Source organism: Nicotiana sylvestris, chromosome 4 (genome assembly GCF_000393655.2).
Source record: "Nicotiana sylvestris chromosome 4, ASM39365v2, whole genome shotgun sequence".
NCBI lineage: Eukaryota > Viridiplantae > Streptophyta > Magnoliopsida > Solanales > Solanaceae > Nicotiana > Nicotiana sylvestris.
Window position 1 is genome coordinate 61456252 of NC_091060.1, and position 72089 is coordinate 61528340.

At 37.6% G+C, this 72089-nt stretch overlaps 2 protein-coding genes across 6 annotated transcripts; one reads left to right on the top strand and one right to left on the bottom strand.

The window, feature by feature from the left end:
• Positions 1–20396: 20396 nt before the first annotated feature.
• LOC104225844 (transcription factor BHLH094) lies at positions 20397–24261 on the top strand. 4 transcript variants are annotated; one of them, XR_011406764.1, is made up of 7 exons: positions 20399–20958; positions 21649–21837; positions 21995–22060; positions 22348–22865; positions 22993–23061; positions 23137–23208; positions 23900–24261. XR_011406764.1 is itself a non-coding variant. In XM_009777711.2 (6 exons), exons 1-6 carry the CDS (start codon positions 20707–20709, stop codon positions 24023–24025), a joined length of 747 nt encoding a protein of 248 aa, XP_009776013.1. In that variant the 5' UTR covers positions 20397–20706; the 3' UTR covers positions 24026–24261. The 4 variants fall into 4 exon arrangements, 3 of the variants coding, with proteins under 3 accessions (XP_009776013.1, XP_009776014.1, XP_009776012.1); XM_009777711.2 differs by lacking the exon at positions 22348–22865 and having other exon boundaries at positions 20397–20958; positions 21676–21837; XM_009777712.2 differs by lacking the exon at positions 22348–22865 and having other exon boundaries at positions 23652–24261.
• A 604-nt stretch (positions 24262–24865) lies between these two features.
• LOC104248668 (protein SHORT HYPOCOTYL IN WHITE LIGHT 1) lies at positions 24866–38203 on the bottom strand. 2 transcript variants are annotated; one of them, XM_070171947.1, is made up of 4 exons: positions 37925–38203; positions 37607–37831; positions 33378–33443; positions 24866–25254 (listed from the first exon to the last, which is right to left on the bottom strand). In XM_070171947.1, the coding sequence occupies exons 1-4, from the start codon at positions 38078–38080 to the stop codon at positions 25111–25113; spliced, it is 591 nt and encodes a 196-aa protein (XP_070028048.1). In that variant the 5' UTR covers positions 38081–38203; the 3' UTR covers positions 24866–25110. The 2 variants fall into 2 exon arrangements, with proteins under 2 accessions (XP_070028048.1, XP_070028049.1); XM_070171948.1 differs by lacking the exon at positions 33378–33443 and having other exon boundaries at positions 37925–38140.
• Between the last annotated feature and the right edge of the window lie 33886 nt (positions 38204–72089).

The window sequence follows — 72089 nt, forward strand, 5'->3', positions numbered from 1 at the left end:
ATTATCTAAAAGGCGGTAAAAATCATCCTTCCGTTAACTTTTGTCAAAAAAACTAACGGCATTAGCAAAAAACATGTCAAGGACATGCTTTCCCCCCTAAATTTTCCCTGTCTTGTCCCTACCGCCCAATGTCTTGCACCTTCACCAAACTAAGGCTCCATAAACTAAAAGTTTTGTTGAACTTGTAAAATACACACAACAAATTTAAGACAAAATTGAAGATACAACTTGTACACGGGGCGGATCCATCCTATTACGCGTGGGTTTTCGTGAACCCAATAGCATTTGCACTACTCTGTATATGTGTTAAAAAATTCACTCAATATCCATATTTTTTTTGTGAACCCAATTATTTATTTTATATTTACTTAATGTAGTCATTGTCCTGTTGGCCAATTTTAAATATCTCCTAATTAATTAAAAAGACTCACACCGATAACTATACCCATTACCCATACACGAAAAACAAGCTTCAAAAGTTTCTAAATGGCTGATATGATTAAAAATAATAAACAAATTGTATTTCTAATTCCTTTAACTATTTCTAAAGCAAAAGCCTTTACCAGACTATGGTTTTATTAGATCAGTGCAAAAGTCTTTCTAATCATAGCAGTCATTTTTTAAATTTAAAATCCATTATTTTAAGCTTCACATACACAATCTTTTACATATCTAGTGCTACTTGTACTAGATTATTCAGTAGGATTATCACTTCCTTCTTCTTCCTCCTTCTCTTTCACTTCCTTTTTCTTTCCGGCTTTGCCTTCAATCTCCAAGCCCTGCAACACATCCACACACGATTCACCGCCTTTCGGAAGAGATGGCTCACCGACCAAATCTCCGATGTTCTCCTCATCCTTAGCACTGTCTATAACCACCACATCAGTCGTCCCTTTCGGCACTTCATCGTCGCTGCCCTTCTCAGCAGTTTATTAGTAAATAGTACATATATATATTATTCTATATATAACATTATGGACTTTTAGTCTTTTTCCCTGGTGAGGTACTATTACAGTATAGGAATACAAATTTCATCAAAAACTAGAGCTCTTTTGCTGAAGGTAGAAGACAATCCGGAAGGGACAAAATGAAAAAATTTAGGTGGAAAGGCACGTGCTTGACATGTTTTTTTTGTTGACGCTGTTATTTTTTTTTTTACAAAAGTTAACAGAAGGATGATTCTTGCCACATTTTAAATAATATAAGGATATTTTTTGTTTACTGAAATAACCCAAGGATGTACCTTAGGTTTTAGCTATAGTTAAGGGATGATTGTCGCCAAAAACTCGTAATTTTAATTTAAGAAGTGGATTATAGATGACCCCATCATTGGTTGTGTTCATATCACACATCAATTTTTCCAGGGACAAAAACAAAGAATGTGGCCAAGAAATCCCAAATGAATTTGCATTAAAGTCTTTCTAATAATTAGTTCGAAAGGCCCCAATTGATGGGGCAATGAGCATGAACTATCAGTTTCTGAAAAATGAAAATAAACCATTCATCCACAACAAGTCCAACAGCAATGCACTGGGGTTCAATATTATTATGTTGTAGCTGTCTCCATATTTGTCCCTCTAATATATTAGCTTCATTACAATTCACAGCCTGTCCTATTTTTTCTTGTTTGTTTCTCTTTCTTTTAATACCTTTTTCCTCTATTTGTATGATTCCATAATCTTGTGTTTGAATAATTCAAGAAAGATTGATCTTTGTGTTTATCAAAAGCGGTTAATGGAGCTTGCTTCAATTTAAGCTCAGATTATCCGAGTGGATAATTCATAGGTAAAATGACATTGTTTAACCGCTCTTAAAATAATAGCAGAAAAAATGTATTTTTTTTAATATATATACATTTTGCATGTTATATACAAAATTTATACAAATTTTATACATTTTTTCGGCTACCGAATATAAATAGTTTCTAGTGCGGACTAAAAGTAAAAAATATCCTAATTCATACGAGAATATTATAATTACAATTTTCTTTTTCATTAAAACGCTAAGTCACTTATTTATGTACTAGCCAAAAAAAAGGTCGCGAGGTTCATATACAAGCCATGTGGGAAATTCAAACCAAGAAACATCATGTACTAAAATCTTCAAAAAACTAACTCGAAAATTAAACATTTTTTTATTCTTTCTAATAAAAGAAAAACAAATTATATCCAGGTTATCACTTAGGCGATCACTCTTCATATATGTTTCGCATAATCCAAGGTGCTCACTTCAGTCGTACTATCATTATTATTTACCAATTTCTACGCATATGATAAGATATAATTTCTCTTTCATCCAATCACAATTTGCAATGCCTCTTTAATGGTCATAGCTTGAACAAAATTGACTGGCTTCCCAATTGATTAATTAGAAAGCCAAGCACCACACCACGAGCATCAATTGCCACAACACTAGATTACAATTAAAATGGAACGTAGTAATATATGTCTAAATTACTAACTTACTACAATTTCCTCTAGTATTATCTTTGAAAGAACTTAATTTACATATTTTGGGGGTGGGGGGATGGGGGGGAGTAAAGCTCGTAAATAGGGAAAGGAGATTGAAGAAGAGATAAAGCAGTATTCATCTTAAATAGTGTAGGGTAGAGTTACGTACAGGACAATTTTACATGTAATAATTTAATTAATTAGCTGGTTCCCTTCCATCAATAATCAATTCAGTCTTCATATCAGATTTGAAGGATAATCAAAAAGTGTAAACTAATGAAAATATTTTAAAGAATAAAGAGGAGATTGAGAAATTTACACAATTCAGTAATTCTCTGATAGGAAGGCCAACATATGACTAGTGGAAACAGAATGAATCAACCAACCAACCTTTTTTGTTTCCCCCTCGGTATTCAGTACTCGCATTGGAGCCCGACTATATTTAGATTCGCGCCGCGTATGACTTCATTCGGGGGGAGCGCTCCCTACCAAGGATTTTTCAATGCCAGGGTTCGAACTCGAGACCTCTAATTAAAAGAAGAGCAGTCTCATTCACTGCACCACATCCTTTGGTGTTCAACCAACCAACCTTGCCTAACTTTCAGCTCCAGAAGAGGAAACGATTCTTCTAATTAAATAGTAGTAACCTTACTTATTTTCTTGAAGAAAGGCCACTAATAGCAAAGTTAAAGTACTCTTAATTACTCCCTCAGTTCACTTTTACTTGTTCACTATTCTAAAAATAAATTTTCACTTTTATTTATCCACTTTTGCATATCAAGAGATTTTTTTTTTTTGTTTTCCCTTAGCATTAATTACTCACTCCAAATCATTTTCCAAATCCATTAAGGCTATACACCAATTAATATGAATATTATGGTAAATTATATACTTTATTTATTATTTCTTAAGGGACGTGCAAAATTAATAGTGGACAAGTAAAAGTGAACGAAGGGCATATCTATAAAGAATCTAATGGTTGGTTATAGACAATCAACATAGATAATTTATGATAGCAGGTTAGCTAATATTTTTACAAAATTGTCAATTTAATGTTTATTATAGGTTTTACTTGTAACTATGTTACAAATGATGTGATTGTGTAAATAATCAGTCATTGATACTTGCATCAAGGTAGATTGCATACATACATCTCTTGCGGTGCGGCCGTTTTCCGAACCCTGCGTGAATGTGGGATACTTCGTGAACCAGGCCACCCTTCTTTTACTTGTAGTTATAATTATGTTGAAAATGATCTGATTGTGTAAAAAGAGTTTACTCCGTTGATGTATATAACTTTAACTCGTTCTAAATTTCCACCCAACCGTGTTAAAGAGAGCTCATTTAGGTGAAAGCATAAATCGTTTTCCACACCAGCAACTCACTATTTGGCATAAAAAACTCGTGGGAAAAATGAACTTTCCTTAACAAGTTAAAAATGCAGAGGACAAGTAAAAAATGCATAGAATTATACGATCTTTGTTTTGGGAAGGACAACATATATGACATACCTGAACCAAACCTAGGATTTCAATGACACCCTTTGTCCTACTATTTCAAGTAATTAGTCACGTTGCATATTTTTTAGAATGTGGTTGCTAACGATGGGAATGGTAAACTAGAATACCATATTAATTTTGGTCTGGTGAAGCACATTAGATTGATAAAATGACATTCTTCCTATCGAATGTGCCTAATCTCATTACACTAGATTGATGTGGTTATTCTACTAACCACAAAATTTCGAATTAAAAACGTAGCTATAGATAAAATTTTATAATTTAATTTAAATAATTCATTCTAACTAAAGAATGTGAAACGCCCATTATAAGAGATTTTTCATTCTCAAAATTTAGAATTGAAACTTTTAATTAAGTGCGAAAGAATCTCAACTATCTCACTATATTCGTTAGTAGTATGTAACGTTCTTTTGGTTTCTAGTTATTGATTGGTAGGTGGTAAAGGAATAAGATATAAGGGAATTAAAGTGTTTTTTTTTTCTCCGCATGAGAAATTGAACTCCAATATTTGATACGAAGATATAAGCCTTTATAAGTGATGATTAATGTGTATAACCAAAATCAGATAATGGTGTGATGACCTAAAAGGTCATCACTTGATTTACAAATTAATTCTGTGTTCTGAGGTCTTAAAAACCTCTTTTTATCTCACCTCGATTTGTGTGTGCGGTCCGAACGTATATCCGGAACGCTTTCATGTGGAAATTTGATAAAATGCTAATTTTGTCTTAAAATTAAATCTAAGTTGACTTCGGTAAACATTTTGGTAAACGGATCCGAACCTGTGATTTGACGGTCCCGGAGGGTCCGTAGAAAAATATGGGACTTGGGCGTATGCCCGGAATCGAATTCCAAGGTCCCAAGCCCGAGAAATGAATTTTTGAAGAAAATTGTTTAACTGAAATTTTAAGAGTTTTTGGAAATTTAAATGTATTTGAAATTGATGGTATCGGGCCCGTATTTTGGTTCCGGAGCCCGGTACAGGTCTTATATGGTATTTAGGTTGAGCCTGTAAAATTTGGTAAGAAACGGACTTGATATGGCGTGAATCGGACCCTCGGTTGTTAAAATTTGAACTTAAGAGTTATGGAGATTTTTCTTTGATTTTGATGCTAAACTCATAGTTCGAGGAGTTATTTTGGCGATTTGATCGCAAGAGTAAGTCTGTATGATATTTTTAGGGTTGTATGCATGTTTGATTTGGAGCCCCGAGGGCTCGAGTGAGTTTTGGATAGGCCACGGGATATTTTTACACTTAGGAAAAATTGCAGGTTTGCTGCTTCTGGTGCACAGACATTTTGTGCATCACGATCGCGAAGGGGAACTGGGCTGGGGGTGGAATTTGTTCTATGCGAACGCGAGATCCTGGTCGCGAACGCGGAGCGTTGGGGGGTTTACTCTACGCGAACGCGACCGGTCAATCGCGAACGCGTAGCATTAGGATGGGCTGGTCTGGGAATCTAGGGAGAACTACGTGAATGCGACCCCTCTATCGTGAACGCGAAGGCAAGGCTGGGCTAAGCCTTCGCGGACGCGAAGCTTCTCCTGCGATCGCGTAAGTCCACTACTGGCAGCTCTTCACGAATGCGATAGTACTCTTGCGAACGCGATGAACATTGTCGCCCAACACTTAAAACAGTAGCAAAATTGGGATTTAGCCCACATTTTTATATTTTCAAAACTAGAGAGCATTGAGGCGATTTTCAAGGAATAAGTTCTTCCCCAAAGTATTGGTATATGATTCTAAACCTTTTTCTTTCGATTTCCCATTGCATTTCATCAATCTTCATCCAAAAATCTAGGGTTTTTATGGAAGAAATTGGGGATTTGAGTAGAGTTAGGGCTTTTTGAATAATTGAAATTCAGACCTCGTTTTGTGGTCGGATTTCGAAACTAATTGCATATTCGGGCTCGTGGGTGAATGGGTGATCGGGTTTTGGTCCGAACCTCGATTTTGACCAAGCGGGCCCGGGGTCAATTTTTGACTTTTAGGGAAAAATGATAGAAAACCTATTATTAAGCATTAGGTATGAATTCTTTAGCATTTATTGATGTTGTTAAATTAATCTAGGCTAGATACAAGTAAACTAGAGGCAAATTCTAAAGGAAAAGCGGTGTTTGAGGCTTGAGTTGGCCGTGGAAGTTCGAGGTAAGTGTTTGGCCTAACTTTAGCTTGAGGGAATAGGTATTGTGCTTTAATTGCTATGTGCTAGTGTAGTGTACGACGTATAGATGTGGTGACGAGTATCTATACGTCGTTGTCAAGCATGCCCGCGAGTCTTAAATTGTAATTGTTGTGTTTCTTACTAAGTACTACAAATGCCTAAATTGTTGATTCTCCGTGTTGGGCAAGACTTATGATTATTTTCGTGTTATTTGTTTATTGTTGAGCATTGGCTCCAGTTGAGGTTTCATTTGTGAAGTTAATTATTGGTACAAGTTTGGTTATAGCTGATTTCCTTGTCGGAACGTATTTATTTCTTATTGTTGGTTCCCTTACCGGGATGTGTCTATTCTTGTTGTTGATTCCCTTGCCGGGATGTTGTTGTTGCTATTGTTTGGGTGAGGAAAGAGAGATAAAGCACGAAGGGTGATGCTGTGCACATTCATATTTATGCATTTGGTGAGGAAAAAGTGATAAAGCATGAAGAGTGATGTCGTGTACATTTTTATTGATATTGATGCATATGGCGAGGAAGAGAGATAAGCACGAAGGATGATGTCGTGCACAATTCTAACATTTATATGGTGAGGAAGAGAGACAAAGCACGAAGGGTGATGCGGTGCACGTTTTCATTACTTGATTGCATTGGTGAGGATCAAGAGTAAAAGCACAAAGGGTGATGTCGTGCACCTATTGCCTGTCTGTTATGACTTCTTGTTGTTTTCGGTTCAAATATCTTAATTGTCTTATTCCATTATTACTGTGATTCTTTATGTTGGTATTTTCCCATAGCATGTTACCCCGCCCCCATTACTTTTGAATTACTTTTATTACTGTTATTCGTTAGATACTGTTTAGCTGCAGGTTATTGGTTTGTTGTGTCCTAGCCTCGTCACTACTTCGTCGAGGTTAGGCTCGACACTTACCAGTACATGGGGTCGGTTGTGCTGATACTACACTCTGCACTCTTTTGTGCAGATTCCGGTACCGGAGCATACGGACCTTAGCTAGGGGTTGCTGCCTTCAGTCCATCAGGAGGCTAGAGGTAGTCCTGCAGGCGTCCACAGGCCTTGGCGTCCCCTCCCTATCTAGTTTTCTTCTGTTTTTTACTATTTTAGAGACAGACATGTATTTATTTCGTTTGGACCCTATATGTAGTATTCCTAGATAGTCCGTGAGATTGTGATACCAGTTCTGGGTGGTTTATGTTTCTGGATTTGTATTGGTATTGGTTTAATTGTTAAATTTCATTCTTCCACTTTATTATTTTCGTTGTTTATAAAATGTTCTTTTACAATTGTTAAGGGATTAAAAATGAAAAGGGTAAATTAATTGGGATAATTGGCTTGCCTAGCTTTCACTAGTAGGCGTCATCCCGACTCCTGAAGATGGAAAATCCGGATCGTGACAAATGGTCATAAAGATAATTTGTTAGGCATATATAGACGGTTTAAAGCAGCTCTCAGCTTAACACTTTTGTTAAGACAATTCTCTGGTATACGTCATTAGCATAAAACTGGATTAGGCCATTTGCCATTAGTTTCTTGTAGTTATTCTCCAGTTAATTAAAGCTAGGACAATTAGAGAAGTGAAACCATCAATGTTGTAGTTTGCACATGGATGAGGTTAGCAAAACTAAGTGAAGTGGAAATTTTGTTAAAATTTAAAAATAGGGTGTGTAACACTCTATCCACTTTGCTCTCCTTAAATTATTACTCATATTTTCCAAATTAAATATCTTAGTTTGACTGTGTGCCATAATCAAGAATAATCGAAAAATAAAACGGAATATTGTATAACACATGAAATTGTTGTATTAGGGAGAAGATAATACTTATTTATCTTGTTTTTATTTTCAGTGGATGCTTAACTCTCTTAAGAAAATAAAAACAAAATAAAAATTGAACCATTTTCACTGATTGATCACGTCCAACTATGCCTTATAAAAAGGACTAACCGGTCGCTGCAAATATAATCTGGTCTAAAAGTCCGAAGTCGAATCCCACAGAGAACTAAGGTTTAGCTATAGCTGTTCAATATCACTAAGAAGACAAGTTTGAACAATTCCTAACTATATATATTAAGATTCTTGTGTTTAAATAATTAACTAACAAATTAAAATAGTAAATTAACAACTACAGATGCTAAGGGTTAGAGACAAGATTAAGGAGGTCTAGAGTTATGATTTCCCCAATTATCGGGATCCTTCCCGCTATGTCTTCTATAATTTCGCCTAAGTATTCTCTACCGATCATGAGCGCTTTGCGTGGTGTAATTCTCTCACGAGTAATTACGACAATTTACTAGACATACTCTCCCGAGTTACGCTAGCTGGCTATAATTACAGCTCACTTAGATCGCACCCAAGGTTTCGTTATCCCTAATCCCACCTTTAAACCCTTGGTTATTGATTCCTCACATACGTCGGGAGTGATGTTGTTCAACAACTACCTAAATATGTACTCTCTCCCGAGTAATACATACTAAATAGGCACAGCTAATTGAGGGCCCTTCAATCAACCATAAGAATAATATAGTTGAACAAATAGAGAAAAGCTACGGCTCAATTATATAAAAACATAACAAGAATTTATCCTACAAAAGGTTCTATCAAAACTCTAGATAACAAATTAGCTATTCATAATAGTATATAAAATTACAATACTAAAAGTCATAACCAACAATGACAAATAGGAAGAGGAAGAAAAAACTTGTAGAAGAATTCTCCGCCTTGCTCCTATTGTGTCTCTGCCTCCTTAGGTCGAATTTGTGTCTCAAATCTGTCCAACCTCAGCCTCTCTAGGTCTAAATTATGTCCAACTCCTTAAAAATACCGTTTTCCATGTATATATACCAAGTAGGGTCGGGCCCAAATAATTATACCTTCTCCTATGCGAAAAAGGACAATTGTTTCAGGTCCGGACCCTGCGGCCGCGGTACGAACGCGGTATATGGCAGATATACTGTCTCAACCCGCCTCAGGTCCGCGGTCGCGGTTTCGACCGCATGTTTCACCCTGTTCCGTTTGGAATTTGTAAAAACGTAAAACACGAAAGTTGTAGCCCTTTGAATTATCTTTCCAACCATATATTGTGGAGCCCAAATGGTGTTTTGAGTAAAAAGTTATGTATATTCTACTAGACAGTGCACAATATGTCTACTCGATTCTTCGTTTTGTTGCTCTATCATCCATTGATCCCCGAATACGATCCCGGCTTAATTACTTGGGTTTTTACTCAGGCTTCAAAGCTCCAAATCACTTGAATTCATTCCGTAACATCTATATAGCTCGGAATCATTCCTACAAGGCATAAAACACACAATTAGTGTAAGACACTAGCGATTAAAGCTCAAACTCAATTAATTAAAGTACAGTAAATTTGAGTGTAATAAGAGACTAAAAAATTCATAATTATCTAGTTGATCCCTATCCGAATCTATAATCTCATTTGTTAATAAACTTTTTACAAATATACCCGCTTTTTCGTAATGATTCTAACAATCATTAATCAATAATCATTATTATAACCAATTCTGAGAAAGTTATTGGTGAGATTTAATCTAACATACTTAAGGTGTACAAGATAAAGTAAAAATCACTAGACTATTGTTCGATTTATCAGCTAGAGTTCGTTGAACAGTTAACTATATTAATTTTCTCCTTCTCTTATGATAATATATAACTGTGTTTGGATCAACTTGTACTTTTTCATTAGGTACCTACTTTTTGCCAACACATACATACTATCAATTTAGGTAGAAGTTTTCAATGAGACTTCCTACTGCTTTTACAATTGACAAGTGTTTGATTAATGTCTTTTTGTGTGTGTGTGAGGGGGGGGGGGGGTTGAAGAAGAAGAAAGAAAACGCCTAGATTTTTTTGTACATCTATTTTCCAAAATATCATTATGCAAAGAATAGTTTAATGGCTAAAGAGAAATTAACTAATTTGAACCGTAATATTACAAGTTCGAATTTAACCGTACAATTAATTTTGTTTACATTAGTTGTGTGATTTTTTTCCCTTCAAAATATCAATAATTGAAGAAAACGACTTTCTTTTTCTTTCCTCTCACTCTCAATAGCTCAGCCTCTGTACCTTTTGTTTGTACTTGCTTTTCATGACATGACTCCTCAACTAGGCAATGATACCCAACGTATCATGAGTACATTTGTTTTAAATTCATATCCCTTTAATCTTGGGGAATTAAATTCAAAAGTCATACACCCAAATAAAATATTAAAATTGATGGGCCATCCAATTTTAAATTAAAATAGTAATTGAAAAATGGAAAGCGTATAGCAAAGTGTGCTATTTCAATAAATCTTAATTAACTTATTATTCCAATCGATTTCAATTTACAAACATCTAACATACTTCAATAAGCAATAGCTAATCCAATGTCATCATAGCTATTGCTTTTCTCTACTGCTTGGTTTATTTTTTTTTATTACTATATTGAAGTTTTTCAGGAAACTAGATGGGTGGGAATTAATGCATGGGAAGTGGACGTGTTTAAATTGAGGGGTAAGAACAACGTAGGTATTTTAGTAGAAGGGAACTCAACGAGCTAGTGGTAAATGTTAGGAGGATGAACGACAAACTATGGCTATTAAACTTGTTGTTCGAGGGCTTATTTTGAATATTATTAGTGCATACCACGCTTGGATGAAGAGATCTAAAGACACTTCTGAGAGGATTTGGACAAGGTGATGCATGGTATTCCGCATCCCGAGAAGATACTCTTAAGAGGAGATTTTAATGGCCACATCTGAATGACTACGAGAAGATACAACAATGTGCATGATGACTTCAATTTTAGAGTTAGAAACGAAGGAGGAACTTTTGCTATTAGATTTTGCGAAGCCATTGATTTGGTGATAGCCAACTCGATTTTCAGAAGAAGAAGAAACATTTAGTGACCTTTCAGAATATGGTGGCCAAGATCAAAATTGATTATCTACTCTTTAATTAGGGTGTATGATAGAGGCTTATGCACATGTTGCAATGTTATCCCGAGCGAGAATCCCACGACATAAGCTCTTGGTAATAGACATAAAGATTAAAAGGAAGAGGAAAAAAAGTTGTGTTTGGTCAACCAAAAATCAAGTGAGGAGCCTTGACTAAGGACAAGCTAAGGAGTTGGGAGAAAAGTTATTGGTGATGGGAGTCTGGAGGAGCAGTAGGGGACATGAGTAGTACGTGGACTGTGACAACTAATTGTATTGAGGAAGCAATTACAGAAGTGTTATGGGCCTCGAAGAGTTACTCTGGTGGATACAAAGGTGACTGGTGGTGGAATCAAGAGGGTCATGGAAAAGTAAAAGCCAAGACGACAACATATTTGAAGTTAGTAGGGAGCATAGACGAGGAGGGGAAGAGGACTAATGGAAGTGGTATAAGCAAGCTAAGAAGGAGGAGAAGTCAGCGGTTACGACGGCAAAAACTGCAGCATTTGGACATTTGTATGAGGAACTTGGGAATAAAGGTGGGACAAGAGGTTGTACAGGCTAGCCAAGTAAGAGAGAGGAAGGTTCGTGACCTAGATCAAGTGAAGTGCATCAAACACAAGAAAGATAAATTATTGGTAAAAGAGGCACATATTAGAAAGAGATGTCAAACACACTTTCATAAACTTTTGAACGAAGAGGAAGGAAGAAACATTATGCTCGGTGATTTCGAGCATCATTGAGATTTTGATTTTTGTAAGCGTATAAAGGTTGAAGAGGTTGTGGGAGCTACGCATAAGATGAGCAAGGGAAGAGTGACCCAACCAAATGAAATCCAAATGGAGTTTTTGAAGAACGCGGGCAACTTACTGGGTTATATAATATTATTTTTAGGGAGACAAAAATGCTCGAAGAATGAAGGTGGAGTACGATGATTATGTTGTACAAGAACAAGGGTGATATCCAAAATTGCAACAACTATAGGTTTATTCGTTAGTAGGTATCACATGACTTGAAGCTCGTCACTGCTTCACCAAGTTTAGTTTTGATACTTACTGAGTATGCGTTGTCTCATACTCATACTATGCTTCTGCATATTTTTATGCAGATTTTGGCACTGGCTCGAGTGGACCTCCGGAGGGTGCCTAGTAGCTAAGAAAAAAGACTTGAGGTAGCATTGCATGGTCGTCCGTAGACACTTGGAGTCTCATTCCTTCATTTATCATATTGTTATTTTATAATTTAGATAATATTTATATTATTAAGAGACTCAGTTGTATCTTATTATATAGCTCATGACTCCGTACTATCAGGTTTTGGAAAGTATATTTTCATAGTATTTTCGTGTTATTGTTATTGTAGGATTTATTCCGCATATTTATGCTATGACAACTTTATTACTTCTTGCTATGCTTATTTTAATATATATTATAGACAAGGGCTTACCTAGCGATGTGAGTTAGGTGCTATTACGGTTATTGATGGGATTTTGGGCTGTGACATGATATCGATATATTAAATTCAAATTTATTATATAATAAATTTTATTTATTAATAAAAGACTAAGGAGATTTCATAACTCAATGCTCCTAAAATACATAAAAATGACGAATTCTATTGCACCCTTGGGAAGCTGTTGGAGCTTATGCAAGTGTTAGGATTTACTCCTACATTGTCTAGTAGTACCCGCAGCATGTGTTCAACCCTCTGAATATTAATTTTTGGTGATTTGTCTTGCTACGAGCTCGGATAAGTCGATCAAGATCGAATTAGATCAAGAGAGTATTTGGAGATAGACGTTGTGGCATATAAATTTTATCGGAACGAAATCCATAAAATAATTTGGACTATATTTTAAATAAATTAGTCTAAATAAATATTATGGGCTAATATAATTAGATTAATTAAATGAGTTCAATATATATAGGTTAAATAAATAGCCCAAAACTATTGGGCTAACTCATATAATTGGGCAAAAGTGATGAGCCAATTTCATTAAGACCAAGACGTCATCTTCCTAGAAGCGCAATTTGGTGTCACGTGTCAAATGACGTGGCATGCCAAGTCAAACGGAAGAGCCAATAGGATCATGCCACATGTCAAAATGACAAGACACGCCAAGTCAAATTAGATGGCCAATAAAACCATGCCACATGTGCAAGTGACATGTTTTGGCCAATCAAATGCGGCCTTGTCACTCTTCAATCTGATTGATCGGAAAGAGTTTGTTCTCATCACATCTTTTTCCTCCCACAACTATAAATATGGGTCTTTATAACCCATAAAAGAGATCAGAAGTTATAACAAGAATCAAGAGAGAGCCCGTGGATTAAACGGTGCAGATTTCTCTAAAAGCTACAAGCATTCAAGTGTTCTAAGGATTAAAATATCAAGGCGAAGATTCAAGAACAAACTGCAAGCCCTTGGATTAAAAATACGTCAAGATCAAGGTCAGACCTCAAGCACTTAGATTAAAATAAAATAAAATTCAAGATTAAGCTCGAAGGCTCTTTTATTTACTATTGAAAAAAAGAATCAGAGGGTTCATAGAGATTGTAACACTCATATTATTTGAAATAAAATACTACGATTGTCGCAATTTTTTTCGGTCCTGATTTTATTTTCTTTACGCAATTTATTGTCTACAAATTTTGGCACGCCCAGTGGACAATCTCTAGTTCTCATCTCAACTTTTGAATCACCAAAGTTCAAGAACATTAAAATGGCTTCAAAGAAAATCAACTTCCACCAAGGCTGCTAATTCCAAGTATTATGTTGATGTGGAAAGTATCCTCGATGTTACCTTTGGAAGTTTTGGACTAACTACAAGGAGCAAGGGAAGCTAAGCACTCCAAGTGCCATCCGCATCAACCCCTATTTTAGGATTTTTGTCCTCAAAAGGAGCAAGATTTTTCACAAATGCACCCGAAGGAGGAAGTGATGTTGCTGAAAAGATTAAGAAAACTCTTGTTTTGCTTGACCTATTCGTATCCAATAACTCTGATGTGAAGGAACATGATGATGTTTCAAGTGATGGATACTCCTCACTTACACCGCATAGCATGAGCCAATCGAGAATCAATCTATGTGACAATCCATGCTACTCTCTATCATCCACCACAATCACGCAAGCAATGCAGACGAACGCTTCATTCGTAGAGGAGCAAATAGCAAACTTGATAGAAGCAATTGCTAGCTTGAACAAGTATATGCAAAATCCAGATGATAGAATTGACAAGCTAATAGATAGGGTAGGTATCTTGATAGAAGAAGAATCTACCCATGCACATGGCAAGCTCCCAAAAGTTCCAGAGAGTAATTCTCCCCCAAGACAAGTAGCATCTGCTAAGGCTATCCATGTCTCATCTGAAGGGATGATTCCAATCGATCAATTAAAGGAGTTCATTGCAGGGACTATCAAAAATAAGTATGAAGTTGCTTCCAAGTCCTCCCTTACATACACAAATCCATACACTACAAGGATCGATATGTTGAAGATGTTTGCTAGCTATCAACCTCCAAAGTTCCAACAATTTGATGGTAAAAGCAATCCAAAACAACATGTGGCACACTTCGTTGAGACATGCAATAACTCTGGGATTTATGGATATTCCCTCGTCAAGCAGTTTGTCCGCTTGCTAAAAGAAAATACTTTTTATTGGTATACAGACCTCGAGGCGGGATCTATTGATAGCTGTGATCAACTAGAGCAAGAGTTCCTCAATCGCTTTTATAGCACAAGGTGCACTGTGAGCATGATGGAACTTACAAATACTCGTCATTAGAAAGGTGAACCAGTTATCAATTTTATTAATCGTTGGAGGAATGCAAGCCTCAACTGCAAAGACATGCTTAGTGAAGCTTCTGGCATAGAGATGTACATCCAAGACATGCATTGGGTACTGCGCTATATCTTGCAAGGTATCAATTTGAAGAACTTGCGACTCGTGCCCATGACATGGAGTTGAGCATGGCCTCCGCTGGAAATAAAAGGCTGCCTATCTATGATCCTCACAAAAGCAATGACAAACAAAAGTCAGGAAATGGAGCAAGTTCGTACCCAAATCTGAAAACAAAGAAGTTATCAATGTCAACACATCACATGTGAATTTCATAATACTCCACCACTCTTAATATTTTTGGTACTATCTGTTTATTGGTGGCCAATTTGACTGGTTCCCATAATAGATTGAACTTTAGTAACTACTTTCAAAAATATAAAATTAAATATAAATATTCAAAAATTACATAAAAGAATTTACAATTGCAAATCTTCTCATTATTAATGACTTTAGTCTTTAATACTTTCAAGATTCTTTTAATGGTTTTTGAGGAATATCTTAGTCTTTATAGAATGATTAAAATGCAAAAATATCACACTTAGATTGAAATTAACCTATAAGCTAAATTAATTTTGAATAATCTTTAGAACTACACTAAAAGCTTTCTTTGCGTCATCGGTTTTTGTGGAGTAGTTAGAGATGTGCATCCAAGGCATGCATTGGGGACTGCGCTATATCTTGCAAGGTAACAATTTGAAGAACTTGCGACTTGTGCCCATGACATGGAGTTGAGCATGGTCTCCGCTGGAAATAAAAGGCTGCCTATCTATGAGCCTCACAAAAGCAATGACAAACAAAAGTCAGGAAATGGAGCAAGTTCGTACCCAAATCTGAAAACAAAGAAGTTATCAATGTCAACACATCACATGTGAATTTCATAATACTCCACCACTCTTAATATTTTTGGTACTATCTGTTTATTGGTGGCCAATTTGACTGGTTCCCATAATAGATTGAAGTTTAGTAACTACTTTCAAAAATATAAAATTAAATATAAATATTCAAAAATTACATAAAAGAATTTACAATTGCAAATCTTCTCATTATTAATGACTTTAGTCTTTAATACTTTCAAGATTCTTTTAATGGTTTTTGAGGAATATCTTAATCTTTATAGAATGATTAAAATGCAAAAATGTCACACTTAGATTGAAAATAACCTATAAGCTAAATTAATTTTGAATAATCTTTAGAACTACACTAAAAGCTTTCTTTGCGTCATCGGTTTTTGTGGAGTAGTTAGAGATGTGCATCCAAGGCATGCATTGGGGACTGCGCTATATCTTGCAAGGTAACAATTTGAAGAACTTGCGACTTGTGCCCATGACATGGAGTTGAGCATGGTCTCCGCTGGAAATAAAAGGCTGCCTATCTATGAGCCTCGCAAAAGCAATGACAAACAAAAGTCAGGAAATGGAGCAAGTTCGTACCCAAGTCTAAAAACAAAGAAGCTATGAATGTCAACATATCACATGTGAATTTTATAATACTCCACCACTCTTAATCTTTTTGGTACTATCTGTTTACTGGTGCCAAAATAGAATGAACTTTAGTACCTACTTTCAAAAATATAAAATTAAATGTAAATATTCAAAAATTACATAAAAGAATTTACAATTGCAAATCTTCTCATAATTAATGATTTTAGTCTTTAATATTTTCAAGATTCTTTTACTGGTTTTTGAGGAATATCTTAGTCTTTATAGAAAGATTAAAATGCAAAAATATTACACTTAGATTGAAATTAACCTATAAGCTAAATTAATTTTGAATCATCTTTAGAACTACACTAAAAGCATTCTTTGCGCCAAAAGATTATAAAAATGGATTTAAACTATATATACTAACTAGAGAATTTGCCCGCACTTCGCGTGATTTAATAAAATTCTATTGGATTTAATAATCTTATTTATAAATTCAATTCGGATAGAATAATAATTTTTAATTATTAATAAACATAAATGAAATATTTCTATATATTGATCAAGCCACAAATATATACTAATTCTTATTAGAATTTGAGCTTAGTGAATTGCATTTTTCATTGGCAGAATTTTTTTGTATAAGAAAAAAAAGAAGTTCAAGGAAATTTGTACTTTTGCGTGGTGATGTGCTTTTAATACATAATTCTTAGTTTAATACATAATACACGAATGTATGATATATTTATCTTCGTCCTTTCTCTAATAGTAGTATTTGATTTTCTAAAATTTTTAAATTAAAAGAACATGAAATGAAAAGTAAGAATACTACAATAACAATTATTACTATTGAGTTACATTCCAGTCATGTAACTTTTTGCCTATTATTTTTCTTCTAGTTTTTTTCTTTTACTGTTTTATCTTCTTTTTTTTTTTTTTTGATTTTCAATTCCTTGATCTCTTTAGTTACTTTTGTCCCTTTTCTACTTATTCCTACCTTACTTCCTTTATAAATTTCTTTCTTGTGTTTAAGTAACATGAATCGTCAACCTAAAAAAAGTTATACCATGACCTTTATGTATTGTAACATGTAATTACTTTATAAAAAAATTATTAAAGAGGAAAAAATATTCTTACATCATTTGATCTATTTTTCGTAGTCACATTGTATACACATCTAAATATAAATGTTGGCCGATAAGAGATGCCACACACCCTTTAATTGGGTAAAATAAGAGGAAACATAAAAAAATGACATAGTAACATCTATTGGTTTTAGAGTAGTGTAACGTGATTTTTCTATAAATATGATACAAGCTGTATTCTTCACACGATGACCAAGGAATCTTTTAGTAAAACTTAGCAAAATAAAAATAACTTTAGAACATATTTTCTACTTTGTAAATAATAAATAATTATAACAACAACAACAATAATAATAATAATAATAATAATAATAATAATAATAATAATAATAATAATAATAATAATAATAGAGATTAGAAAAATGCTTGTGTCACCACTATCACCATTGCAATACCCATGATCCATAGACAACCGCTCAAAAAAGAAAGCAAGAAACATTACTTTGAAGTAAAAGTTGTATACAACACAAAGTAAAATATTTGATCAACTCCATCAACAAAAGCTAAAATATTGGATCAACTCCATCAAACGAAAGCTAAAATATTGGATCAACTCCATCAAACAAAAGCTTGCCAAACTTGCCCACCTACTCTTGAAATTTGATAGAGATATTTATGACATTATCATCATCGTCTTAGTATACGTGTGCTTACATGAACATTTGTTGAAGCTATTTGGTATTTCAACAACATATATAGTAACAAAAATATAATTTAAAAACTTACTACAATGTAGTTGGGATGAAACCAATGACCACTATATATAGGGATAAATTAAAAAATAGCCAGATTTACAAGTGATCATTCAAAAATAGCACAGTTTCAAAAGTAATCGAAATCTAGCCACTTTTCATGTAAAGATAAATCTGAACGAAAACACTATTCAAAATCCAGAAAAATACTCCAACATAATATACTGGAGTTCCAGTATAATATACCGGTCTAGCATAATATACTGGAGTTTGGAGCATCGGTGCTCCACTTTCCAGTATATTATACTGGAGCCAGTAATGTATACGGGTCCAGCATAATATGCTGGAAGTTCATACACAGGTGCACCGAACTCAGTATATTATGCTGGACCGGTCTCTGCTGCAACAAAATAGTGGCTATTTTTCATTGATTTGGTAAACGCTGACTATTTTTGAATGATCAATCCGAAAACTGGTTAGACCGTGCTATTTTTACATATATATATATAGAGAGAAAGAGAGATTGATTGGAAATTGGCCGTATGTCAAGTAAGGAATTGAAAGGCCAAACAGTAAAATAATAAATTAGATATAACTTAATACTCATAATTGTATAGTAATTACTTTTAACGGTTGGAGAAGTGAAACAAATCTGTTTTTAATTTGGAATGCTTACTACTAACACATAATTATATTTCTCTTCCCTTATTTAAGACTCATAATAATATATAGGGGAAGAATTCTAATAATTGAGTAATTACATTTAAATAAGGGGAAAAACCAAAAAATCAAGGAAAAAGATAATTAAAGATGCTGGCATTTGAGGCATGCCACATCAGCTTTCTCATTCCCAAAATTATTTATGTATATAGATATAGCATTAGACCTGGAATGAAAAGAACAAAAAAATAGTTGTGAAATGCTTTTTACACATTTAGTGATAGAACTAATTAAAATTTTAAAAATATTATACTTATACCGAGTACAAAGTATAATTTTTCGACTAAGAATATTAATTACTCCGTTCAGTGCATATAGTCTCACCGTTGTTATTACTCTACATAGTGGTAAAACCAATCAAAACTGAATAACAATCTCATTTATATATAGATGAGTTAGGACGCTAAAAATTTACTCCCATCAAATATTAACACTAAGTCAATAGATATATATTATTCATATGTTAGCACATAAATAATTTCACCAATCCATGGTTAACTAATATATATATTTTCATGTGATTGACTCAACTCATTAAAATAAATTGATATGATTTGGTGTATAATAAATTTTTATCAGTTGGACTCACCTTTTATCTCGGCGTACAATGTTCCATCATTTTTTGGAATAAAAATAGCCAAAATATTAATAAAAGTATATTATAACTCTTTTATGAATCAAGAGGAGAGAAAAATAACAAATTATTTGAGAAGCGAAGAAAGGAATCTTCTACCATTTGTGGTGCGGTGGTAGAATAACAAATATTTTATTTTTATTTTTAACCAGAAGTTTCCAGCTTAGACTTTGAGAATACAATTGCCTTTGATAGAGGGACATAACGGTGAAATCCAAAAATAGTCAGATTTACAAGTGGTCATTCAAAAATAGTCACAGTTTCAAAAGTAATCAAAATCTTGCCACTTTTCATGTAAAGATAAATTTGAACGAAAACACTGTTCAAAATCCGGAAAAATACTCCAGCATATATTATACTGTTGATATACCGGTCCAGCATAATATACTGGAGCCAACAAAGTACCGAACTCCAGTATATTATGCTGGGCCGGTCTCTGTTGCAGTAAAATAATGGCTATTTTTTAATAATTTAGCAAATGCTGGCTATTTTTGAATGACCAGTCCGAAAACTGGCTAGGCCGTGGTATTTTTACCGTTTAACCCTCTAAAATGAAACCTTTGATAGGATACAAAATACTCCCTCCGTTTTAATTTATATGAATTTCCTTTCTAGTTCGTGCCAAAAAGAATGACCCCTTTTCTTATTTGGAAACAATTTACCTTTACAGAATGATTTATAGCCACACAAAATATATGTGCCTTATTTTACACCATAAGATCAAAAGTATTCTCTCTTTTCTTAAACTCCGTGTCAAGTTAAATGAGTTCACATAAATTAAAACGGAGGGAATAGTATACTTTTTTTAAAAAAGAAGGAATCTTTTTTCTATATAAATGAAGTGAGAATGGATCAAGTACACGTGAGTTGGAAAACACTGGGAGTTAAGACCTCATTCGAAGTCACTTCTTTTCAACTCCCGAGGCTCTTTTTTTTCTTTTTTAATCTCTCTTTTCATTTTCTCTCTCTACAGTGAATAGTGAATAGTGGTGGTGGTCAGTGTACGCCAGTAGGTACAGTACGCACCCAACAACCTCCACCCCACTGTGACTCTCGAAAGAGATCTCGCCCAGACACACACCCTTTAACTCTGCTCTTCTTGTTCCCCGCTTTGATTTCTCTACATTTTATTTATTAATTAATGTCTTTACATTAGCATTTTTCTAAAATGGATCCAATGATGAATGAAGCTAGAGCATTTCAAGCTGCCGCCCCTAATCCGCCCTTTAATTTGGCCGAGATCTGGCCCTTTCCGATCAATGCTGGCGCCGCCATGCCGTATGCCAATGGAGATCACCATTTTCCGATCAATGATCCCATGCTTCTCGACCACAGAACAAATCACCGAAGCGGTTCAGCTAGGAAACGACGTGAGGATGACGAATCTGCTAAAGGAGTTTCAACTAGTGGCAATGGCTTGGTATTCTTATTGAAATTTATCTTCAATTTTTTACTGCATTGCTGTGGCAACTACTGTAGTGTACATTAATGCTGCTGTTCGGTTAATTCTGCCTTCCTTTAGTTCCTTTATTTGATTAAACAATAATTACTTAGTATTGAAATGAAATGGTCCTGAGTAGAGCGAAACAAACTAACTAATTTGGGTTGAAGATTAGTTGATTGATTGATAGATGGTTCTGAAATAGCTATCCGATAAGTTACACAGTTATCTTGCTGATTGATCAAGGACGGATGTAGAGGGTGAGTTACGGGTTCTTGATCGGAATAGTAGCTTTGGCTCAAACTTTGTATTCAAAAGATTCACTATATAGGTACTACTTAATGATTTTGAACCTAGTAAATCAAATGAGTTGTGTTGGAATCCCCGATTAGAATCCAAAAGTTCAAATTTTGGATCTGCCTATGTGATTGATGTGCTGTATGTAGAAAGCTGGTAAAGAATGACATGCGTACATCATTTATTGTTGATCCATCCTGTTTCTTGGTGCAATGTTTTTTGAGTGGACCTTTTTTGCAATTAATTTATGTTGACTTTTTTATCTGATTCTTGTTTGTTTTGAGGTGATCACATTCTGGATAAAAATTCTGGGGTGATGATATAAAAGATGTCGTCCTTATAATTTTTACATTTTTTAATATGTTTGAGCAGAGTGAATCTGATAGTAAGCGTTTGAAGGCCACAGGATCAAATGAGAACCATGAATCCGGAGGTGATGGGGAAGGGAATTCAGGAAAATCTGCAGACCAACCTGCAAAGTCAGCTGAACCACCTAAAGATTACATTCATGTGCGAGCAAGGAGAGGTCAAGCTACCGATAGTCACAGCCTAGCAGAAAGAGTAATTCTTCCTCATTATTTTCATCATTCACACTTTCTTACCCGACCATTAATTTTCCAAATGCACTATGGGATTATGTGGAAAAGTCAAAATTTGGAATTGATGGTTCTGTATGAGCAATAATGGAATTTGCTGATTGGACCATTTTGGTTTGCAGGCCAGGAGAGAAAAGATCAGTGAAAGGATGAAAATCCTACAAGACTTGGTCCCTGGTTGTAACAAGGTATGCTACAGTTTACTTTATCTTTCTACTGTTGAAATATCTGAAGCAACCTTCATTCTGATCAGCTGCTTTTCCATTTGTTTCTTTGTTAGTTATTAGATGAATCTGAAAGTACCAAAAAAAAAAAGAAAAAGAAAATCTAATGCATGATTGATACTCCTGGTGGTTTTGGACTTTACTGCGGAATATCCCTATTTTATGGTTGAGATGATAGGGTTGAGTCTCACAGGCAAAACCTGCTCGCCTTATCATCCTTTTCAAACAAAGGCTCACAAAATTTCTTTCAGAAATTGCACTACAGTCAAATTGGATCAATGTTGGTCTCTTCAGTTGACGTGTCAATTACATCAAGAGCTCCCATGCAAGCACAACCTTGGAACTTACCTTTCTTGTTTGTCATTACGATCAGCTTCCAATTTGTAATATTCAGCTAAGTGGATGCAAATGAGCCATCTGTTTGAACTACTTATTAAAGCAACATCATGTAGGTTTCGTCATATTGTTCTATGCCAAAGGTCTTTACTTGCTCTCCTCTCCTACTTGACCTCAGAACTGTACCAGCCTTCCTGATATCAAGCATTTGTTGGCGTTCAAAGAACTCTCTAACTGTACACGCTGTTCCATTTGTCAGGAACATATGGTGTAATGAACCTAATGAGTCTAAAGCTATCTGCGGTCCAGCCACATGATTGGTGCAAGAATGGTGCTGGTTTTAACTTCTAATTTCTTAAGGAACATAGAGCAGAAATGAACCTGATGTCTCTAAAGCTGCCTGTATTCTAGCCCCATAGCTGGTGCTAGGATGGTGGGACTTTAACCTCTAATTCTCTTCACATAAATTAACATCAAAACGTGAATTCAATTTCAGTGATATGTAACATTTGCTTTTGAAATGCAATGGGGAAAGTCAGTTTGTCGTTGTTTGGTTACAGGTAATTGGAAAAGCTCTCGTCCTTGATGAGATAATCAATTATGTCCAATCACTACAACGCCAGGTTGAGGTATGTTATCCACCTATCTTGTTGCACTGTTCTAGTTGAGACTTCTACACTAAACATTTTTTCGTGAATCCTCAGTTCCTATCAATGAAGCTTGAAGCAGTTAATACAAGAGTACCCCCAAACATCGAAGGATTTCCTACTAAAGATGTAAGTGTTATATCAGAAAGTCTTTCCATGCCAGTTGTATTTTATTCTTTGTTGTTCATGTCGATAACGAACTAGTAATTTGCTCATGTTCTTTATGGAAACTACACATATAATCTTGTTTGTCGAACACTGTTAACTCCACTAGAACCTCAGCTACCTTCTAACTTGCTGATATCTGTCTTTTTCATAGCATAACTCCCCGTCAATCTTGGATGTAGTACTAAGATTTTTGGTGTTTGGAGGAGGTTGGGGGCCTTGTGCCCACATTTAGCAAACCGTCACCTCCGACTTCCGAGACTTGCTTGGCATTAGCTCCTTGAAATTATAATTAGTGATTAAATAACAGCACGCAAAATTTCTGAGCTACTGTATCGCTTAACAGTTTGCAATTGTTCAGGTTTCTTTGAGTTACTCTTATTGTCATCTCGCTTTACAATGTATAGCATAGTTTGAAGATACAAGATTGCAATGCGTGTGTATAAGAAGGACCCACAGAGGCATCACTTAACAGCATGTTGAAATTTAGCTCCTGATATAAGTTAGAAGGTGTTAAGAAAAACCAAAGCAATATTGTGAAGAGAGAGAAGGCATATATTCTAAGCTCAAAAAGGAAATACATTCTGTAATTCTAAAAATAAGATACTTGGAGAAATATTTTCAATTCATAACGAGGTACTCTGGTTGTTTCCAGCTCGGGCAGCAAACATTCGAGGCAAATGCCATGGCATTTGGTTCACAAGGTACGAGGGAATATGCTGGGGGTACATCACCAGATTGGTTGCATATGCAGATTGGCGGTGGATTTGAAAGAGCATAAAGTAAATAATCGGCATCAAAGGCAAATAAATTCTTAGGAGGCTAATGCTTCCTCAGGGGACTGCAAAATGTATAATTGTTCCTTGATTTAAAGATAGCTTGTTTCTGATCAGGCAGAGTTGTTGAAAATCTTTAGGACAGCGAGAAACAAATCACCTTATATGATGAATAGTATAGTGGTGAAGATGCCTATTTGAAATGGTTATTAAGGTATATCAAGAAGCTGAAGTTTGTGCCTGTTGTTCTAAAAGCATTTGTGTGTTCTGCTTTTCTTGTTTGCCAAAACTACCACAATTAAAAAATAGTAATGAACCTTGTGCAATTCAATAAATGTACCATATCAGTGTATAGCTCAGATATTAATAAGTGGTTCGGTTATGAAATTACGGTTAGAGATCTCGTGACTGTTCATTATATAAGATTTTCCAAGCACGGGAAGAAGTAACACGGAGTAGAAGGCACTCTTATTTATCTATAATAACAGTGGTGTTCAGACTTCAATTTAGCTTACGCGCATGTCTGTTAATATACTACTAGTAGGTAATTGTGTATTTTCGAATAAACTCTATCCACCAAGACTTAGAACAGAGGAAATCACCAAAGGTATTTTTAAGTTCTAGTGGGATTTGAATCCTTCCCATGTTTTCCTTTTTTCTGACGATTTTACTCAAGTTTGCTGTCTGTTAAAACTGCTGCTGTTTCCTTCTTGAAGAGAAATACTGATATAACCAGTAAAGAGAGATACTGCTTGACCATTTTTAGCTAAGGCAGCATGCAATTAGCACAACAAGTAAACTAAATTGCCTCATATCTAGTTCAAGATACACAATTCAAGAGGACGAAACCCACAAATCTTCATCATCTGTCATTTCATGGTCATTTGAAAATATGTGCAAACTCCAAGCAAAAAATGAATCAACTCCCTGTAGAAGCTGCCAAAACCTTCCAACATGTAAAATTCACATTGCCAAATCAAGTCACTATTACTTACAGAACATTTTACTGCTAATAACAATTTTTGTTGCTTTAAGAATTAATTTGTACTGTTAATGATTAACCAGATGAAAGGTATGTGGCTAGGCTCAATCATGCTGCGGGTTGTGTACTGCCATATGAACTCCCACCATCGTTAAAACCTGAGCTAGTAGACTGAAAGTAGGAAACAGCCGACCAGAGCACACGTAACAACAAAATTGCTACAAAGACAGCACCACCAAGTGTGCAGATCACCTAGAAGGACAATGATCATAATCAACAGGCAGTAGCAGAGTTCAATTAAAGATCAATATCTCATCCACACAAGAGCAGAAATTGATATATTTAACCATTAATCATGCTTAAATTAGAATGGAAGACGTAAAATTGCTTTTCACAAGAACCTTCAGAACCTGGAGCGTTTAATCCTCTAATCTGGTTGAAGGTTTTGACACATTACTTCTGAGTTAATGTGCATACATTAGGTCAGAAACCATGAAACAAGTGCTTTTTTACCAAAAGCCTTTGACATCAGATAAAACTACAACATGGTTGCATCCAGAGATACCCTTGATTTAACTGTCTAGATACAGATAAATTACTTATTGCCTAGTGTTCGGTGGAAAAGATCTAAAAACATGTATCATTTTTTGGACAAAAAACACTTTTGTACTACTTTAAAAAAAAAAAGTTACATAAATGAGTAAAACGCAGTATTATACTGCGAATTACTTTAACGGAAATTTTGCCGTTAAAGTAATTCGCAGTATAGTACTGCGTTTTACTTAAAAAAATTTTTTTTGTAATTCGCAGTACTATACTACGTTTTACTAAGATACATTTGTAAAACGCAGTATAATAATGCGTTTTACATTAAATAATTGCGTTGTACTCTGGTTTTTGCCCCCACCAATAATGAACTGACATAACAATAATTCAATACATAAAACGTAGTATTGTACTGGCGTTTTACATAGAAAAATTCTACACCCCAACGTCGGACTTGCCTTATTTAAAGGCGTTTCAATTTTATAAAAATTCATTCAATACTTTATTTCAAACTTACGTTCATACTTCTCTCTTCTTCTTATCAATTATTTTTTTACAATGTCTGAAGTGGCAAAAATAAGGGTTTCACTATATTTGGGGGGGGGGGGGTGAGGTTGTGTTTGAGAATAACTCTGTGAGGTATAGCTCACCTCCACAATGTCATGTTAAATTGCCGCTTACTATGGAGTACGATAAATTGGTATCGTTGTTACGTAAAAAAATGAATGAGAGGAGGCGTTCGGTTAACCTTAAAATAACTGGTAGATTTCCGTATTCAGTGACTCCGCAGGAGTTTGCTTATTATTCTGAGTTTAACATCGAGGATGATGAAACTCTTAGAGATTTTTTGCTAATTCCGGATGAATATAGGGAATTTATTGTAATAAAATTATTGGAAATGTACGTCAAGGTGGAAGACGTTCCCAATAATGAGGGCGTGCATAGTAGGGATAACCCCCAGTCATCGGGTGGTTATTCTGGAGCAGTTTTTGCCGGACAGATTGGTGATGAAAGAGCTTGCCTTGATTTAAACTTGTCACCACCGGCGAATGAGCAGCCACAAAATAATTTTTCGACTTTAGATAATCAACAAGACGACTGGTAAACTTCAATTTTACTACGCTTTAGCGATGTTTAATTTATGTTTTAATTGGATTTGTATTAACACTCATATTTTTCATAGGGGGTACCGTCCGGATATGAATTTTACAAGTTATGACCCTGCCCCTAGTTGGAATATGCGTAGTTCTGGAGTATTGGACCATGGTGGTCCATCTGGGAGTCATCACCAACAAGAAAATATCCATCATGAAACGTCAAGACAGTACGACTTGTAAGTAAAGTGATATAGCTATATCTAAAGTATTTATCTAGTTGGGTAACTTATCATTTTGTTCTTTATGTGCAGTGAAAACGAGCTTCTTGAAGCTCCTGACCTCACACAATTGCCCATAGACGACGTATTTACTCGTGATTTGGCAGATGCGCAGAGTCTGGAAGATGATAGTGATTATGACAACAATGCGGATGAGTCTGGGGATGACACACCCTTCCATGATGAGGGTGATGATGAGGAGGAAGTGAATGTTGAACCTAAGTTGACGAGGGAGCATGTTCCTCCACCTCCAGCTAGACCAAGAGTGTACGAGTCCCACGTGCCATTTCATGAGCGGAATATTCCCTACCTTGATAATTTGCCAAGCATGCCGAACGTGGATGCCCTCACAAGGGATGATGATGAATTTCGGTCAGCGATGTGGGATGAGTCTAGACCAGCTGTTCTGACAAAGGGCATGTATTTCACCGATAAAGCTCGCCTAATTAGGGCTGTAAAAATCTACAGTATAAGAGAGTGCCGTGAGATGACGGTAAGTGAGTCAACTACAGAGAAATACAAGGTTGTATGCCGTAGAGACTTTATGGGTTGTCACTGGATGTTGCGTGCCACCAAGAAGAAATCAGGTTTGTGGAAAGTGGGTAAATTTATTAGCGAGCACAGATGTGAAATGGACACATACAATGAGAATCACTTCAACTTGGATGTGGACTTGATTTCTCTTGTCTTGATTCCATATTTGGAAGTGTCCATTAGGTTCAAGATTAAAGAGTGTATTACAGCCGTCCACCAGGAGTATGGTTGTACTATAACCAAAAGAAAGGCATATCTCGGTCGCAAACGTGCCTTTGAACTTATTTATGGCGACTGGGATAAGTCTTTTTCAAATCTGCCCAGGTACATGGCCGCACTGCAACACTTTAACCCCGGGACTGTTGTTGAATGGAGGCATGAGCGGAGTCCGGACAGACCCGAATATATTTTCAACTATGTGTTCTGGTCATTTAAACCAGCAATTGATGGTTTTGTGCATTGTCGTCCTGTTATTTCCATAGACGGTACTCATGTCTATGGAAAGTATGATATTAAGCTTTTGATTGCAGTTGCAGTAGATGCCAACGGGCAAATATTTCCACTAGCTTTTGCCATATGTGCCAACGAAAGTGAAGAGACATGGACGCTTTTTTTGAACCACTTAAAGCAGCACGTTGTCAAACAACGTTCAGGTATTTGTCTAATATCTGATCGGCATGGTGGTATTTTAAGTTCTGTACGTCACTTGCCTGAATGACAGGAACCATATGCATACCACCGTTACTGTGTGCGTCACCTGAAGGCCAATTTCCAGAAGAAATATCCTGACAAGGCATTGCATGACTTAATGTGGCTGGCTGCAACTGAGCACCAGCAGTGCAAATTCACGAGGCGCATGGAAGCGATCCGGCAGTTAGAACCACGAGCCTATACTTGGTTGATGGGGCATGAGCTTCACATGTGGACATTGCATGCTGATGGCGGCAGACGATAGGGAGCCCTCACTACAAACGTGTCGGAGTCATTCAACGGCTTGTTGAAATCTGCCCGTGGACTGCCTGTCACTACCATGGTCCGCATGACATTCAAACAGAGTGCGGAGAGGTTTGTTGAAAGGCATGCAGCTGCATCAGCATTGATGGACAGGGGTGTTCAATTTATGCCAATACTCGTGAGAAGATTTGAAAGGTCAAGGAGGCGAGCACAGTGGCATTCATTTCTTCAGTACGATCATGAACGGGGTGTTTTTGAAGTTAAGACCGCTATCCGCAGACACCGTGGGAATAATCTACAGACGGTGAATGAAAATAGAAGGTTATGTTCATGTGGGAAATGGACCATCTACCACATGTCGTGCGCACATGCGTTGAAGTGCTTTCAACAAGTTGGATATGGGGCAACAAACTATATTGATAGGCAATACAGTATTGCTGCATACATAGACACGTATAGTGGGAAGTTGCAGCCATTAGGTGCTGAGCATTATTGGCCACCGAAACCTTTTAAGATGGTATGTAACAAGGACTATTTGCGCAAGCTGCAAGTGCAAACCATCGCTGGGCAGAAAACCACATATGTCCACCGCTGGGCCCATGCTCGCCCGGCACATGCTCCTATATAGGTATGCGAGAACAGCAACACCCAAACTGTACTGGGTAAAACCATCCAGCTGCTGAAGATGATGGAGAAAGCGCATACTCACTTTACTCCCCGAAGTGTTCGGGAACAAGACACACCCGAAAAGCAGGAGCAGCGCCAACCGCGTGTACCTCTCAATGTGGAGATCCTCAGTCTCGCCGGTAATGTCTGGGTGCAAAAATGCCATATGATCTCTGATGGCTGACAAAGCAACGCGACTGCCCCCAGCGTCACCCTGAGGTCTATAACCAATAAGATGCCCCATCATATCCAAAAACCGTGCACGCGTCATGGATCTAATGTACTGGGGCAGTGCTACGGCCTGTCCATCTACGCGCAGCCCGTACGAAACCTGAACATCCTCCAGCGTGATGGTGGCCTCTCCAGTGGGTAAGTGAAAAGTGTGCGTCTCCGGTCGCCACCGCTCTACCAAGGCCGTGATGAGAGACCAATCAAGCTGCATCCGTCCAAGCTCAAAAATCGTATAGAAGCCCGTAGCCTGTAGGCGCGCGACTACACGGGCATGGAAAGGATGCTCCCCAATGAACTCCCACAAATCGTCAGGTCTCCTGGGGCGGAGAGGCTGCATCGATAGCTGTCCCTCCCATACAAAGGAGGACCTATGGTCGCCTTGCAACACTAGTAGCTGATCCTCGGCAGGTCCGGGATGCGCAGGCAGAGGAAAGTCCATGTCGTCTACTATAATTTAAACAAAATTAATTGTGTGTGTTAGCTTAATAAATTAAATAATTAATTATGTTTACAATTGGGCTGAATAATTATGTATAGGTTCCAGGCTCGATTTTTAAGGCCCGGTAGCACCGAGTTATCCTTAATTATTATGCGTGTCAATTTCAACATTTTTAGAATTGTGTGTGTTAGCTTAATAAATTAAATAATTAATTATGTTTACAATTGGACTGAATAATTATGTATGGGTTCCAGGCTCATTTTTTGAGGCCCGATAGCACCGAGTTATCCTTAATTATTATGCGTGTCAATTTCAACATTTTTAGAATTGTGTGTGCTAGCTTAATAAATTAAATAATTAATTATGTTTACAATTGGACTGAATAATTATGTATGGGTTCCAGGCTCATTTTTTGAGGCCCGGTAGCACCGAGTTATCCTTAATTATTATTCGTGTCAATTTTAACATTTTTACAATTGTGTGTGCTAGCTTAATAAATTAAATAATTAATTATGTTTACAATTGGACTGAATAATTATGTATGGGTTCCAGGCTCGATATTTGAGTTAATTTTACAACATATAGGAATTTGTTACTTTTGTAAGTTTATTGTTATAAATTAAATAATTAATTTTGTAAAGTGTAATTGGATAGAGTTTGCAGTTACTACATACTTAAACTACATAGACTCTACGCTAAAAGGCTCTACATTTTACTACGCTAAAAGGCTCTATATTTTACAACACTAACAGGCTCTATATTTTACTACACTAAAAGGCTCTATATTTTACTACGCTAAAAGGCTATTTATTTTACTACGCTAAAAGGTCACTATTACATATAAAAACAACTAACATAAAATACAAATATGAACAACAAACAAAATAAATAATATTAATTTTTTAACAATACAAATAATTTATCAAATTTTAACAATTTTTTGTACCAAAGCTAATAAATCAATCCGGGTATAAATAAGATACAAATTTAAACACAAACATAACACAAATTAACATGGAAACTAGGGCTGTGCATTTGGATCGGATATCCGAAATCCGATCCGATCCACTCTATTTCGGATTTTCGGATTTCAAATTTCGGATTTTCGGATTGGATACGGATTGTGTTTTATGAAATTTCGGATTTTCGGATTGGATTCGGATTGGTATGATTTTAATCCGATCCGATCCGATATCCGAAATTATATGTACCTATATAAATACACACTAAAATTTTAGGGTTATGCTTATTCATTTTTCACACACCCCCTCACTCACTTAGATTTTTCCGCCTCTCTTGCACCTCTCTTCTCTTCAGTGAAGACTAAAAGAGTCTCAATGACTCAAACTTCCGATTTTACTTTGATTTTATGTCTCTTTCTTCCGCCTCTCTTCTCTTCTCTTCTGTCTTTTATGTCTATTTCATGTTCTATTCTTCAACTTTTGATTTTATTTTGATTTTTTTGTTTGTTTTGGTAGATGGAAGATGAGATAGAGACACCGAATGAACTTTAAATTGTTGAAATTTTTTGTGACAATCCGATCCGACAATCCGAAAAATTATCCGATCCAAAGTTTAAAATCCGATCCAATCCAATGTTAATTCGGATCGGATTCGGATTGCCCTTTTCAGAATCCGAAATCCGAAATCCAAATCCGAAATAGGCTAAATCCGATCCGTGCACGGCCCTAATGGAAACACATTAAACAATACAAATATGTATGTACTATACGAGTTTCGACATAAACAAAATTGAAATACCTCGATTTAAGTTTTTTAAACTTGATTGAAATCAAATTTTTGCACCCGAAAGAAGGAATCCAAAGCTTGTCTTGTATGTGGGACCTACACTCCTTGTTTTTTATGTGACGGGTGGGGCCCAAAAAATTTTTTTTTGAAGTTTGACGCAGGGGGGGGGACCAGCAAAATCGAAGGTGTTTGGTTTTCTTCGGTTCAGTGGTCCAAGGAAGAAGAAGGAGCTATATTTTATTGAAGCTGTTCGCAGTATTATACTGCGTTTTAAGTATAATATTGCGAACTTTAATAAAATATAGCTGGGCCCAGCATCTTAGTAAAACGCAGTATAGTACTGCGAATTACAAAAAAAAATAATTTTTTAAGTAAAACGCAGTACTATACTGCGAATTACTTTAACGGCAAAATTTCCGTTAAAGTAATTCACAGTATAATACTGCGTTTTACTCATTTATGTAACTTTTTTTTAAAGTAGTACAAAAGTGTTTTTTGTCCAAAAAATGATTAAAAAGGTTTCGGACTCCCCTGTTAGTACCCAAAGCAGCAACAAAATAATTTTTCAAGTTGAAAGATTGAATAAATAGAGTGCAAAGTACTGGCAGACTTTACACGTGCACACACACCCGAAGTAACAGACTGGTTCAGCTAACACAGTAGATAAATACTCCCTCTATCCAAAATGTTTGTCTTTTTCTGAGGGTCAAACTAAGTTATCATGCACCAACAATTTTTATTCTACTCCTCGCTGATTTGATATGAGAATTTTGCAATTTATACTCCCTCTTGTTATTATTGTACTACTTATGCATGCCTGAGCCGAGGGTCTATTGGAAACAACCTCTCTACCTCCACAAAGGTAGGGGTAAGGTCTGCGTACACACTACCCTCCCCAGACCCCATTAGGTGGGATTATACTGGGTATGTTGTTGTGTGTTGTTGGTTCCATTTTATATGAGGTTACTTGATTGGAACGGTGCTCTAGATGTTAAATTTGATTTTCAGCTGATCCCTGCCTATAAATAGGCATCACTACTCATTTGTATCACTCATCCATAACAGCGTACTTTTTCTCTGGCAATAAAACTTTACTGTGTGACAATGGATTAGGCAAAAATTGCCGAACCACATAAATTTTGTCTTGTAAAGATAATTGAATTTTTGTTTTCGTTATTTTTCCTTCCTATTTCCTGACACGCTTCCCGCTATCAAAATAAAATACTTGGCTTATGAATTAATATAAATGATAGAGAAAAAATAATGATTAGTAATTGAAAGTTTGATAGAGAAAATATCACATTATTACTTGAATAGCTTAATGACCTTGAATTGTTGAAAGTTGCAAAGGTTGTACGAAAATGGTATGACATCAAATACTTTGGGAAGTCTCAAATAGGAAAGAGTATCACACAAATCAAGATGGAGAAAAAAGTACTCTTCGCACAATTTTTGAACATCTCAATTAAATTCAAAAAGTAAATTCAATCTAGTTGCGAAGTTAGTCTAAGTGACCATTGATTGATAAATGAAAATGACAAACAAATAGGGAAAGAAATAGTAGCATAATTTGTATATGCCTTTACTAATTATATGGCAAAAGTTCTAGATGTAAATGACTTCCCATGACTCTAGAAAATACAAAATAAAAAACAAAATTTACACTTCTATTTTATAAGCATTATGCTGGATAAATTATATAAACCTATTTTATATTACATTCTTAGAACTGCATATCTGTTTCCTTTAATTAGTCGATAGGCAGCTTGAAGCCACAAAGAACCAGAAAACAGATTTGATTAAATGGGCAAACCCTTAAAACAAGTAACATGCCATTATTGTGTGTTCTCTGTAAGAGAAAATGACATGGCAGAGGAATACCTCAAGAAATGCCTTCAAGATGGAGAGTGAAGCCAAAATTAGAACTCCATCAACCGCAAAAGAAACCTGCATTCCTCCAACAACGAGAAGAGATAAGAGAGAAGATCCTAAACATACAACAACAACAAACCCAGTAGTTTCCCACAAGTGGGAGAGAAGATTCTGAACATAACTTCTGGAAATGATCAATTAGAAGATCAAAACTAAGAAAACACTAATAGCCCCGACATGGTAAATAAGGAAAAGAAACATGGTACTAAGCAGGTGTGAACTGAATTGAAGTTTCTAAAGGTGGATTGCCTCATGTTGCCATGAAAGCACAAATCAACTTTAACTCGTAAAATTAAGAAAAACATAAAGTTAGCACATTAGGAAATATGCCAACTTCCTATTACCATGCAATGGGATACTATGTTGCCCGGAACCTCCGAAAATGTGGCTGAGTTTGTATTGAATCCTTCAAAAGTAGTGCATTTTTGAAGGATCCGACACGAGTGTGGTAGCATTTTGGAGAGTCCACGCAACATAGATGGGATAAGTCATTGCAATTCTGCTAAACATTCATTTCCCTTTAAAGAGGTGGCTAAAGCGAAGTTGGGAAACCAGATACCTTGGAATTCACGTTAGATTAAGCTCATGCTAGCTTCAAATGGGAAATCATAAAAAGTGTGTTGGTACAACCAAAAACTTCTAACTAATTTACACATAAATTGCTCTATGCAATACCCTGATTACCTAAGTTGCTCGGACTCGGGTGCGGGTGTACGATACAGGTGCGGATCTAGAGGTCAGATCCTTCATGATCTAAATTTTAAGATTCAGGAATACGGATCCAAGTATGGATACAGGTGCAGAGATTCGGCTAAAAATAACTCAAATATCTATAATAGAGTTACAAAAATATGTCCAAATTATGAGACATTATGTGAAAAACTCAAGGTATTCCGAGAAGGAGAAAATATTGATCAAGAGGAGAATCCGAGAAGGAGATAAAAGGAAAAGGACTGACATATAAATTCTATATACAAGGTATTCCATTTTCTTCAGTTTTACCCTAGTTTTTATTTTGATTTCAGAAATCACTATATATGTCCCGAATTTCTCCTCGATTTTGGTCAAAGTACCCAAAATCGGTTGACCAGATCCGGTACGGATCCCACACTCACACCCACGTCGTGTTGACAGGAGTGCAATACTGAAAGTGAAGAATCCGAGCAACTTAGTTGATTGCTGGTCTTAAAAGAATTTTATACACGCGTTTTTAATACAACAAAACAGAGGACAACTCTGTCTGGATAAATGGTGTGTTCAGTATAGGCCAGTCATTTTCCGAAAAATGACTTATTTTCTGAAAAAAAAATTTTATGGAAAATGTTTTCCAATGTTTGGTTGAACATTGGAAAATATTTTCCAAAAAATACATTTATTAAAGATTTATAGTAATATTAGCAAACTGGATAGTGTTTTATTGAAAACTGAGTATTAAAAACTGATAATAATGTCAAGTGTTAGTTAAAGCAGTGATACGACGTTAAAAGTTGATATAATTGTGAATTAAAATGATTTCCGCCCATAGGTGAGAGAAGTCATTTTCCCCCTTCAGTGATAAATGTTTTCCCTGAAAAGTATTTTCTGGAAACCAAAACCAGAAAATGACTTTTCTCTAAAAAACAATTTTCAGAAAAAATTTCCCATCATACCAAACACACCCAAAATCCACAAAGAACATGTTGAGTTATGATTTTCTTCATTGCTCATTCAATAGCTGATGGTGAATGACCCAAGATACGCTGCTTTCCATCAATGGAAGAAGACCGCAGTACTACCATAGAATATCAAATAACACTGATCTCTCAACCAACCATAATGTCACCCACAATCCACAAAGAACATGGTGAGTTATGATTTCTTCATTCCTCATTCAATAGCTGATGGTGAATGACCCAAGATACGCTGCTTTCCATCAATGGAAGAGGACCGCAGTAGTACCATAGAATATCAAATAACACTGATCTCTCAACCAACCATAATGTCACAGAAGACTGTACTACCTGTCATACTGCCAGTGGCCCCGACAGTGCCACGCTACGCAGACAACACATAACAGGGTTACCTACAGTGCAGCAAGAGTATTAGTCGCTTGGGCACAGTGTAGAATTCAAGAGGAGTGAAATCTCGGGGTGGAGCTTGAAAGATGGTAAGATGCAAGACTGCACACACCGAAGATGGCCTTGTTTCTAATTCAGTTCATACAAATTTCACTTGCCGTAATCTCACCGTTGCTGTGATCATATGCAACTTCGAAGGGTAACGACACTGTCCACAAGTATGAGAATGAACTGAAACTTGACAGAGGAATAGAGGATGTTCAAAACGAGTCTATATAACTGAAGCCACCATGATATAGTGGCAACAACATGTTTACTCCTGTCGCTTTGTTTATTTTAAGACATATATAAGGGGACATAAATTGTGACTGCATACTGTGCGTGCCACCAACAAGCTGCACGACTGAACAATCTCGGATGTCATCCTCAAGAGCTTGTCTAGCGACTTGAAGGAGTGTTTAAGGTCACCAATGAGCTAGGAAAATCTGTGGACAATCCATAGTCGCAGTACTAAAATTGAGTGTCCGTAGTTGGACGTTGCCAGTACGTGATGACTGTGTTCTGCAGGCTACAATTTGCGAGTGAAAAACTCCTCCCTGCTTTTGAACACTGGAGGCACCACTCTTTTAAATTTCGTGCAATAAGTTGTGAGCTTGGCTAGGTTCAATCTTGAGAGAAGGATCAATTGGCTTAGAAGTGTAGTTGAGAAGCAACATCACATGATGGCTGGAAATGTCTTACACTATATACTAAGTGTGGGTATTATTTGACAATCGCACTAGAAGCAGGAAAAGGACTTAGGATTGACCCTCATCTGGTGATGATAAGTCGGGTATGTTGGGGCAAGCACGAGGCAAGTGCACAAACTTTTAATTTGGAATTTCCCTACTCGAGCAATGATCAGTATGAAGTAAGAGGCGACCAATGGCCTTAACCATTACAGATGCGCATACACAATATATGAGTTGCGGTCCGAGAGTATTATATCTAGTCAAGGACAAAGCCTCAAGCACAAGATGAGCGACCTGTGTTATGCAAACCTCCCACTGACTACAAGCTCCACCATGAGGTTGTCATGACCATAGTCCAAGAGGAACACCATTGTTTTTAAGAAAAAGACTAAGAGGATGAGATCTTTCTTGAGATAACGCTTACGGCGTTAGGAAGCATGAGAGTATTCTGCTAATTTACTTTGAGCACCTGATCATGCCACCAGGTTATCTGCTGGGAAGGCTTGAGATGAGAGTAGACTGGTTTGTGGTTTAATGTGACCACAAGCGTCACATGGGCAATTTGTGTGCCACTGCCGCTATAGGAGAGTTGCCCATGACGATATTTATGTAAAAGGTGAAGAAAGTCATTTTGAGGGAGATCAGGTGGTCGGTGCAACTGAAACAGGGATGCACCTACAGTTGAATAACATAAGTCTTTTGACGAGCTACTTGAGAATTGATACCATTTCCCGTTTACCTCCCTCCACATACAAAGAAAAGAAAGTTTATCCTTCAATCGGAACTAACGACCATCATACATCTACAACTAACAATAAAAATGCTTAGTTTTTCAACATCCTAACACAGTCAAGGTACAAGAAACGTACATTCTAGTTCCAGGTAGATAAGCTTCAGCTATAGCATTAAACTTATGCCTATGAAAGGACACTATTTCAGCAACAAAATCTTTTAGAAACCAATTCTCATATAAAATATCCTATTTGTTAGGGGCGCACAGATGCATTCTTTGAACTCGAACTACATATGTAGTTGAAATACACACACGCACGCATGACAAAGTCCAAACCCATTGTCAAAAACGATTAGTGACACTCTGCATTCTAGAGGTGGATCTATGATTTGAACTTTATGGGTTCGAGTTTCGGGATTCCACCGCAACTCATTTGATTTACTAGGTTCGAAATCAATATTTTGTACTCTATTTAGTGATTTTTTTAACAAATATATAGTCCGGGCCAAAGCTAACCCAGATGAACCCAAACAAAAATTACACTCTACAGTGCACCCTCTAACTTAAAGCCCTGGGGCTCCAAAACTGCTAGTAATGTATATGCTTAATTATTGAGATTTGTGAGTATACTAGGAAAGAGGAAGTTTGAAGAATTACAAGCTGTGGAGGAATGACGTCCGGCAGTATAGAACGGGTAGCTTTCCTAGCACGCTTTGAAACCTTCTTGAACATGTTCCCCACTAACCTCATTAGCAAATCCAAACTGCTCTCTGTCTCCTCTTCCTCATCGCTATCTTCTTCATCCTCTTCCTCTACCAATTCATCTCCTTCAAAATTCATTCGGTACATCCTCTCTGCTGCTTCTCCAAACGATCCACCAAACTAAACACCGAGAAAACCAGAAAAAAAGAACAAATTAAATGAACTCGAACCAAATTAAATGATTGATTATTTGATTGAAAAAAGTTAATTGACCTTGGCATGGCAAATGGTCAATTTAGGGTTTCTGCGAAGAAGTAAGGGGAGAGGTAATGAGTGACAAATTGGAGAAAGAGAAGATGGTGAAGTTGTTAATGATAATTTGACGGGAAATGGTAGTGATATTGGGAGTATGACGGCAGCTCCCGCCATGAGCTTGGTCCTCGGTTAAGCTTCTGGATTTTTATTTTTATTTTTAAAATAAAAATGGAAACGACAGCCAAAATTCGTGACAAAAGAAATAGAAAAAACAAAATGCTGCCGCAGTAGCCACTTGAACTTCCAACAGTCAAAACTGATGTATAAATTGGACCTCAGCGTTCAAAAATTGTTGAGAAATGAAAAACGACTCAATTTTTTTGACCTTTTCCATTTTTCTAATGATGTCTAGTTGTAAAAATAGTTTCCTGTTATGAGATAAAAACTATAAAGTAAAGACGAGTATAGAGAGAAACTAATATATTATTCGAATTCAAATTGATGTACATAATAAACTGAAACCTCTTCTATTTATAGAAGAAAGGAAGCTGCTCCGTAAGCTGCTACTACAAGCTGCTGTGTAAGCTGCTACTACAAGCTGCAGTGTAAGCTACTATAAGCTGATGTGTAAGCTGCTGCTGTACCAGATATGGATAATCTTCTACTGAGAGCAATATTTATCCATAACGGAGTACTGAATGGATAAGCTTATTATACCCGGTATGGATAATCTTCTACCGGGGGTAATGTTTATCCATAACTGGGTACTGAAAAGATAAGCTTATTATACCCGATATGGATAAACTTCTACTGGGGGTAATGTTTATCCATAACCGGGTACCGAAGTGATAAGCTTCTTCAGGAAGCTTATTTCCAATATAGTACTAAATAGATAAACATATTTACGGTGGAGTCTCATATGGATAAGCTTCTTCAGGAAGCTTATTTACAACGGAGTACTAAATGAACATCCATAATATAATATATTTATAACACTCCTCCTTGGATGTTCATTAATAGATAATGTGCCTCATTAAAACCTTACTAGGAAAAACCACGTGGGAAAAAAAATCCCAACGAAGGAAAAAGAGTACACATATTTAGTAATACGCATTGTTAGGTGCCTCATTAAAAACCTTATAAGGAAAACCCCATGGGAAAAAACCTTAGTAAGGGAAAAAGAGTGCATCGCGTATTTTACTCCCCCTGATGAAAACCTTGTTTCAAATATTTGAGTCTCCGCATTCCAATCTTGTATACCATCTTCTCAAAAGTTGAAGTTGGCAAAGATTTAGTGAATAAATCTGCTGGATTATTACTTGAACGGATTTGTTGCACATCAATGTCACCACTTTTCTGAAGATCGTGTGTGTAGAACAATTTTGGTGAAATGTGCTTCGTTCTATCTCCTTTTATAAATCCTCCCTTTAATAGCGCTATGCATGAAACATTGTCTCCGTATAATATTGTGGGTCTTTTATCACATTCCAACCCACATGTTTCTCGAATGAATCACTGATCTCAATCATATGCATTCCCTGCTTGCCGGTTTGAAATCGAACTTTATGGGTATCGGATAAATAACCTGCATTACCAATATGATCTGCACCACTTTTGTTAGCATTAGCAAGATAAATAAGTGCACCATCTACACCGAGATAGAGTATTTCAGGACCAAGGAGTTCCTCGTCCTCTTCTGGAGGTCGGAACAAATCCTTATTTACTTCAAGTGATCGAACAACCATTGGTGTACTCAATGGGTGCGCTTTGTCCATGTAAAAGCGTTTTAAGACCCTTTCTGTATAGGCAGATTGATGGATAAAGATCCCATCTGCTAAATATTCAATTTGCAGACCAAGACAAAGTTTTGTCTTTCCAAGATCTTTCATCTCAAATTCTTTCTTAAGATATTCAATTGCCTTTTGAAGCTCTTCTGGAGTTCCAACAAGATTTATGTCATCAACATAAACAGCAAGTATAACAAATTCTGATGCCATTTTCTTTATAAAAATACATGGACAAATAACATCATTTATGTAACCTTCTTTCAGCAAATATTCACTAAGGCGATTATACCACATGCGCCCAGATTGCTTTAAACCGTACAAAGATCTTTATAATTTGATCGAGTACATTTCTCAAGACTTTGAATTATATGCTTCGGGCATTTTCAATCCTTCAAGGATCTTCATATAGATTTAGCCAAATAAGTCATATAGGTTAAGACTTGTATCTAAATGGTACGACATCTTCAAGTGTCTGGACTGCTAGTCCGATCCTCACAATCGTTTACAATATTGTGCACTATATTGTATTAAATGTATCGTCGGCGATCATTTTGTGTCAGTTCCGAAGCGACATAACTTGTGGAGATCTCATCACTTTCTTTATTTTTAGGTACCTGAACTTTTTCGGGAGTTTCATGAAATGTTATGTCGTGGGCTCTTCTAGAGCTTATTTCCTCCTCATTATGATCATTTCGATCATTAGCTCCTACTATTTTTCAAGGATTGTTACCTTTGGAACCGATTGGTCTACCACGCTTCATGCGTACAGTAAACTCTATCCTTCAGGGACTTTAATTTTAATAGGAGCATTTGCAGCTGAAATATGATATTTAATTTTGGATCAGCAAATGCTTCTGGCATTCGACTTGAATTATCTTCTAAGTGAGGATCATGATAATTCGATTCATATAACATATTTTTCAACTGTTTATTCCATCCTTCAAATGTTAGAAAAACTAACATATATCCTCAATCATCTTTGGGAAACATATCTTTGTGTATTATGGTAGAGAAATTAATCATATACCACACAACAAAAGATAGTAAAAATATTTGGTTTCTGATCCTAAACCAATTGTGAAGGGAGGACTTATCATATATTGTTGATCTGATGCATACAAGTGCTGCTATATGCAATTTAGAAAATCTTAGACCAACACATGAAGCTTTGTTCTCATAAGCAATGGTTTAGACATTAATAGGAGGTATTCAATGCTAAACCAGCTTGGATATAAACCAGCATTATCAAGATGAACTGTCTTGATTTCATAATCTGAAAATTATGCTCTTAATCGAGAAAAGCAATTCCAAATGCCAAACTGCAGGTTGACAATAATTACACATGTAACCATCTCATATATGCACCTATAAGTGGTTCACATGATAGGTGAACGGGCCCATATTCACCTTTTATATATTTCAGAATCAGGGGTCTTAGTCCCAACTTTAGCTGGTATAATCAATTCATTATGAGAACAAGCAACACATGAGAATTCCTGAAGAATCTTCTAGTTCTTTAGTATATGCTTATCTGAATTCTCAAATAGCTCATTTAAAAATGGCAAATGAAAACTTCAAGTTTATCATGTCATGTGCTATCTCTTAGTAAACTTCTGGTTTACTATGGCATAAACTTTTGCTTTAGTAAACTTCTGGTTTACTGTGATACATGATATAGTACAAATTAAAGAATAAGGCAGGTAACTTCTCACATACATATTATTTTACCCCCTATGATTGTGGAAACATGAAGATTATCAATCTTCCAATCATTTGTAGTCTCAATATGATAGTCATTTGTATTAGTAAACTTCAGGTTTACTACAACATATGTTTTGACCATAATCATATAATATGAATGATATATTTGTATATAAGCTCTTCGAGAGCCTTAATTTATTATCCACAATCTAATATTTATCTGGCACTACTGGTGTCATGTATTCTTTAGGCAAACATTTAGCTCTTCAGGAGTTATTGATACATTTTGTACTATCAAATATTGCTCAGACACTGCTGGTGTCATGAGAGAAAATCACAATCAAATAAACAATGTAAAACAATTGTTTAAGCACACGAAAACTCTTCTTCATAATATTTTTCCACTTCAGGAGGCAATTTCAACTGTGTTACTTCTTCAGGAGCAAATTTAAAATACGAAATATTGAGTATATATTCTCTCAATTATATTAACTCTTCTGGAGGTGAATTGTAATGTATTCACATCAAGAGCGCGTTCATATTTACCCGACTTATTAGTATTGTCACATTCACTTCAGGGAATGGATTAATATTATCAAAAGTTCTCATCCTTCAGGAAATCGAACATAATTATCTGAATGCGCATTAATCACATCAAATTGTGATGCCTCAACCTCTTTTAAAATATTTACTACTTCAGGAGCAAATCGAGGCGTGCATTTAATATAGAGAATATTTATGTAGCTTATCTTCAATTGTAACTATAGAAAGCCTAAATTATCACTTCTGGTGATCATAGACATATACCACTTCTGGTGGTTAACAAAATATAATTACAATAAAATGTATGAAATATAACTACTTCTGGTGGTCGTATATTTCTTGCAAACTCTACTAGAGTTTAAATTGATCTAATAATATTATCCATATTCTTTAAAATGACATAAATAAGATATATTATAGTAAACATTATTATCAAATCATAATCTTTCTTTATGTACAGCAATTACATAACCATACTATCTATTACAAATAACAGAAATTAAAATATTTACATTTCTACAGATTCACCACCGATTACATGACTTGTTTCTCCTTCTGGGAGTGCAAAGTAATCAACTACATCCAAATGCATGAAGTCTAAATTATCTTCAGAAATAAAATTTGCTTCAGCATTTTTCTCTGTCTTCTTCAGGGAGGCTTGATAAAGCTCAACCAGGTGCTTTGGCGTACAACAAGTACGTGACCAGTGCCCTTTTCCTCCACATCTATAGCATGCATTTTCTACATTTGGCGCTTGCACCGCTTCATGCTTTTGTTCCTTCCTTTTCCACTGCTGGTGGTGAGAAGGCTTCTTTGGTGCATTATTATTACCATGATTGGGGTTTCTTCCCCGACCACGGTCATGACCACGACTGGGGCCACGACCTCTTCCACGTTTAGCTTGGTGGAAGTTCGTCTCATTCACTTCAGGGAATGGACAAGAACCAATAGGTCGGCTTTCATGATTTTTCATTAATAGCCCATTATGTTGCTCTGCTATAAGAAGATGTGAGATAAGTTCAGAATACTTTTTAAATCCCATCTCTCGATATTGCTGCTGCAGGAGCATATTCGAGGCATGAAAAGTGGTGAAAGTTTTCTCCAACATATCATGATCAGTAATATTATCACCACATAATTTTAATTGGGAAATAATTCTGAACATAGCAGAATTATACTCACTGATAGATTTAAAATCTTGTAGCCTTAGATGAGTCCAATCATAACGTGCCTGTGGAAGAACGACCATCTTCAGGTGGTCATATCTATCTTTCAAATTATTCCACAGTATGACTGGATCTTTAATAGTGAGATATTCCATTTTCAGGCCCTCATCAAGGTGATGGCGTAGGAATATCATTGCTTTGGCACGGTCTTGGTTTGATGCCTGATTTTTATCCTTGATGGTGTCTGCCAGACCCATCGCATCAAGATGAATTTCAGCATCAAGCACCCAAGACATGTAGCTTTTGCCCGATATATCTAGGGCTACAAATTCAAGTTTAGAAAGATTTGACATTATTTAGGAAAAGAAAGTTCTTACCTCAGATACTTTCAAAATATTTGCTCGAGATGGTAGAGCTTCGTGCTGATAACGTGTTATGAAATAAAGACTATAAAGTAAAGACAAGTATAGAGAGAAACTGATATATTATTCGAATTCAAACTGATGTACATAATGAACTGAAATCTCTTCTATTTATAGAAGAAAGGAAGTTGCTCCGTAAGCTGCTACTACAAGCTGCTACTACAAGCTGCAGTGTGCTACTACAAGCTGCTGTGTAAGCTGCTACAAGCTGCTGTGTAAGCTGCTGCTGTACCAGATATGGATAATCTTCTACTGAGAGCAATATTTATCCATAACGGAGTACTGAATGGATAAGCTTATTATACCCGGTATGGATAATCTTCTACCGGGGTAATGTTTATCCATAACTGGGTACTGAAAAGATAAGCTTATTATACCCGATATGGATAAACTTCTACCTGGGGGTAATGTTTATCCATAACCGGGTACCGAAGTGATAAGCTTCTTCAGGAAGCTTATTTCCAATATAGTACTAAATAGATAAACATATTTACGGTGGAGTCTCATATGGATAAGCTTCTTCAGGAAGCTTATTTACAACGGAGTACTAAATGAACATCCATAATATAATATATTTATAACATTTCCTAATTTTTGCCAGTATTTGGATTCTGAAAAAACTTTTCACATGAAATAAACCCTAATCCTTGGTTCCACGCGTTCACACTAACACTTCTTATGAAAAATTTGTGTAAAATTTACGTGTTTGAATATTGTGTAAAAATGGTGTATGGTAGCCACTAAGTAAGATGGTCTTTTTTTTATATACTAATTATAATGCTCAGCAAAAATAGCCACTACTAATAGCAAAAAGATAGTTTTACCCTTTCTTCAATTCTTATATTGCTAAACCCTTGTTTTATTCATTTAGAAGAGGGAAAATTTGAGAGCGAAAATTTCAGGGCAAGTTTCGCGTGCTCCTCATCTTTATCGTCCTCACATGCAAACTAGTTGCACTTAATCTTTCTCGTTCTTCATCTTCTCTGCATCGAACGATCGAACTGGTAATTTTTTTTTTGCTTTTATGCATTTTTGTTTTTGTATATGCGTAATCGCGATCAATGCTGTGTCAAGTATGTGTGAAATTTCAAAAATAATGATTATAAGTTGATTCAGTGTCGAATAAGTACCGTATTTTTGTGAGGCTGTTATTCAAAAATTTTTGGTATTGAAATGTGTTTGTGGTTCAATCAATATATTTGATTATGTAAGGACATTTCATAAAACTAGTCGTACGAATTCATAAGCTAACTGTGTTTATGAATTTTTAGTTAACTGTGTTCATAAAAGTTAAGGACCAAACGACATTAACTTTTGAACTTGGAACTCAAAGTTAAGGACTGAGTGTCCTTAACTTTTGAACTTGAAACTTGAAGTTAAGGACCAAGTGTCCTTAACTTTGGAACTTGAAAGTTGAAGTTCAGGACCAAGTGTCCTTAACTTTTCAACTTGAAAATATAAGTATAGGACTGCCTGTTCTTACCTTTTTAACATGTAACTCTAAGTTAAGGGCCAAGTGTCCTTAACTTTTGAACTTAAAACTTGAAGTTTAGGACCAAGTGTCCTTAAATTTTGAACCTGTAAGTCTAAGTTCAGGACCATCTGTCCTTAACTTTTGAACTTGAAACTTGGAGTCCAGGACCAAGTGTCCTTAACTTTTCAATTTGAAACTTGAAGTTCAGGACCAAGTGTCCTTAACTTTTTAACTTGGAATTCAAAGTTAAGGACTACATGTCCTTAACTTTTGAATTTGTTACTCTAAGTTAAGAATTGTCTGTCCTTAAATTTTGAACTTGAAACTCAAAGTTAAGGACTGCCTGTCGTTAACTTTCTAACTTAGTTTCTTTCACAGGATTTAAAGAAAAGTCTAGGATCAAAGCTTGATACTTTGTTGAAGATTTATGTGAAACCTGATGAAAGGAACATAGAGAGAGAATCTAGTGTTCCAATTACTAAAGAAGGAGTTGATGATCATTGTCATGTGTGACGACCCTTCCGGTCGTCTTAAGAATTTATGCCACGATCCTCTATTAACTGCTTACCCCGACTTTATTTCAGCTATTTTGATTTGCCGGGATGTTCGGTTTTGAGTTTCGGAGAGTTTTGGGACACTTAGTCCCTAAATGAGAGTTTAAGTGTTGGAAAGTTGGTCGTAGTCAGAACAGTGTGAAGTCAACCTCAGAATGGAAATCCGATGGTTACGTTAGCTCCGTTGGGTGATTTCGGGGTTAGGAGCATGTTCGGATTGTGTTTTGGAGGTCCGTAGCTAATTTAGGCTTGAAATGCCGAAAGTTGAATTTTTGAAGTTTCCGGTCCGATAGTGAGATTTTGATCTGAGGGTCGAAATGGAATTCCGGAAGTTGGAGTAGCTCCGTAGTGTTGAATGTGACGTGTGTGCAAAATTTCAGGTCATTCGGACGAGATTAATTCGAGGTTTCGATGTTGTTTTAGGTGTTCTAAGGATTGGTACAAGTTTGGATAGTGGTTTGTGACTTGTTGGTGCCTTTGGTTGAGGTCCCGGAGGCCTTGGGATGATTTCGAATGGTTGATGGAAAGATATTGGAATTAAAGTTGCAGCTTCAGCTGCTAGTTCTGTCATAACCGCACCTGCGGTTTGGGTTCCGCAGGTGCGGTGCCACAGAAGCGGCTAAGTGGCCGCAGAAGCGGAATTTGGCCATCTCTTCAGGAACCACAGATGCGGGTAGTAACCGCGGAAGGGTAACCGCGGATACGGAAAATGGTCCTTTAAGTGAAAGTCGCAGATGCGACCTAGGCTCCGCAGAAGCGGGACCGCAAATGCAGAAATCACTGGGCAGAACATATAAATTCTTGCCTTCGCGAAATTTAGCCATTTTTCATCTTTTTCAAAATGGGAAGAAGCTTGGGGAGCACTTTTCAAGAGAGATATTCAGAGGAGTTCATTGTGGTAAGGTCTTTGGTCCCTAAACTCGTTATTGGAATGATTTTTATCAATTTAAGCATGAAAAAAATTAAGGAAAATCAGTGGTAATTTGAGTGATCATTTGAGGTCCGATTTTGATGCTTTTGGTATGACTGAACTCATGAGAGTGTGAGAATTTTGGAAATATAAATTTTACTCGATTCCGAGATGTGGCCCGAGGGGAGTTTTGGTCATTTTACCTAATTTTGCGTATTAGCTTAGAATTTAATTGTAGAATCAGTTACTTGAAGTGTTATTTACATTATGAAATTGAATTAAATAGATTTGGGCCATTTGGAGTCGAGTACTCGTGGCAAGAGCGTGATTTCAGATTAATTTTGAGCTGGTTCGAGGTAAGTGGCTTGTCTAACCTTGTGTGGGGGACCTCCCTCTTAGGATATGATATATTTGATAATTGAAATACCTTGTACGTGAGGTGACAAGCGCGTACTTGAGCTAATTGTTGAAAAATCCGATTTTTCCTTAAGTATTTCAATTGAGTTCTTTTACCTATTTTATCCTACTTGCGAATTTAGCCTGTTGCTAGTTTAGAAAAGCATGTTTAGTTGACTTAATTGCCTTTTTGCTTAAACTGCCTTAATTGCATTACGTGAAGCATGTTAGGCTAGAATTAGCTGTTACATGGTACGACATTTAACTTAATTAGGTATTCTTGTGTTGTTGCTGTGTGTCTTTACTTTGGGACTACGGGACGGCATCCCGGGAGATCCCCTGTATGTATTTATGATCTGAACTGAGATGCGGGATACCAAAAGATCCCTGGCACATATATTGAGGATACCAAGAGATACTGGGGATACCGAGAGATCCCTAGCATATATTGAGGATACCACGAGATCCTCGGGATACCAAGAGATCCCTAGCATTTATTGAGGATACCAAGAGATCCCTAGCATATATTGAGGATACCAAGAGATCCCCAGGATACCAAGAGATCCCCGGCTATCATCCTTGTTATGAGTGGTACTTCCTGGTGTTGCCTTTATTTCTATTTCCGTTATTGTACTCCTTGTTATCCTGTGTAGATTCTTACTATAGATTCTTAATTGTACTATTTATCTTATCCTGTCATCTCATTATTTTTTTAACCTCAGTAGGGCCCTGACCTTCCTCGTCACTATCCAATAGAGGTTAGGCTTGACACTTATTGAGTACCGTTGTGGTGTACTTATGCCCCATCTGTGCATGTTTTTCATGTGCAGATCCAGGTACCGCTACTCAGGCCTACCATCCTTAAGGAGACGACTGCTCTAGAGACTTCGAGGTACATCTGCCGCGTCCGCAGACCGAGAAGTCCCTTTTTATTCTAGATGTTAAACATTGGCCTTCTGTATTTTTTTTCTATTCTTATTAGACATTTCGGAGTTAGAACTATATAGTATTTTTCTTAGCTTGTGATTCATGGGTTTCCGGGTCTTAGATTTATGTATTGGTATTGAGAGTTAAAATGGTGTATGCCGAGCGGCACATTTAAACACTATTATTACTTTATTCCTATTTCAAATTGTTTTACTTCTGCAAATTTTGGTTTTTCTTCCGTAATTTAGGCTTACCTAGTCGTAGAGACTAGGTGCCATCAGGATGGTTCATGGAGGGAGGACCGGGGTCGTGACAAGTTGGTATCAGAGCTCTAGGTTCATAGGAGTCATGGATCACAAGCCGATTTATTAGAGTCTTGTTGATCGGTACGAAGACATCTGTACTTATCTATGAGAGACTATGTAACTGTTAGGAAAATTTTCACTTCATTTGATTTCCTTGTCGTGTGAATTTTTGACATCACAATTCTAAACTTCTGTCTTCTATTCTCTCACAGATGGTGAAGACACGTGTTACCCGAGATGATCAAGCACCCGCGCCCTCTACTGCAGCCGTCAGAGGCTAGGGCCGGGGTAGAGGCAGAGGACGCGCACGTGGTGCAACAAGAGCACCTGCGCGTGCTGCCGCCGAGGTACCACCAGCAGTTCCAGCTGGAGTCCTGGCACCAGACATGCCTACTGCTACCACTACTCCAGCCCTTCAAGAGACTTTGGCACAGTTCATGAGCATGTACACCACTCTGGCTGAGACAGGGTTACTTCCCGTTGCTGCAGCCACATCTCAGGCCGGGGGAGGAGCACAGACTCCCGCCGCCTGCACTCTTGAGCAGTGAGTACATGTTGAGAAGGTCCCTGAGATTATTCCTGTACCACCTGTAGTGCCAGTTCAGCCCGAGGATAGGGCAGCGACTTCCAAGGAGGAGCAATTGAGGCTTGAGAGGTTCAAGGAGTACATGCCTCCTGTATTCAGAGGTCTAGCATCAGAGGATGCTTTGGGATTTCTAGATGAGAGTTACCGCATTCTCCGTACTATGGGTATATCAGGATCGAACGGGGTTTCCTTCACTACTTTCCAGCTTCGAGGAGCCGTCTATGAGTGGTGGCACACCTATGAGTTAGACAATCCGGATGAGGCTACTTCACTGACTTGGACTCAGTTTTCAGATCTGTTCCTGAGAGAGTATGTTCCTCAGAGACTCAGGAACGCATGGCGCGCAGAGTTTGAGCATTTGCGCCAGCGTGCTATGACTGTCTCAGAGTATGCTGTCTGTTACACTAGTTTGGCTAAGCATGCACCAGCCTTGGTTTCTACTGTTCGCGAGAGAGTTCGCCGGTTTATTAAGGGCATTATTCCCAGCATCAGGTCTAGCATGGATCATGAGTTGGAGATGGATATTTCTTATCAGCAGGTGGTGAGCATTGCTAGGAGGATCAAGGGTATGCATGCTAGGGAGAGAGAGGATATAGAGGCTAAGAGGTCTCGAGAGTCGGGCCATTATTCTGGTGCCCGTACCCCAGCTGCAGGTCGTCATGGTAGGGGTTGTTTGAGTTGCCATGTTCATTCAGCTCTTCCAGCAGCTAGTGGTATTCCAGCTCCTCCTAGGCCTCAAGAGCCTTATTATGCACCTCCAGTTTCTAGCGCGTCTCCTGCGCGGGGTGCTTTCAGAGGTCAGTCCAGCAGACCTGGACCGAGCTAGTCACATACTCCACATCCTCCCAGAGCTTGTTTTGAGTGTGGTGACACATGCCATGTGGTGAGGGATTGCCCTAGACTTGGGAGGGGTGCACCTCCACAGACTTCTCAGCCACAGCGTGCCCCGCAGAGTTCTCAGGCTATGGTTACAGCTCCAACTGCTACCCTACCTACTCAGCCAGCTAGAGGTGGAGGTTGGGGTGGTAGAGGTCGCCCTAGAGGGGGAGGCTAGGCCAGATACTGTGCCCTTCCTGCCCGTACCGAGGCTGTTGCCTCCAATTCTGTCATCACATGTATTATATTGGCTTGCCACATAGATGCATCGGTTCTATTTGATCCAGGCTCTACTTATTCTTATGTGTCTTATTATTTTGATCCGCATTTGGGTGTATCTCAGGATTCTTTGAGTTTCCCTATTAATGTTTCTACTCTTGTGGGAGATTCTCTTATTGTGGACCGTATCTATCGGTCGTGTTTGGTTGCTCTTAGTGGTTTTGAGACCAAAGCCAATTTATTGTTACTCAACATGGTTGACTTTGATATTATCTTGGGCATGGACTAGTGGTCGCCTCATTATGCTATTCTTGATTGTCACGCCAAAACTATGACGCTGGCTATGCCAGGTGTACCGCGTGTTGAGTAGAGGGGTACTTTAGATCACACTCCCAGTAGAGTTATTTCTTTTCTTAAAGCTCATCGTATGGTTGAGAAGGGGTGTGACGCGTATTTAGCTTATGTGAGAGACATCAGTATTGATACCCTTTCTGTTGATTCAGTTCTAATAGTACGGGATTTTCCCGATGTGTTTCCAGCTGATCTTCCAAGCATGACACCTGATAGAGATATTGATTTTGGCATTGATCTGTTGCCAGGCACTCAGCCCATTTCTATTCCTCCATATTGTATGGCTCCTCCTGAGTTGAAGGAGTTGAAGGATCAGTTATAGTAATTGCTTGATAAGGGTTTTATTTGGCCCAGTGTATCGCCTTGGGATGCTCCTATCTTGTTTGTGAAGAAAAAGGATGGTTCTATGCGTATGTGTATTGATTATCGTCAGTTGAACAAAGTGACAGTTAAGATCGTTATCCTTTGCCTCGTATTGATGATCTGTTTGACCGGCTTCAGGGTGCACGGGTGTTTTCTAAGATTGATTTGCGCTCAGGTTACCATCAGTTAAAGATTCGGGAGCTAAATATCAAGAAGATTGCTTTCAGGACTTGGTATGGTCATTAGGAGTTCCTTGTTATGTCATTTGGGCTGACCAATGCCCCAATAGCCTTTATGCATTTGATGCATAGTGTGTTCCGGCCGTATCTTGACTCGTTCGTCATTGTCTTTATTGATGATATTCTGGTGTATTCCCGGAATCGGAAAGATCATGGGCAGCACCTGAGGACTGTGCTTCAGACTCTGAGAGAGAAGAAGTTATATGCTAAGTTCTCGAAATGTGAGTTTTGGTTGGATTCAATGGCATTCTTAGGCCACATAGTATCAAGTGAGGGTATTCAGGTGGATTCGAAGAAGATAGAGGCCGTGCAGAGTTGGCCCGGACCATCCTCAGCTATCGAGATCCGCAGTTTTCTTGGTTTGGCGGGTTACTACCGTCATTTTGCGGAGAAGTTTTCATCGATTACAGCCCCCATGACCAGGTTGACCTAGAAGGGTGTTCTGTTCCAGTGGACAGAGGAGTGTGAGGTGAGCTTTCAGAAGCTCAAGACAGCTTTGACCACAACCCCAATTTTGATATTACCTACAGGTTCGGGGGTCTTATACGGTCTATTATGATGCCTAGAGGGTTCGCCTCGAAGCGGTGTTGATGCAGGACGATTACCTACGCATCCTTTCAATTGAAGATACATGAGAAGAACTACCCAGTTCACGACCTTGAGTTAACTGCCATTGTTCACGCCCTAAAGATTTGGCACCATTACTTATACGGTGTGCCTTGTGAGATTTGTACTGACCATCGGATCTTGCAACACATGTTCAAGCAAAATAAACTAAATTTGCGCCAGAAGAGGTGGTTAGAGTTGCTGAAGGACTATGACATCACTATTATGTATCACCCGGGCAAGGCCAATGTAGTAACCGATGCTTTGAGTTACCAGGCAGAGAGTTTGGGGAGTTTGGCTTATTTACCAGCATCGGAGACGCCTATGGCGATAGATATTCAGGCCTTAGCCAGCCAATTTGTGAGATTGGATCTTTCGGAGCCCAGTCGGGTTCTAGCTTGCGTGGTTTCTCGATCTTCCTTATTTGATCGTATTAGGGAGCAGCAGTATGCTGACCCTCATTTACTTGTCCTCAAGGAAATGGTTCAACATGGTGATGCCAGAGATGTGACTATTGGTGATGATGGGGTATTAAGGATGCAGGGTCGGATTTGTGTACCTAATGTTGATGGGTTTCGAGAGTTAATTCTAGAGGAGGCCCATAGTTCGCGGTATTCCATCCATCCGAGTGCCGCGAAGATGTATCAGGATTTGAGACAATACTATTGGTGGAGGCGGATGAAGAAAGATATAGTTGGATTCATAGCTCGGTGTCTCAACTGTCAGCAGGTGAAGTATGAGCACCAGAGACCGGGCGGGTTGCTTCAGCAGATAGAGATTCCGGAGTGGAAGTGGGAGCGAATCTCCATGGACTTTGTAGTTGGGCTCCCATGGACTTTGAGAAAGTTCGATGCTATTTGGGTGATTGTGGATCGATTGACCAAGTCCGCACACTTTATTCCTGTGTGTACTACTTATTCCTCGAAGTAGTTGACGGAGATTTATATCTGGGAGATTGTTCGTCTGCATGGTATTCGAGTGTCCATCATTTCAGATAGAGGTACTCAATTCACATCACGGCTCTGGAGGGCCGTTCAACATGAGTTGGGTACTCGGGTGGAGTTGAGTACAACATTTCACCCTCAGACGGACGGACAGTCCGAGCGTACTATTCAAATTCTTGAGGATATGCTCCATGCATGTGTGATCGAGTTTGGAGGGTCTTGGGATCAGTTCTTGCCATTGGTAGAGTTTGCTTACAATAACAACTATCATTCTAGTATTCAGATGGCACCATATGAGGATTTATATGGGAGACAGTGTAAATCCCCGGTGGGCTGGTTTGAGCTGGGTGAGGCTAGATTATTGGGCACTGACTTAGTTTAGGATGCTTTGGAGAAGGTTAAGGTGATTCAGGATAGGCTCCATACAGCCAAGTCTAGATATAAGAGTTACACAGACCGGAAGGTTCGTGGTGTTTCCTATATTGTTGAAGAACGGGTTCTGCTTCGGGTTTCACCTATGAAGGGCGTCATGAGATTCGGGAAGAAAGGAAAGTTGAGTCCGAGATTTATTGGCCCTTTTGAGATATTGAGGCGTGTTGGGGAGGTTGCTTATGAGCTTGCCTTACCTCCCAGCTTGGCCAGAGTTCATCTGGTATTCTAGGTTTCGATGTTACTGAGGTATCACGATGATCCATCGCACGTGTTGGATTTCAGTTCAGTCCAGTTGGACAAGGATCTATCTTATGTTGAAGAGCCAGTGGCAATATTGGACAGGCAGGTTAGAAAGCTGAGGTCAAAGAACATTGCATCCGTGAAAGTTCAGTGGCGAGGCCAGCCAATCGAGGAGGCGACCTAGGAGATCGAGCAGGATATGCGCAGCCATTACCCTCATTTTTTCACTATTTCAGGTATGTCTTTATGCTCGTTCGAGGACGAACGAATGTTAAGTGTAGGAGGATATGACGACCCGACCGGTCGTCCTAAGAATTTATGCCCCGATCCCCTATTAACTGCTTACCCCGAGTTTATTTCTGCTATTTTGATTTTCCGGGATGTTCGGTTTTGAGTTTCAGAGAGTTTTGGGACACTTAGTCCCTAAATGAGAGCTTAAGTGTTGGAAAGTTGGTTGTAATCAAAACAGTATGAAGACGACCTCGGAATGGAAATCCGATGGTTTTGTTAGCTCCGTTGGGTGATTTCGGGGTTAGGAGCATGTTCAGATTGTGTTTTGGAGGTCCGTAGCTAATTTAGGCTTGAAATGCCGAAAGTTGAATTTTTGAAGGTTCCGGTCCGATAGTGAGATTTTGATCCGAGGGTCGGAATGGAATTCCGGAAGTTGGAGTAGCTCCATAGTGTTGAATGTGACGTGTGTGCAAATTTTCAGGTCATTCGGACGAGTTTTGATAGACTTTTTGATTGAAAGCATATTTTGAGATTTTTGGAGTTGTTAGGCTTGAATCCATGGTTAATTTGAGGTTTCGATGTGTTTTAGGTGTTCTAAGGATTGGTACAAGTATGGATAGAGGTTTGTGACTTGTTGGTGCCTTTGGTTGAGGTCCCGGAGGCCTCAGGATGATTTCAGATGGTTGACGGAAAGATTTTGGAATTAAAGTTGTAGCTTCAGCTGCTAGTTCTGTCATAACCGCACCTGCGGTTGGGGTTCCGCAGGTGCGGCGCCGCAGAAGCGGCTAAGTGGCCGCAGAAGCGAAATTTGGCCATCTCTTCAGGAACCGCAGATGCGGGTAGTAACCGTAGAAGCGGTACCGCACCTGCGGAAGGGTAACCGCAGATGCGAAAAATGGGCCTTTAAGTGAAAGTCGCAGATGCGACCTAGGCTCCGCAGAAGCGGGACCACAAATGCGGAAATCACTGGGCAGAACATATAAATTCTTGCCTTCGCAAAATTTAGCCATTTTTCATCTTTTTCAAAACGAGAAGAAGCCTGGGGAGCACTTTTCAAGAGAGATTTTCAGAGGAGTTCATTGTGGTAAAGTCTTTGGTCCCTAAACTCGTTATTGGAATGATTTTTATCAATTTAAGCATGAAAAAAATTAAGGAAAATCAGTGGTTATTGGAGGTTAGGGCTTGACTAATTGGAGGCCTTTGAGTGATGATTTGAGGGACCATTTAAGGTCCGATTTTGATGCTTTTGGTATGACTGAACTCGTGAGAGTGTGAGCATTTTGGAAATATAAATTTTACTCGATTCTGAGACATGGGCCCGAGGGGCGTTTTGGTCATTTTACCTAATTTCGAGTATTAGCTTAGAATTTAATTGTAGAATCAATTACTTGAAGTGTTATTTACATTATGAAATTGAATTGAATAGATTTAGGCCATTTGAAGTCGAGTACTCGTGGCAAGAGCGTGGTTTCAGATTAATTTTGAGCCGGTTCGAGGTAAATGGCTTGTCTAACCTTGTGTGGGGGACCTCCCCCCTTAGGATATGATATGTTTGATAAGTGAAATACCTTGTACGTGAGGTGATGAGCGCGTAATTGATCTAATTGTTGAAAAATCCGATTTTTCCTTAAGTATTTCAATTGAGTTCTTTTACCTGTTTTATTCTACTTGCGAATTTAGCCTGTTGCTAGTTTAGAAAAGCATGTTTAGTTGACTTAATTGCCTTTTTGCTTAAACTGCCTTAGTTGCATTATGTGAAGCATGTCAGGCTAGAATTAACTATTTACTTAGTAGGACATTTAGCTTAATTGGGTATTCTTGTGTTGTTGCTGTATGTCTTTAATTTGGGACTATGGGACGGCATCTCGGGAGATCCCCTGTACGTGCTTATGATCTGAACTGAGGTGCGGGATACCAAGAGATCTTTGGAACGTATATTGAGGATAGCAAGAGATCCTCGGGATACCGAGATATCCCTAGCATATATTGAGGATACCACGAGATCCTCGGGATACCAAGAGATCCTTAGCATATATTAAAGATACCAAGAGATCCTCGGTATACCAGAGATCCCCGGCTATCATCCTGTTTATGAGGGGTACTTCCTAGTGTTGCCTTTATTTCTGTTTCCGTTATTGTACTCCTTATTATCCTATGTAGATTCTTACCGTAGATTCTCAATTGTACTATTTATCTTATCCTGTCATCTTATTATTTGTTTAACCTCAGTAGGGCCCTGACCTTCCTCGTCACTACCCAACCGAGGTTAGGCTTGGCACTTACTGAGTACTGCTGTGGTGTACTCATGCCCCTTCTGCACATGTTTTTCATGTGCAGATCCAGGTACCGCTACTCAGGCCTACCATCCTTGAGGAGGCGACTGTTCTAGAGACTTCGAGGTACATCTACCGTGTCCGTAGACCGAGAAGTCCCTTTATATTCTAGCTGTTAAACATTGACCTTCTGTATTTTTTTCTGTTCTTATTAAACATTCTGGAGTTAGAACTATGTAGTATTTTTCTTAGCTTGTGATTCGTGGGTTTCCGGGTCTTGGATTTACGTATTGGTATTGAGAGTTAAACATGGTGTATGCCGAGTAAACATGGTGTATGCCGAGCGACATGTTTAAACACTATTATTACTTTATTCCTGTTTCAAATTGTTTTACTTCCGCAAATTTTGATTTTTCTTCCGCAATTTAGGCTTACCTAGTCGTAGAGACTAGGTGCTGTCACAATGGTTCACGGAGGGCGAACCGGGGTTGTGACATCATGGTATAGAGCATACTGTTACAATTAACAAAGATGCAGGTGGTGATGAACGTGATGATATGGATGTGCATGCAGAAGTTCAGTATGAAAGTGATTTTAGAGATGCACATCTAGATGATGAAACTGATAACGTCACTGATATTGGGAAAGGTTAGATATAGATTTTGAATTTTTTTTCATTGAAATTTATATTCAATAGCATAATACATATAAACTTTTTTGTGATTACAAATGTTTGTAGAATCTATTGATGGAGTGAAAGTTCAAGATGTAGTAGAATGTCAAGACCAGGAAAATCCAAAAGAGACAGGAGTAACAGAAAAAATTTGTAAATATGGATTGCAATCTCAGGAGGATTTAGAAAGTCCATTGGGAACAAGTGTCAGTGAGATTGTATGCAAATGCTTAGAAGGAACATATGATCTGTCTACACCTCTTTCATATAAAGAGAAATTTGGAGTTCAAAATTGTGCCAATCAAGGTTAGATGAAATTTTCATGATATGTTGAATGTTAGTTTTAGTGAATTATTAGAATGGGTATTAATTGCAAATGTTACATAATCTTTTGAAGCTGCAAGGGAAGAAGCTGGAGTGGAGTATAAAGAGAAAAGTGGAGTATAATCTCAAGACCTAGAAAATACCGAAGGAACAAGTAGAAATGAGATTGTTTCCAAATTCATAGATGGAACATGTGATCTCTCTATACCTCGCTCTCTTACTGACAATATTGGAAGCCAAAAAAATACTAGTGAAGATAATGATTTAATTGGGATGATCTTGACAATTGCAAATGGTTAGACAATATTTTTTTAATATTATACATATTTATTTTAATCAAAGATTAGTAATAAATACTAATTGTGTTAGCTCTTGTAAATATTTTGCAGAATCTTGTGAACTTGCAACTGAAGAACATGGAGAACAGTTGCAAGATAAAGAAAATGTGCAGTTGGAAGATAAAGAAAATGATGCAACCAATGTGTTAGATATATATATATAGTGTTGTCTACAGAGGAAAACAATGATGAAGCTCTTAACCAATATACGAGGAAAAGAAAGAGAGATAGTATTTCGTCATTTTCTATTCTTACTCCTACTCCTCCAAGTACAAAAATGAGCATTGATGGGGGTTTGTCTATGGAGGTTGAAGGAAATATTGAAGAAGAGCTTGGTCGAGGTAAAAGGAACAAGAAACTTAGTTGGCAGTTGAAACCCCCTTTTGATTAGGAAAGAAAAACAGGAACATCGATGGCGCACAATGAAAATACTCCCAAGAGTTCGGGCTGGATAAATTCAACATATACTCGTAGATGTATTTTTCATTATGCCAAAGATGATGAAAAATTATTGAAGAAATTCATTGTGTGGTTGGGAAAAGAGAAAAGGAAAGGTCGCAAAAAATTGTAAGTCCCTTAATGTATTTCATTTTTTGCTAATTGCTTAAATTCGTATCCTTAACTTGTAATTTTAAATTTTAGGATTAAGTGTATTGATATTGAAATTGCTAAAGTTAAGTGTCCTTAACTTCTATGATTGTATGTCTAAGTTTAGGACCAAATGTCCTTAACTTTTGAATTTGAAAATCAAAGTTAAGGAGCAAGTGTCCTTAACATTCCAACATGGAAATCAAAGTTCAGGACCAAGTGTCCTGAACTTTTGAACTTGTAAGTCAAAGTTCAGGACCATGTGTCCTTAACTTTTGAACTTTGAACTCAAAGTTAAGGATTGTCTGTCCTTAACTTTTGAACCTGTAATTCAAACTTAAGGACTGCATGTCCTTAACTTTTGAACTTGAAACTCAAAGTTAAGGACTGTTTGTCCTTAACTTTTGAACCTGTAAGTCAAACTTAAGGACTCCTGTCCTTAACTTTTAAACTTTGAACTCAAACGAAACAAAAAGAACGTAAGCAGAAAGAAATTTTGAAAATTCAGGCATCTGCTCAAATAGGAATAATCTAAATGAATCCAATTTTTAGCAAAAACTTAAAAGAGTCGATAAACATAAGTGGATATATCTACTATTCTCTATGCTATCTTCAAAATGGATGGACTGCCGGAGAATATATACAAGCTGTTCTATTATGACCAATTCTTCTGCAATGACCACATTTGAATGTTATTTTTGATGACTTGGTAGCTGGAATATGCTTTTTCTTCTACCTTCTACCTGGTGGCACTTTGAAATATTGAGACTTAACAATTTGTGACTTAACACTCTCTGGTACAATCCAAGAATCAGTATGTCCTACAAGATGTATTTGTCTTTCATATGTTTTTAGCTAAGATTCGTTTAAGTACCAGTGCGAGCAAAAGTTGGAATTTTTGATGTTTCTCTTCTCAATAGCTGCAATTATATATATGCATGGTAATTCATCAAATTAAAACTGAAAACAATTACATGTTCTTTTGTTTAAGTCCACCAAGAAAGTCATTCCTTCTTCTTCAACTCTAGAACGCCATGAATCAACAGGGAAGACCTTCAATGTTGAAAAATTATAAGTTAGTACATTATGTGAAATTATATTAAAATCATAATCTAAACATAGAACATAATAATTACATTCAAAGTAAATTCTAAATCTATCTTTTTCTTTAATTCCTCCTCTACCCAACAAGAAACATCATAAAATGTTCCTTCTGCTTCATTTCTTCTTTCATAAAACCAACGTTGTAGCTTCACTTGAATGAAATCTATCATTCTTAATATAGGTAGCTCCCTTGCTTCTAATAGGACGGAATTCATTGACTCAACTATGTTTGTTGTGAGCATGTCATATCTTCGTCATGGATTACAAGAATGTGCCCACCTTTCTGGTGGTTCTTCCATCAAGTAGTCATAAGTCTTCCATCAAGTCTAAGTTCAGGACCATGTGTCCTTAACTTTTGAACTTGAAACTAAAACTTCAGGACCAAGTGTCCTTAGCTTTTGAACCTGTAATTGAAACTTAAGGACTGTCTGTCCTTAACTTTTCAACTTGAAAGGCTAAGTTCAGGACTAACTTCTAACTTTGATATTTTCAAAATTTTCAGGGGACAAACTGATATATATGCTGATGATAATGGTGTGAGAAAGAATCCATACAAATTGTATCATCAAAAAATCAGTAGCAAAATGTTTTTCCTTGAGCTTTCAAATAGTAGCTTTGTACTTAATGATAAGGTTTGATAATTCGCAAGACATTTATTTTCTTTATTCTTAATTTATTATTTTTTAATTATTTTATGACTGATGGATTTGTTTTATTTTTTGCCTTTTTATGAAGCATATTAACATTGCCCTATATTATCTGAGAAAGAGGGAATGCTACCACTCTCGCGACTATCCTTTTCGTTGCACAACTATAGATATTCTTTTTGATAACTATATGATGCTTGTGTATAAGGATTTCAGAGAAGATGCTACAGATGAGTTTTGGTGTGGTGATAATCAATTGTTTCAGACACCATATATGTGGGGGGACAGTCGTAGATGTGGAATTGCTTGGACAGAGGTTGACAAAATCTTTTTTCCATGCCGGCTTCCTTCAGAAAATGATAATGCTGTGACACACTTTTTTTTTGGGGTATTGGACTTGAATCAGAAAAAGATTGATGTGTACGATTCCATATATAGTAAGCCATATGAGGCATGAAGGAATCACATGGAAATGTATGCACGCATGATCCCCCACTTGCTAAAGTTCTCACAGTTTGACAAACATCACAAGTTTTTTGGAAATGCCTTCAACAAATTTGATATTCAGTGGCAAAGATCACCACACCAAACTGGATCGTACATGTTGTTATTTGTTATATAATTTATATGTACTTTAGATTTATTGTTTAATTCACTCCATATCTTATATTTTTCTTAGGACTGATTGTGTTGCATTCCTGATCAAGTATGTGGAGTTGTTGATGATTGGAAACAATGTGGAGAAATTCCAACCTGAAGACATAAATTACTTTAGAAAAGAACTTGCCGCAAATCTTTGGGCACATGGTGAGTGGAAAAGACATTCTGGTTATGATACACCACCAGAAAATGTTGGCGATGACAATGAGAGTGAAAATAAAACTTGTTGTCCGAAGGAGTTGTAGTTTAGTTGTAAAGAAAGTTAGTTGTGGTTGATCTTTTATATAAAATTGCTGTAAAGAATCCATATGAATTCTGAAATATTCTGTAAATTCCTCAAAAGGCACTTATATTTTATTTGCATAGCATAATGTTTTGTCACAGCTATGCAAAATTACAATTTCAAAAGTAATATGAAGGCATCATGTTATTAATTTCTTTGTTTCTCTCAAGTGTTGATTTGTCCATTGAGCTTGTTAGTATTAGTTCATGACTAAGTGTAATTGAACTTCAAATTCAAAGTTAAGAACCAAGTGTCAAGTTTAGGACCATGTGTCCTTAGCTTTTGAACTTTGAACTCAAAGTTAAGGACTGCATGTCCTTAACTTTTGAACCTGTAATTCAAACTTAAGGACTACCTGTCCTTAACTTATGAACCTGCAAGTCAAACTTAAGGACTCATGTCCTTAACTTTTGAACTTGAAACTCAAAGTTAAGGACAAAGAGTCTTTAACTTTTGAACTTTGAACTCAAAGTTAAGGACTGTCTGTCCTTAACTTTTGAACGTGTAATTCAAACTTAAGGACTGCCTGTCCTTAACTTTTGAACCTGCAGGTCAAACTTAAGGACTCCTGTCCTTAACTTTTGAACTTGAAACTCAAAGTTAAGGACAGACAGTCCTTAACTTTTGAACTTTGTACTCAAAGTTAAGGACTACCCGTCCTTAACTTTTGAACCTGTAATTCAAACTTAAGGACTGTCTGACCTTAACTTTTGAACTTGAAACTCAAAGTTAAGGACAGACAATCCTTAACTTTTGAACTTTTAACTCAAAGTTAAGGACTACATATCCTTAACTTTTGAACCTGTAATTCAAACTTAAGGAATGTCTATCCTTAACTTTTGAACCTGCAAGTCAAAGTTAAGGACAGAGAGTCCTTAACTTTTGAACATTGAACTCAAAGTTAAGGACTGTCTGTCCTTAACTTTTGAACTTGTAACTCAAAGTTAAGGACTGTCTGTCCTTAACTTTTGAACTTGAAACTCAAAGTTAAGGATTGATTGTCCTTAACCTGCAAGTCAAACTTAAGGACTCCTGTCCTTAACTTTTAAACTTTGAACTCAAAAGAAACAAAAAGAGCATAAGCAAAAAGAAATTTTGAAAATTCAGACATCTGCTCAAATAAGAATAATTTAAATGAATCCAATTTATAGCAATAACTTAAAAGAGTCGATAAACATAAGTGAATATATTGTTGATACTCAATTTTTCCCTGTATATTTTTTATATACAAAGTACTTTCAAAATAGCATAAATATGCATGTATAAGTATGTCCAAATGTTTTATCATTTTTTCCTATTTTTTTTAAAGATTTTTAAACCAAGTTATTTCCCTATTTTAGTCATAAAAAACCAATAATAATTCCCAAAATTATCATTTTTGGTGATTCATTTGTTGGATCCTCATATTTTTACTAAAATATAGCTAAGATAGGTTTTGCATATTTTTACCAATTTATTTAGTATTTTTAAAACTATATTACATGTAATTGCAATGTTAGCCTCTTTTAGATTTAATTACGTTTATATCTATAAAAAATTAAGTCCAGTATTTTTAATTTGATAATTATATACTATAAATCATTTTAGTACCTTTAATTTATTTACAGAAATTATTTTACTACTTTTTATAAATCAAATAGGAAAAATTGGCTATTTAAATGTTAGCCCCATTTTATTTCAATTATAGCCTGATTTTGAACCCCAATTGAACCCAATTTTAAGCCCAATTACCCTAACCCAATTCCCATTCAAATCGACCCACAATCCATTTAAATGACCCACCCAGACTCCCATCTAATCCCAGTCGTTGATCATTTAGATCAATGACTCCCATTAATCCTTTCCTAATTAAACCCAAAGACCCCCTAAACCCTTTTCATTCTTCATAATCCGCCAACTCTGAAGCCCCTCCTCTCCCAAATCCTCTCTACAATCACATCAAACCCTAGCTGTCGCCACCCTAATCCGCTCTAATCCATGGCCTTCCAAGGTCATCGGAGACCTGTATCAACCTCTCATGGCCCCTACGTGTTCGTTCCTCTGGCTTCATGACTAGATCCTAAAAGGGTTTTGTCCAGTCTTTGCTCGACGACTGTTCTCCGATCGTCTCTGACTTTTTTCCTGCCAGCCATGGCCATTCGAGTCAGACCTTTGACTCTCCTGCTTAGATCGATAGTTTTCAAGGCCTTTCTCATCACTTGTGGTTCTTCTGAAACCCTAACCTCTAAGGTTCTTTCGATTTATTTTAGATTTGCTTTAGATCTATGTTTTCTTTGGACTTCTAAGCATATTTCTCGAAGTTTCTTTTTAAACTCTGCTTTCAAAACCCCTTATCTTTTCCGATTAGGGTTCTTGTTAAGTTATTTCAAAACGTTTCTCTGATTTCTTTGACATGTTTTGCTATGTTTGCTCATATCATTCTTCTACATGAGTTTGCATAATAAAAGCCCTAATTTCTTTTGACTGTTTATTAGACGAATGCTTGTTTGCTTGAGTTTTGTCAGATTAGTTTGTTTATCCTCTTTTGAAACTCTACTGTTGTTGAAATTCCTATGGCTTTGAGTCTGAGACTGTTCGTTTAAGTGCATGACTCGATTTAAAATTCTTTATTTCAAAACCTTTTATTTCTTTGTGTGATTCTTTTGACTCTGGTTTTCTATCATCTTTAAAACTCGATTATGCTCGAAACCCTAATTTTTAGAAGGGGGTTTTCCTCACCTGCTACTGTGAGATCTTCGCATGCCTTTAATATTCTATGTTTTCTTCACTACTGATTCAATGTGACTTGACATACTGGACTATCATTCTTCGAATGTTGTTATCTACTGAATTTTTTGCTACTATTGTATGCTATTTCCTTTTGCCAACAGGCTTGGCCTCGCATGTTTAGTGTTTATGTACCCTATTTATATGTTGCATTTCCTTCTTTGACTGATCTTCAAACTTGTGACTGAATTCAAACTTTTCCTTTGCAAAATTCTGATTTCACTCGCCTGTTAAGGTTAACTGATTTCTTTTGCTGTTTTGCCTTACTGAATCCTTTCCAAAATTAGAGTATTTCTGTACCTTGACTCGATTGCTTACTTAATGTTTTACTACTTCTTTTATGTCAACTGTTAGCCTGCTGACAAATTGATTTCCTTCCTTATTTTGAACCTGTCACTGGCCGTTAAGCAAGTGATCCCTTAATTAAAGGCAATCACTTGTATAATTGATTCTGAATCATGATTGTTTCCATGTTTGTAGCTTATTGCCTCTCTCTTATTCGTTTTCGAAAACTATAAATGCCCTGTACTTCTTTTCTTTCAAGGACACGAACACAAGGCATAAACACTTGAGTTCAAATACACACTCCACTAAAATCTCTCTTTTCTCTGTTACTACTACATTGCTGCCTTACCTAGCCGGCTGAAAGCCAAGGCTAGGCTATGGGAAACTTGCTAATTTTTTTTGCATTTGCATTTCTTACTGGTATGTTCTAATTAAATTTTTTGCACCAACAACAACATGCTTATATACTGTTTCTTGCATCCATGTTTGTCTACTGCTTGTATTCAACCCAGTACCATTATTAAGCATGCTGTAGTTTTCCCTTTTCCTGCTCTGAATTAATGTATCATGACTTGGGTAACTATGTATGTTCAAGGGTAGAAAGCATGCCTATAGGACTGTTTAAATTCTTTGTGTTGAATTCTGCACATTTTTCAGACACCATGTCTGTAGGGTTTATCTCAATTTCTTCATGGTCAATGTCACACCTAGATAACCTACCTATAGGACTTATTTACATACTGCATGCCACTTAGATATCATGCTTTAGGTTCTAAATGGCTATAAATAAGTGTCATGTTCATATCGAAATCAATAATATATAGAAATCATGCCTATAGGGATTCCCAAGTAAATCTGGTTCGTTTCCATTCACATTAATTGTTAGAATCATGTCTATAGGAATTAAAATCAGCAATATTAGATACCATCGCCTGCAGAACCCGAAACTAGTCTATTTTAAAATCAGTCTTTTCTGAATCAGTTTTAAGTAATCTAATTCCCTTTTTTAACGAGGTTTAGCGAGCATGCCTATAGGATTTCAAACAATTCGTTTTGAGTTATCGCTATTTCGCCACATTCTGAATTAAGTAGATATCATGCCTATAGGACCCCATCTAAACACTTAGGCAAGCCTTAGAGTAATAACCATAAAAAACTGAATCCGCCTTTGTTAATTGCTATAACCAGCAGGCAGGCCTGATTCAGACTTCTTATATGAGTTATCTAATAAACAGATCTACTTCAATAATCAAACTCCCCTCGTCTTTATAATCAGGCCTAAAAAGTATGTACAAGCCATGCTAGTTATGTGCTTTTTGTTTAAGGAGGTGTATATGGGCCCTTATCTGTTTATATGCTTTCCCCAACATGCAGTATGTGTTTTATATGTCGCATTAGATTTTTATCCTTTGAAACCAATCAGCCTAATATTCCTCCCCTTTAGGAATAATAGTCCTAAGCTCCTCCGGGACTGATAGGAATGGGACAGGTAATAGCATGGAATAATAATCGAGACCAATCTGTGCTTTAATACCTTAACGAGGTGGGAAGGGTAGATATGGATATGATGATCGATGCGAATACCACGTGTATCCCCTCTTTTGAGGAGTGTCATACCGGGTATTGCATTGATGTGACCCATATTAAATATAAACCTAAGACCCCATTTCCCTTTATTTGCAAACTTTTTTTAAAACTCATCTTTTACTTGTTCTTTATGTGTTCAAATTTAAATCCCCTAATATTTGAGCCCATACTTGTCTATTTGCTAAATTCACAATAAATTATCTGGCTGGGAACCATACTAGTAGATCCCGAGGGGTGCCTAACACCTTCTCCCTGGGATAATTTCAAGCCCTTACCCTATATCTGGTTATCAAACAAACTTAGAAGTGAACCTTATAGGTGTCCTAATGCACCTTAAATCATTAGGTGACGACTCTTCAAATGCAAAACCCAGTTCCCAAAAGGAACGAGTTGTCCCATACTAAATGTCATAAACCCGATTTCGCGAGAAAAAGGGGGCACGATAGCATAGAGACTCTGTTGGGGATTTTTAGGCTTTTACCACTTCAGTCTATTGTTGTGAATTCATACCTCTTTATGTGCAATTACTTGTCTAATTCCTTTAAGCATTCAATTCCCTTTTCAATTACAAAACTGACTTGTCTTATTTGTTTCTTTCCTTTACTACTGCTTTAAATTATGAAACTGTTGTATTTACTGTTTTCTTAACGTGCAAATACGTGCCAACATGGTTTTAATTATTGCATAATCATGCTCAACATCATATTCCACTCGTGCCCAAACAAATACCATAGCAACGCTTATAATGGGTGGTTGCACTCTTCCTATATTATTACCCTCTAAATCCGGAAATGGCATATTTGCGATAAAACCAGTCGATCAACGGTGTAGTCGATGGTTTTGTGCCTTTCCCCCTTGAGTTGTCCGCTCAAGGGTACCAGTCTAAAACCCCATAGAAACCTCACTCTATTTAAACTGTGCATGCATCACGGTCAAACCTAGCCGAGTCAGTTATGTTGTCCGCATAATGACTCTTTAAGATAGCCTTGTCCAAAGTCCACTGGGTTTCCATAAACCCAAACGGACATCACCATGTTCTGTGCATTTATTTGGAGAACTAAATACTTCATGCTAATTGTTGATGTTAAATAGTCGAGTCTGGTAGGGTCTTAACCCTTTTGTTTTGCAGAAAATGAAGAACGAGTTGCCCAACTTTGGTATGGTTAGCATACCCTCACTCTTGCTAGACTGGTGGAGGAGTCTTCCATCAAATGACAAAATCAATGAGTGGAAGAAGAGGGCCGCCAAAGCTAGCAAAAAGTTGGAATATCTGGAATACAGTCTGCTGGAGTTGGAAGGAAAAGTGAGGAAGAGAGTCACTGACTGCCAAAACACTGAGGGAAAATGAAGAAAAATGCATGGCAAAGGCATTTTTACTGGTGAACCTATGGGAACTGGAGGATTTGATTAACGAGAACATTCAACCTGAGGAAGGTCCTTCTGCCTGAGGAAGGTCCTTCTGAGACCAAGTAGATATGAGTTTTTCTTTTCGCTTTATAAAATGTAATAAGGCCAATGGCCATTAGTGATTTTCATTTCCTGTTTATTTAGTGTCAATTTGGGATTCATCTACTTTTTATCAATGAAATGAGGCATTTACCATCCTAAGTTCTAAAAATTAATTTGTCGCTAGGCCTACCTCGGGCACAAAGAGGCTCCCAGATTAGGACACGTCTTACATTCCGCACTATGTGTTTAAATATCGCAACATTTTTATGATCCTCACTAACTTGTTACCTTTTTGTTTTTACTTTTGTTTTATTATTCCCCTCCCCAAAGGTTAGTTCGTGCACTCTGGCAACATCATCTTATTCCATGAGATCCAGGGTCCCTCCACCCACTCCTCCTCTTAGTCCTGTTAAAAACAAGCACAAAAGGAAGATGGAAGATTTGAACAATGTCAGAAAGGAGAACTCAGCTTAACGAGTAGAGGTCACTCATGGTCATGGTACTCAGGTTTCCAAAGAAAATGCATCCTAACTCGAACAAAAGCTGCTGAAATTCCAAGAATAACTTGATCAGGTTCGGAATCTGGCAAATCTGTCATTTTCCCTCACCACTCCCGATATCAATTTCCCAAATGCTCAGAACCCCACACCTCCACAGAATATCCCAAAGCAATAAAACCATCCCGCTCCTCACCACCACTGCAACACCTGTCATACCTCAAACAACACCCCGCTGCTCATTCCAGAACTCTAAAACTCCACAAATGACCACTTCCACGCCCACCATAATACCCCCCATCTACGTGGAGACTATGCCACAGTCTACCCAACCCATCTCAAGCACATCCGAGTCTGATGACAAGGATTTGCTCATCAGGAATTTGGCTAAAGAACTTAAGAAATTGACTAGCCGAATTCAAGGCGTTGAAGGAAGTAAGGGGATTGAAGGGCTGAACTACGAGGATCTTTGCATACAGCACGATGTTGAACTGCTCGAGGGGTACAAACCTCTGAAGTTCGAAATATTTGATGGTATAGGGGATCCAAGGGTCTATTTGAGAACGTACTGTGACAAGCTGGTTGGAGTAGGGAAAGACGAGAGAATCCGCATGAAGCTTTTCATGAGGAGCTTGAAAGGAGACGCTTTGTCTTGGTACATTAGCTGAGATACAAAGAAGTGGTCAAACTGGGTAGGCATGGCGTCCAACTTTGTGGATAGGTTCAGGTTCAACACGGAGAATGCGCCAGACGTGTTTTACATTCAGAATCTAAAGAAGAAGCCCACAGAAAAATTTCGCGAGTATGCTACTCGCTGGAGGTCTAAAGCTACTAAGGTCAGACCTGCCCTAGAGGAGGAACAGATGAACAAATTCTTTAGTCAGAGCTTAGGACCCGTAGTATTATGAAAGGCTAATGTTGATTGAGAGCCACAAATTTTCCGACAATATCAAGTGGGTGAAAGGATCGAAGATGGCATAAAAAGCGGTATGGTTACAAACTTCAAGGCTTTGCAAGCGACAAACAAGGCCTTGCTATCAGGTGGTGCGTCCAAGAAAAGGGTCGTAGGGGCCGTAATGGTTGCACAAAGAACCAAATCTCCCATCAAATACCAAACCTACCCAATGCCTCCACTCACATATCAGCCTACTCCAAACTACCAAGCACCCTCACCCTCCTACCAAACTTCGTCACCCACTTATCAATCACCTCCACCTCCTACATATCAGTCCACTTCGCCCAGATATTCCCAACCCACACATGTTTACCAAGCTTACAATACTCAACCATCCCACTATCAATCACCTCCCACACGCCAAAACTTCCCTAGGCCTCGACCAAATTTTGACCCCAGACCTCCAAAACAGTATACAACCATTGCTGAACCTATTGACCAATTGTACGAGAGACTCAAAGCTACTGGTTATGTCACCCCCATCCCTGTTGTAACTCCTGAGAACCCTTCTCAGTGGGTTAACCAAAACAAATCCTGTGCATACCACTCCGGCATGAAGGGACACACCATCGACGAATGTCATTCTCTGAAAGACAAGATCCAGACTTTAATTGATAACAAGATTACTGTGGCAAAAGAACTTGCTCCAAATGTCCGCAATAATCCTCTGCAAGACCACAAGGGTGGAGGTGTTCACATGATTGAAATAGAGGATGATTGGGATCCTGAGGGATCGATCGGGTTGATCACAAAAGGTGATGACCCAAAGAAGCCAATAGTTACTCTTAATCCGATCGTGGTCCAGATTCAGCCCTTTGGGGACGCCGAGGTATATATGTCTGTGCCACTTGAGTTTTAAGAAACGTCATCTGCAAAGACACCAGCACCAATTGAGGTCGAATTTGTGTCTCCAGCAAATGCACCCGCACCATTTGAAGTTGTAGTTTTACCACCCAAGGCACATGCTCCATTCGGATTAAAGATATCCATGCCGATTCTAGTGGCGATGTCGACCATGACGCCATTCCATACAAAGGCTATACCATGGGACTATACAGCTGAGGCAAGGAGGAAAGGCAAGGTCAGGTCCGAAGAAACTATTACGGCATAGGGTATGACAAGAATGACTAGATTTTATACCCCTGAACACTTAGTTTAGTCAAGCAAGCAGGCCTCCCATCGGCCACCCATCATCAAGACAGGGCCGGATGATCTTTGGACAAAGATACATGCCAAGGAATATTCGATCATCGACCAGTTGAATAGAACACCGACGCAAATCTCCATCCTTGCTTTGCTGCAAAATTCTGAGGCACACAAGAATGCTCTGTTGAGGGTGCTGAGTGAAGCATACGTACCGAGCAACATCACTAGCGGGGAAATAGATAACATGGTAGGACAGGTATTGGAAAGTTATAAGATTACTTTTCATGAGGATGAGCTTCCACCGGAAGGGTTGGGTCACAACAAGTCACTGCACATCACTGTGCAATGCGAAGACTATTTTATCACCAGAATCCTGATCGATGGAGGGTCTAGTCTCAACATTTGTCCACTGGTAACACTCAAGAATTTGGGTAAGGGGCTGCATGAAATAAAGGACGGAGCTATAAATGTGAAAGCTTTCGATGGCTCCGAAAGGTCTACCATTGGGGAGATTAGTCTGTGTTTGCAAATGGGGCCAACTTGGTTCGATGTTGATTTCCAAGTGATAGACGTGCCAGCATCTTACAATCTGCTGTTGGGACGGCCGTGGATTCATGCTGTTGGGGCCGTAGCATCAACACTGCATCAGGCGGTAAAGTTTGAATGGAATCACCAGGAGGTGGTCATTCACGGCGACGGTAGCAACCCTATATACAGTCGCTAGACCATTCCTTCAATCAAAGCAAAAAGGAAGCTAGGCGGAGAGACTTACCATCACATCGAACGGGTAAATGCTATGGACAAAGACAAATTGTGGGATAATAAGATCGAGAGTATACTAAATTAGAGTGGGTACGAACCTGGCAAGGGGCTCGGCAAGAACCTCTAAGGAATCACTAAGACCATAAAACTCAAGAAACATGGTACCACTTTCGGTCTGGGAAATGAGTACACCTGGGAAGAATTCATCAACTGGTCGCCACCATGGAATGGTCCTTACTATCCACTGGAGCAGTCGATACCACATCTGGAGCAGAATTTCCAACCGGCCGATATTATTTATGGGTCAGATGAAGAAGAAGTACTAGTAGCGGTGAAGAACTTGTTCTTAGAAAACAATGACATGGACTGTTGTGTTGTACTCGAGGAGGAGGGGGAGGAAGGTTCTCCATACAGGCTATAAGTAGAGGAGCACGCCTCAATAACTGGACCATCAGGACAACCAGAGCCCGACGAGCCTCGGGGTAGCAAGGCTAAAACAAGTATCATGCACTGTTTTATTTACTAAATGATTTTCTCTTGCATTTTAATTCCCGCAATAAGAGCTCCAATGTTCCAAAACAATTATGCAATTTATCCAAGCATTTTAACTTTTCTTATAATTCAACGCTTTTTATTATTTTTCTCTCATTACTTTACTTATACAACATTACTATTACTTACCTTGATGAGCCAATGACTGTGATATGCAATGAGATAATGCAACAAACAGACATAGATTCAGAGGAAGATAACATACCAGAAGATATTGTTAAGGAAGTTGAGAATTTTGAGAACATACCTAAGTCCAACATGGACGAGACAGAAGTTGTTAACCTGGGAGATGCAGAAAACGTCAAAGAAACACGAATCAGCATTCACTTTTCGCCGTTAGAAAAGAAGGAATACGCAGAATTTCTAAGAGAATATGAGGACATATTCGCCTGGTCGTATAATGACATGACTGGTCTGAGTACATCTATTGTGGCTCACAAACTGCCTACCGATCTAACATGTCCACCGGTAAAGCAAAAGCTCAGAAAGCTCAAGCCTGATATGAGTCTAAAAATCAAGGAAGAAGTCACTAAGCAAGTCAAAGCTAAGGTTCTCAGGGTAGTAGAATACCCAACATGGTTAGCCAACATTGTGCCAGTACCAAAGAAGGATGGGAAGGTCAGAGTCTGTATCGACTACTGAGATCTCAACTGGGCCAGTCCGAAAGATGACTTCCCTTTGCCAAACATACACATCCTGATTAAAAATTGTGCCAAGCACGAGTTGCGATCATTTGTAGATTGTTTCGCTGGTTATCATCAGATCTGGATGGATGCAGAAGATGCTGAAAAAACGGCTTTCATTACGCCATGGCGAATGTATTGTTACAAGATGATGCCGTTTGGGCTAAAGAATGCTGGGGCCACCTATATGAGGGCCATGACTACCATTTTCCATAATATGATACACAAGGAGATAGAGGTGTACGTAGATGATTCTATCATCAAGTCCAAGAAGGCCACGGATTACAAGGAAGACTTGAGGAAGTTCTTCAATAGACTGCGAAGGTACAACCTGAAACTGAATCCCGCAAAGTGTGCATTTGGGGTTCCTGCTGGAAAATTACTTGGGTTTATTATGAGTCGCCGAGGAATAGAACTGGATCCATCAAAAGTCAAAGCCATTCAAGAATTGTCACCGCCAAAGAGCAAGAAGGATGTGATGAGTTTCCTGGGAAGGCTTAACTACATCAGCCGGTTCATAGCACAATCTACAGTTATCTGTGAGCCAATCTTTAAGATGGTGAAGAAGGACACCGCTACCAAATGGACTGATGACAATCAAAAAGCTTTCGACAGAATCAAGAAATACCTGTCAACACCACCTGTCTTAGTCCCGCCTGAGCTAGGTAGACCCTTATTACTCTACCTTGTAGTATTGGATGGAGCTTTCGGTTGCGTTCTGGGGCAGCATGATGAAACAAGGAGGAAGTAGCAGGCCATTTATTACCTCAGTAAGAAGTTTACCCCGTAAGAGGCCCGATATTCTCTGTTAGAGCGCACCTGCTGTGCTTTGACTTGGGTAGCCCGAAACTGAGGCACTACTTCTATGCTTATACTACATATCTCATATTAAGGATGGATCCTTTGAAGTACATCTTTCAGAAGCCCATGCCCACTAGCAAGCTAGCCAAGTGGCAAATCTTGTTGAGTGAATTCGACATTGTCTACGTGACTTAAAAAGCAATCAAGGGACAGGCACTAGCAGATCACCTTGCTGAAAATCCCATGGATGGAGAATAAGAACCCCTAAAAATGTATTTTCCTGACGAAGAGGTATCATTCGTAGGAGAAGACATTACAGTATCCTATGATGGTTGGAGAATGTTTTTCGATGGAGCAGCAAATTTCAAAGGAGTTGGCATAGGAGCAGTCCTAGTATCAGAAACCAGTCAGCATTATCCGGTGTCTGCCAAACTCAGGTTCTCATGCACCAACTACATGCTCGAGTATGAAGCTTGCATCCTAGGGCTCAAAATGGCCATTGACATTAACATTCAAGAATTCTTAGTGATCGGAGATT

What these genes read in the sequence shown, in the direction of transcription:
- LOC104225844 (XM_009777710.2), top strand. Translation starts at nt 20,707, where the DNA reads ATGGATCCAATGATGAATGAAGCTAGAGCATTTCAAGCTGCCGCCCCT. An exon ending in GTCACAGCCTAGCAGAAAGA is followed by an intron (nt 21,838 to 21,994) that starts GTAATTCTTCCT and finishes TTTGGTTTGCAG; the next exon opens with GCCAGGAGAGAAAAGATCAG. An exon ending in AAGGATTTCCTACTAAAGAT is followed by an intron (nt 23,209 to 23,899) that starts GTAAGTGTTATA and finishes GGTTGTTTCCAG; the next exon opens with CTCGGGCAGCAAACATTCGA.
- LOC104248668 (XM_070171947.1), bottom strand. Translation starts at nt 38,080, where the DNA reads ATGGCGGGAGCTGCCGTCATACTCCCAATATCACTACCATTTCCCGTC. An exon ending in TGACCATTTGCCATGCCAAG is followed by an intron (nt 37,832 to 37,924) that starts GTCAATTAACTT and finishes CTCGGTGTTTAG; the next exon opens with TTTGGTGGATCGTTTGGAGA. An exon ending in ACGTCATTCCTCCACAGCTT is followed by an intron (nt 33,444 to 37,606) that starts GTAATTCTTCAA and finishes GGAGGAATGCAG; the next exon opens with GTTTCTTTTGCGGTTGATGG.